Below are 72,089 nucleotides of genomic sequence, written 5' to 3' on the forward strand. Positions count from 1 at the left end.
TAGCATATGGCTACCTGAATAATGACTATAATTTCTAACCTCCCTTGCAGTTTGGCAGGGCTACATAGCTGATTTTTAGCTAGTAGTTTGCAAGCAGAAAAAATATTCACAATTTCTTGTCATCCACTTAAAGGGAAGAGGCATGCCTCCTTTTCCCCATTTCTCAGTCATACTAGCTACAATGTCCATGTGATAAGATATGATTAAAAGAAAACTTTACACAAATCAAATTTATCAGAGTTTGAGCAAAGAGCAATTTGTGAATTGGGCAGCACTCAGAAACAGAAGACGTTTAAGGAGTTTTGCTTTAGTAGTGTGAGTAGCAAGCTTTTATAGGTTGAATGTGGAAGCAAGGTAAAGAAATCACTTGATTGGCTACAGATAGGAATTTGCTTTATTTGAGGTTGAAAGTCCCTAGTTATAGGGTTTTGGCAGTTTCTGATTGGTTAAGTTTAAACTTCATTTTGCTGTTACATTGAGCTTCACTTTGCTTATGTAGGAGCCCAAGACACTAGAGCCATTTCTGCATAAGGATCTCTCATTTATTTATTTATTTATTTTAATTTTCAAAAATGTTTGTAGATGGCCAGTCGTGGTGGCTCACGCCTGTAATCCCAGCACTTTGGGAGGTCAAGGCAGGTGGATCATGAGGTCAAGAGATCGAGACCATCTTGACCAACATGGTAAAATCCCGTATCTACTAAAAATACAAAAATTAGCTGGGTGTGGTGGCATGCCCCTGTAGTCCCAGCTGCTCAGGAGGCTGAGGCAGGAAAATCGCTTGAACCTGTGAGACAGAGCTTGCAGTGAGCTGAGATCATGCCACTGCACTCCAGCCTGGTGACAGAGCAAAACTTCATCTCAAAAAATATACATATATATGTTTGTAGGTACACAGCAGGTGTATATTTTTATGTGGCACATGAGATGTTTTGATACAGGCATGGTATGTGAAATAAGCACATCATGGAGAATGGGGTTTCCATCCCCCCAGGCATTTATCCTTTGAGTTACAAACAATCCAATTACACTATATAAGTAATTTTAAAATCTACAATTAAGTTATTGTTGAGTATAGTCACACTGTTGTGCAATCAGATAGTAGGTCTTATTCATTCTGTTTCTTTTTTTTTGTACCCATTAACTATCCCCACCCTCCCCAACACCACCCCCATCACACTTCCCTGCCTCTGGTAACCATTCTTCTACTCTCAATGTCTATGTGCTCAACTGTTTTGATTTTTAGATCCCACAAATAAGTGAGAATATATGATGTCTGTCTTTATGTGCCTGGCTTATTTCACTATAATGATCTCCATTTTCATCTATGTTGTTGCAAATGGCAGAACCACATTCTTTTTATGCTGAATTTTACTCCATTGTGTTTATGTACCACATTTTCATTATCCATCCATCTATCGATGGACACTTAGGTTGTTTCCAAATCTTAGCTATTTGTAAACAGTGTGCTGCAACAAACATAGGAGTGCAGATATCTATTTGATAAATTGATGACCTTTCTTTCAGTTATATACCCAGCAGTGGGATTGCTGGATTTTATGGTAGCTCAAGTTTTGCTTTTTTGAGGAACCTCCAAACTCTTCTCCATAGTGGTTGTACTAACACCACTATGTACATTCCCACCAACAGTGTATGAGGGTTGCCTTTTCTCCACATCCTTGCTAGCATTTGTTATTGCCACTCTTTAAGGAAAAAAAAACCTCATTTTAACTGGGGTGAGATAATATCTGCTCATAGTTTTGATTTACATTTCTCTGATGATCAGTGATGTTGAGGACATTTTCATATGACTGTTTGTCACTTGTATGTCTTCTTTTGAGAAATGTCTATTCAAAATTTTTGCCCATTTTTGAATCAGATTATTAGATTTTTTACTATAAGGTTGTTTGAGCTCCTTATATATTATGGTTATTAATCCGTTGTCAAATGGGTAGTTTGCAAATATTTTCTCTCATTCTGCGTGTTGTCTCTTCACTTTGATGATTATATTCTTTGCTGTGCAGAAATATTTTAACTTGATGTGATCCCCCAATTAATTTTTTAAACAGTATCTTGCACCATTTAGATTAGAAGAATACCCAAGAAATGTTGGTGTTACAGTACAGAAGTCTATGTCCAAAACATCTTGCAAAGAAAAGCCACCATGCTGGCTAATAGTTTTCCATGAAAGAGAAATATATTTGTATGTAGTTTAAGCTACATTTCTGTTAACCACAGTTGAACCCATAGCCTAACTAATCCATTCTTGTCAGAAGAAATTGAAAGGTAGAAAATGTGTAATGCTTGAGGGAAACTTTATAGAAGTCTACCCACCTATCTATGAGCAGTATTCACAGAGTACAAATAACTATCACATAAGCTTCAGAAACATTGCAGAGTGCACATTTACATAGATGCATTCTAATACTACTCTATGAGTATTGTTTAGTGGACCATTTTTACTACAATGTGGAAATGTAGTCTGTTAACGTTGGTATTTTTATATTCAGTGGAGCTAAGTCTACTCGACTCCTTCTCATGGGAGCCATAATTTGGACCAAGGAGACCCTGAACTGAATTCAACATTAGTCTGCATTACATTTCTGCAGTAGAAGAAACACCTACCTAAAAAAAAAAAAAAAAAAAAAAAAAAGACTCAGGTTGATAAATGATATTTTCTGAGTTTAAACTTGATCAGATTAATCAAAGGGAAATTCTTCTACTTTTCGGAATTTAGTGTTTGATGTAATTACTGAATACATCTAAAATCAGTTTTATTCCTCGGCACCTTTTGATCATACATTAAACAGTTCATTTAAATGATACTGTGACTTACTACAGTATTCATAGATTAAATTATATAAGGGGAATGCACTTTAATATAATCTGGAGTAGGGGATTAGATGCAGACATAGAAGAAAGAAGACTGGGCCATGTGTTGATATTGCTTGAATTTCAATAATGGGTGTTCATTGTATTTATTGTTCTTCTTATGAAGGTGTTTGAAGTTTCTCATAGTAAAATGTTTACTGAATTACTTTTTTCATAGTATTATCTCCTTATATACATTTTAGTAAAAAAGTTAAACTCGTTTAATGACAGAGGGCAGTAATGTGATTTCAGAACATTTTTAAGCTGAAATTATGTTATTATGGGTTTTACTTTATGCAAAGATGGTGTGGGTAATTTATAGTATGACTGCTTCCTCTATGCTTCCACGCCAGTGTCATAACTTGAACCATCATTTCTTCAAACTCTTTTTGTTTATTTTTGTCCTTTTATTAGAGTAGCATTTTAAAAGATAATGAATGTTACAAGTCTTCTTACAAGTTGTAGATACTCAACATTGCTTAGAAATGTCTGAAAAATCTCACTATTATGGGCCAGAATCAAACTTCAAGAACTCTTGCTTAAAAGTAAATGCTGGAGTCAGAAGGGGAGGCCTAATGACAGCCTTCCCTATGGAGCAGTTGTTCTATTATTCTTTGAAGAGATACAAGAAGGCAAGTGGAAGGTGTTGAATAGGGCTATGCCTGTAGCTGAATCAGAAGATATGCATTACAGTAAGAAGTAGGATGAAGATAATTATTCAACAAACAATAGAAACAATATAGTATTGGCATATTTATATTACTTGAATTATTTGGCAAAATCAAGTAGTGGTTAAGGCTGAAGAAGTTCTGCAGAAGAGGAAATGGTCTGTGAAGTTCAGTAAAATTACAATTCGCTCTCCCCATCCCCATACCACATCCTTTAATAACTAAGAAATAAGCAAGTGAAAATAGCCACATTTACTTGAGAGTTTATCTCATACGCCTTCCTCCCCTACCTCCACCACTCCATCAAAATATGGTGGCAAAGACAGTGAAGTTGTTTCTGGACAGACTTCAGGAGGGCACAGAAGAGGTCTCTATAAAATGTGAGGGCATTTGAAGCATGGGGCATGTCTGGTATCTATATCCCATTATTTTATTCAGGTTTACCAAAGCATCAAAAATTCTTCCTTGGGAAACCCTTCACCACTTCCTAGGATAATATTTTTGCAACAGCCAAAATGTGTAATTCCTAAAAATTTGGTTATTATAGAAGATATTTGGGGTCTTGGAAGTGCTAGGGATATAGGTGAGATGATGAGGGAGTTACTGAAGTAGAAGAAAGAGAGCCAGGCTGAGGAAAGGGTCAGAGACAATTTTCCTGACTTTACACATTTTTTTTTGTTTAAGTAGATTTGTTTTGAGAAGAGCACGGGGGGACAGTAGAGGATGAGATTTTATTTTCCCCTGACAATCCAGAGAAAAACTCAGACTGCCACATCTTAACAACCCTTAAGACTAAGAAGAAAATATTCTCTCTGTTCCATCATTACAAATGTATTGCTTTAAGTAGTTCTCAAAAACTTGGTCCACAGTGAAGATGGGGAATAATTTTTAGCAGAATATGAATATAAAACGTCTATCTATGGACGGAGTGAGTGGAAAGAGTGGGATAAAGTTGGGGATGTGGCTTATCTTTCCTTTCAAGAATAGACTGCACCTCTAAAAGAGAGAAAAAGCGAGAATAGAGTCTTAGGGGACTTTTATCCATGCATGTGAGAACACTAACAAAGATCATCAAGTCTATCAGTGTGTTGAAAGAAGTGACTAAGTACACATTGACTTCTGGACGCAGAAAATTTCTATGTAATTACAAAGATAATCTTTATTATTAAAATGAATATTATAAGTTATAGCCATAAATAAATTCCAAGTGCAACATTTTCACAGTATCTTGGGAATAAAATCAAAATGGGACATAAAATGTAAGTTGCGCAAGAGTTCCACAGATGCACCCTCTCAGCCCAAGGCAGTTTGTTCTGTTGATCCTGGGGCAGATGGCTTCTCTTTGTGGAATTATCAGTTAATAGAATTGGCTGCTTAACTGAGTGACAATGAAAACATATAAACCATTTGAATTCAATAATAATAATAATAATGACAATATTTTTACATAGAAATCACTACATATTCAAAGTTTTTCTTATTGGAATACTTATGCATTTTTGAATCAAAATTCAACAACTTTATATAGGAAATGTGGAATTATTTATCTTGAAGTATACGTTACTATGGTTGAGGGTGTTTTCTCTCTGCACCACAATTTCATGGAACCCAGAGAGTGATAAATGAGAAGTCTGGAGGAAAGATAAGCCATGGAATGGAGAAGCTCAGAGAAGAGGCTGCTGTCTGGATCGTAGCTGCAGCAGTACTCCTAAATTAGTAAGCTACTAGTTTAGACTTTCCCCTGAAAGTCAGGCCCAGTATAGGAAAGGAGAGTGGCAAAATGAAAAGAAGATGAGCAGACATCTGAGAAACTGATAGCCATGTTCATGGATACATTTCTTAATTTCTTAAAAGTCAGCATTCTCATTATGGCAAGCAAAGTAGGTGTTTGCTTACTATATACAATATGAAAGGCAGTGCTGTAGGACCCACTTTCTTCAAAATATCTTTCCCTCCAGTCTGTCTGCTTCAGTAGGTATTAGCCCTCCACTGAAAGTCACCACTTTGGTTTAATGCATAGTCCTAAAGCCTGGAATTCAGATATTTCTGGGTAAATTAATATTAAGCTAACATTAGCTATTAGCACCATGGTGTGAATGAATTGATCAGGTTGCTGCCTGGGAGAGCAAGGGAATCAAGCAGAAGACAAAACATATTGATGGGATCGGGGGTGAATAAAGTAAATCAGAGCACTGAATACAAACTTAGATGAGCAGACCTGGGGAAAAAGGGTGTCCTCAGCTCAGCAGCATAAGAATACTGAATACTTGTTCTTTTTTGGAATGATGTAAATGGGCTGCCTAACAAATGGGTCCTACCCTCAACCATTCTTCTAAGAAGGTCAATCATCTCCTGAAAATATTTTCCTTCCTCTTTAAAAAATATGTAATCAAAGTGAAATCAATATGTTAGTCAAATCAAATCAATCATCTTCCAAAGTGACCTTAAGAAGTGTAATTCATGCTAATCGAGACAATAGTAAGCACAAATGGTGTAGATGAGACTCTCACATTACAAGTACCCAGTTATTTCACAATTCCACAAAATTGTTACTTGCAATCCTATTACAACACTAAATTATACTAAAAAAAAGACACTTTAAAGCAAAGAGACAAGACACAGTTATAGTTACGCTATTTAAAATACAATTTAACACTTACTGAAAACTTATTTAACACATCAAAACATATACCTTACAATGAATTGTTAGAAGACACATAGATACACTTGCTAGCAGCACAAAGTCAGTTTTCTAATAGGGTATTATCTTAAAAACAACATATGTGTAAAATCAACACTTGTCCAAAGAAAACTTTAGAAAACCTTCCATCAGTCTAGATATTAGAATTCATTTTGATGTCACCAGTTTTCCCCTGATGTATCAGTATCATAACTGTATGCCTGAAACAACCCCTTTCCTCTAAATATGATAACGCCTTTGATTGGGTTCTACATTCCTTCTGTGAGACATAGAAGTTATCTTCATTATATAGCACACAGATTTTAAGTAGAACTTTCTTAAAGTTACAGCTTTTTGCTAAAACATGTTTCAAAATATTATCATACTTACAACCTAAGATTTAATTATGACTAATATCCTGGGTCTGTTTCCCGCAAAACAGTACCAAACAGGTAGTAGGCAAGTCATTGGCCATTGGTTGCCCAAGGCTGACCAAATTAGTTTTCTATACATTTTTTAAAAGGTAAAATAATTGCCTTCCCTAGCTGCTAAGAGCTAGACTTTGGAGGCTTTAGAATGGTATGTCTGGGGCAAAGCTAGACCAAAAAAAATCAACGTGGATTCTAGGGTCCATGTGACTGACCGCAATATGTATGCAATGATGGGGCAGAGAGACTTACTCTGGCTTGGGTAAGTAACTTGGCAGTCTAAGCTAAATGTCCTTATATTAGAGTAAGAAATAAAATGTGATGAGAATTTTAAAAGGATTAGCCAACTTTGCTTCATCTTTTCATTCTGACCTAGGTTTAATGATTCATTAGTGCACTACTTTTTCCATAGGCTCAGAAAGTGCAGGAACCTGTCAACATTACCTCAATGTATCTCTCGAAGCATGATTAAAAACTTCCTCTACTAGGCAGGTCCATACATCTCCAGAAATGTTCTTTAGAAAAAGTGTAAGAGAGCCAGAACTGTGATTGTCACCTTTCTGCTTTCTCCTGGGCTTAGAGGCCATTTGAGTCACCTTGTGTGGACTTTGACAAACTACCTGTCCTAGGTAGATGCAACACGGCATCTTTTATAGTCACAGAGGGTTATCATAGGTAAATATGTATATTGTTCTTAGTTTAAATATGCCAGAGGCCTGAGTTCAGATTTTCATTCTGTGAACGGGTGTGACAAATAATGTTTCATGTTGACACAAAAATGAAGAAAACAGCTATTTTAGTTTTCAAACTCTGAAACGGAATCACACTTGAGAGATAAAAATGATCTTATGTTTACAACATTTTCTTTACACAGGGTAATATATCATCCATCCCACTAAAATATAACCAAACATACGAAAAAGGCATGTAAACTGTGATTACTAATATAAAAAGACACCTACATCTCCTCTGAATATAAAGACTCAGTATCTGCTGTAACAAAACTGAATGCTTATGGTGGCTCCAAGCTAATACTCTTTTTGTGCCTGAGGGTCACAGGTAAAAGTACTGACTAGAGTTGAGAGCATATGTTTGTAGGATGTCACAGAAATTTGATATTTTAAGATTTACAGACTTGATGAAAAATTACTACATGGATATGTCAACATCAATAATGGTGGATCATAATGCTCCACATAGGTCCTGCTTTGAAGAAGTGAATTCCCCACAGCAGTAAAATAGAGCAGAACTGAAAAGCTGTGTTTTTTTGTGAGTTCTTCCCCGTGGCTTGGGTATTGCAGATATGTTCTGAGGTACTTGCATTTCAGGTCATATTCAGCTTGGTTTTTCTTTTAGCATAATTCAGTTGTCACAGTGGAAGCTGTATGGTTACTCACAAAGGATTTTGCATGGAGTTGGATGCTGTCATGCAAATCTTGTCTTGAAAGCCGTCTTCGGAACTCATTAGTGGAAAAGTAGTATATGACTGGGTCAAGACACGAATTCAGACTAGCAAGACACAATGCCACAGAATGAAATATTAGAATCACCCTTCTGGCTAGGCAGCTTTTAATTTCATTGGACTTCACCAGGAAATCTAAAGGAAAACTGAAATGATAAGGTGCAAAGCAAATTAGGAATACCCCCGCACAGGTTAGAATCATCTTCAAGGCTTTCTGTTTCTCTCCAAGATCTTGGGCCATGGGATATTTATCTTGCAGTGATAAAACCGTCTTCCAGGTACAATACAGGACAATCAGAAGCGGAGTTACAAACCCAATCAACTCGCCAATGGTCATCATAACAACGGACTGGGCCAGGTTGACATTCCTGGTAGGAAGATCCACAAAGCATTTGGTCCTATTGCCAGGGGTATCATCACTGGTTCTGAGGAGTGGGAAGAGTACACATGCAAGGCAGATGATCAGCCAGCCAGCAATGCTGATGTACAGGTCATATTTCTGTTTGCAGTCATGGAAGCGAAAGGGATACATGAGAAACCAAAATCGTCGCACACTGATGCAGACCAAGAAGTAGATGCTTGCATACATGTTGACATACTTCAGGTAGAAACAGAACATGCAGAGACCAGGCCCAAATGGCCAGTCATGATTCAAGTAGTAAAAGATCCTCAGTGGCAAGGAAAGAACTTGTAGTAAGTCAGCAATGGCTAAGTTTATCATAAATATCACAGCTCGTTTTGTTTCTTTCATATAACCATAGAATACCCACAGGGCTAATATATTCCCTATGAGACCTGGCACAAGAATGACAGTGTATGTCACTGCATAAATAAAGTAACGAAAATCTGTATTGTCTCCATCTGGCCCGGTACATGTGTAATTAGCAGGCATGATTCTCTCTAGAGAAACTATCTTTGCCTAATGGTGGTTCAAAACCTAAATTCACAATCAACTGCTGTTCCTTCCAAAAGATTGCTTGCCAGTGGGTTGGAGATACCAAGTATAAAATAACCTTCCTTTTTTTTTACCACGTCAGCCTGAGTCTCTACATATTATTCAAGGATTTTTCAAAGAACTATCTGCATTTTTTATTTAGATTTCTCTAGAGTAACTACATGAAAGTCTAGTGTACAAGCACAGATGACAAGCTGTTACAATTTCCCTCTTGTTTATTTTAAGGCCCTCTGGGACATCATGAGAGCTGATTCTCTCCCATTTGGAAAAGGAATGTACCATATAGCAGTTCCTCAAATTCCTATATGATGATAGCCTTCTCTTTACAGGTGTCTGGCAGGCCGTTTTTCTTTTTTTGGCTCACATAGAAGAAAGGATTGCTTTAGTGCACAATGAGTCCGCCACTCTTCAGGGATGATTAACTTGGAAAGATCAGCTTTCTGGGACTTTTTCAGCTATATGTCAAAATCTAAAAAGTAGGAAACAAAGGCAGAGCTGCAAGCAAAATAAAATAAGTCAATTATTTCCTGGCCCAGCTTTGAAAAAAAAGAAAAGCCTATGTTCAGAAAAATATTCTAGTTTGAATGAAAAATTCTTATGTAAGGGAAGGGTATATGGTGCAGTTTCTACAAGGCACTTTATAATCACAGAAAAATATAGCTTGAAAGAACATGAGAAGTAATCTAGCCCCTTGTTTTATATAAATATATATATATAATTTATATAAATATAAATTAATTTATATTAGTAATATAAATCAAAATACATGAACGAATGACACTTGGGAGCTTGTTACAAATTCAAAATCTCAAGCGTCACCCTGGACCTGATGCCTCAAGATCTGTGTTTTAACAATGAACTCAGATGATTCTTCTGCGTGTTAACATTTGAGAAACTATGATTTGGATTACTGCTTTACTAATCTTACTGATTATCTGAATCATCTGGGGAAGGTTAAAAAATAAAATAAAAGCTTCTGGGTGTTTCCTCCAGAGATTCTGATTGAGTACTCGTGGGGTACAGTATGCCATTTGTATCTTTTCAAAGCTCTCCATTTGGTTTTGATATAGCGAGCCCAGCATTTGTCCTTGAACCATCATTTGATCAAAATCATTCCTATATGTCTAAAAATAAGTGGACAACCAGCTTCTCTTTAAATAATCCCATTTACTGGAGTCATTTAGTCACCTCTTAATTACCTGAGACAGCAGATATAGCCCCAGAACAGAGAATCAAAATCCATAGAAAGTTGACTCAGTTGGGTCTATGACCCTTGTTCTGAGGTAAATAAAGTTTAGCTTAGGTGACTGGATAGTTGCCTCAAGGCTACTGAAATCTAGGAGAACTTAACTAACTTTAAAGATATGTGTGGGAAGAACAAAAATGAAATGGGAATTATGAAACATCCTGCTTTGAATGATCAAATCCATGTGGTTTGAAGTGTGCTTCATTGAGCCCCCGAACAAATTATTATTGTTATTTTACTTCAATTTCATGGTAAGTGAAACAGCACATTTTGTTTACATTTTAGGTTGTGAAGCCCTGTCCAGAAACCATCCCATCACAGGTAACAAGCAACCACTTGCTCAAAATTCAACTTTATATTACAGTCTGGTTAGGTGCACACTTTATTAAGCCCAGAAAAAGCAGACCTAGTGTGCTGCAAGTGACTGCAAATGATGTGAAACTGAATAGCTCTGTGCACGTATATTAGAGGAAATTGTACCATTATGACACATGAGTAATCACAAGTTCTGGACAGAAGAGAACAGAACAATTTCCTCCTAATTCTGATCAGCACACAGGCAAATCTCAGGGCTTCATTTTTTTTTTTTAAATCTTCAAAGTAATAAAATGCTTTCAAAAGTATTTGCCTAGTTAGTTCTCCTAGGAAATTCACCAGTTTTGCCCTACTGAGTATTCTATCACTTTTTTAAAAAAATCAGTTTTAAAGAGAGGTGCTCCTGGATGTCACTTCAAACCAGGCTCCCAATTTATCTTAGCTTCAACATCTACAAGTTCCCCCAGGTCAGTTTCATGAAGAGAGGAAACACATATGTGTAGACAGACAATACAGTTATTGTGAACATTGCCTTTTTGCCAGGAAGTTATTTTACTTAGCTAAGTCTAAATTTCTCTGCTGAGATCTGAAAACCATTTCCTCTTAATCAGACTGCATTCTGTGTCTCTGCTCTGAGAAGTACTCTTTTAATTACTTGGAGACAGCAAGAAGGTTGTTACTCAGCCTTACATCACCAGTCATATTGCCTTTTCTCATATATCTTAATTTGTGATCATTTCATATTCTGGAGAATAGGGAAACCAACTGGTATTGAGGACCCCACAGGCTATTCAACCTGTACGAAAATTAACAAGACCTTTAGCTACTATTCGCTTCCCTGCCCCTACCATCCATTGGGAAAAAAAGAAAAAAAAGTTAGGCTGTGTATTCTTACACTGCTTTTACCTCTCAGGGTCTATTTTTATTCTTTCCCTTTTACTTAGGCAGGGTTTTTCAACATTTGGCACCTAGGCTAACTGGAGTGCTTATTAAAGATGTGCATTCCCAGATGGACGACTGAATCTTATTTGTCAAAGAGTAGAGCCAAAGGATCTACATTTTAACAAGCGTCACAGATAACCAAATTGGACAGCCTTAAAATCCGAGAATCTTCATTGAGTGATAAAGGGCAATACCAAAACCAGTTCAGTTATTTTGTTAAGCTACATAACCAAACTGAAGTTTTTGCGGGAATTCGCTGTTTTCCTATCTTCATTGCCTGTGTTTTTGACTTTCTCTCTGCTTAAATTGCTCTATACCATCCTTACCTGTTGAAATCCTGTCTGTCCTCCAAGGCCACTATCTTAAAATGCTGCCTTCTTCATGAGACTTTTGTGATATCTTGCCTAGTTGTGATCATATCTACCTGTGAACTCCCAAAGCACTTTGTGTCAGAAATATGTCCCTTTCTTATTCATTCCACAAAATTGTGAGCAGCTTGCCAGCAAAGACAGTGTTTTCATGACCATTATAATCTTTCACCTCCAAAGTGCACAGCTACTTTACATGTAGAAGAAACTCAATTAGATTCAACTAAATTTAGGTCTAAGTTTAGATCTAAACCAGAGCCTAATGTAATAAGAAAAACCCTTTAGGCTGGGCACAGTGGCTCACACCTGTAATCCCAGCACTTTGGGAGGCCGCATCTGGCGGATCACAGGATCAGGATAGAGACCATCCTGGCCAACGTGGTGAAACCCCGTCTCTACTAAAAATACAAAAATTAACTGGGTGTGGTGACGCGTGCCTGTAATCCCAGCTACTTGGGACACTGAAGCAGGAGAATCGCTTGAACCCGGGAGGCAGAGATTTCAATGAGCTGAGATCGAGCCACTGCACTCCAGCCTGGCAACAGAGCGAGACTCATTTCAAAAAAAAAAGAAAGAAAGAAAAGAAAGAAAGAAAGAAAAAGATCCCTTTAAGTCTATACATACTATGGTCTTTTGCAAACAATATTATACAGCCCCATTTTGTTGACTACTGTTTAACTTGTGATTCATAGTGGTTCGCAAACCTTGTTTATCTATACACGGTTAAAAGACTAGTGAAAATATTAAATCACTTATGATGGATACTATGAAACACTGAACAGACAGTTTAGGATTACATGTAGCCAAATATCTGGCTGGCTATCAGTGTCTTCTGTTTTTAGTACTCCAGGTGTGTATACTCCAGCTCTTAAGAGACAAGTCACAATTTTACAAAGTTCCATTTTACACATTAAATTTCAAATATTTCCACTTAGTTGAAGTGATGAGAAGATCACAAGTTAATATGTTACAGTGGGAAAGCTGTATGTTTCCTGTTCTCCGTGCTGACAGGGCTGTGGGGATTTTCCTCCAGCTTTTCTGAATGTTCACCTTGTGTCTCAGAGAAAACATGAACATTTGGACAAGAAACAGGATTTTTAAAGGAAAGTTATGGGCTTCCAAGCTTACATAAAATAAACTAAGGTCCAAGATAATCAGATTCTTCTGGCCCTTTTCACTTTTTTGCAGTCCTCTTGCAATTTTCTCCTTGAGAGTGTGCCCTATCCACTATTCCACACGATTAATAGCCTGTGAAAAGGGAGGAGTAAACCAACCTTATGGGGTCTGGTAGAAAGACCAAGCATGGAATGGAAAATGAAACCAGTTATCAAGGTCTCACTCCAGGCTCTGGCCAGAATTGTTGGTATAGGTAGCTACCCCATATGGTGTGATTTTAAGGGACTGAAAATCCTTATTTTAAGAAGAAGGAGGGTAAACATTCTTTCCTACTTGGTTTGGGCCCAATTTCCTTTTTGCTTGAGGATAAGCCTTTTGTCCTAGAGAGTTTAGGCTGCAAATGCCAGACTCACACCTTTAAAGATGGGGCCCAGGAACTTAAACCTGGCAAGCTTTCCCTGGAAATGTCAGTGCTTCACACAAACTAAGAATTTCTGGAGCATGTACAATATATCCCAGTAGATCCCAGAGCTTTTGCATCCTTGGCCTCTGTGCTCAGTTACTATATCAGCTTTTTGTTTCTTTTTGTCTTAGTGCTTCGTTTTATTCCTCCTCGTTTACTTGTTCTTTACTTATATTTGGGAGTCATTTTCTTCACAATATATTATCCAATATATTATTTAAAATTTCATTTTAAAGAACAAAAAAAAAATACAGAAGTCTCTAAGCAGACATTAGGGTTTTCAGAAACTTTTAGAAATAATCCTAATTAAAATGATTTAAAATTTTAAAATTTAAATATTAAAATACAAGTGACAAAAACGAATTGTTGGCCTCTCAGTAATTACTCTATAAAGTGCACACAGAGCTTTCAGAAAATACACACAAAAATATGCCCATGAAACATTTTGTATATCAATAACTACACAATTAATTTAAAATACGGGTATCTCATTCTTACATTTTAAATGACAGACACTAGATTCTGTCCTTAGATTAAGTTTTGAGGAAGGTATGGATGAGAGGTGCAAAACATTGACCACTATTATTACAGATGATTGAAAATAAGCCTCCCTTAGTGGCACAGTTTTATCTTTTGCTAGACTTGTATTAATTTTCTGGATCTTGGTAGCATGTTTCGTCTCCTACTCCTACTAAACAGGATTATGGTTCGTTGTTTCTCAATTTTCTACCATTTTTCCTATACTTTTGATTGAAAAATCAAAAAATTGATTTTTCCTATCATCAATTAGGCAAGACTTTGGAAGAATTCACTTTATCCCTCAATTCAGAAAATAAGCCTCCTTTGTCATTGAGCAGTAACGACATGCAAGGAAGCAGTATTGTGGGCCTATATTTCTCCTTCCCGTGTCATAACCCTCCTGATTAGTAGAAACAAACCAAACATTTTGGCAACTTGTGGCTCTCAGAACTATCCTTTTGATTAGTAACACTGGAGTGTCATTAAAAATAAAGATGTCTGGAGTCTTTAAGTAATCTTCCACCAGTGATGACAACTCTATGTCTGGCACAAGCCACCTGGCTTTGGTGGAAGCAGAAGGTGACACATAATTTCTAATGCATCTCCTACATGGTCTTTTTCTTTTGTAAGCTACTACAGTTGAGAACAGAACTATAATTGTAAAATGTTAGAGTAGTAGGAGGTACCCTGGAACTATCTCCAAAGGAAGGTATAGGGGTGTGGTGGGGGCGGGGAGAGATTCCTAGATTAACCTTAAAGACTTGTGGTAAATGTATTGTACCCATGATCCAAGTGCCCAGGTAATAACATATTCATTTGGAGCTCACTCTACTACAAGTCTATAATAAGGATGCTCCAAGTATGAAATATCAAAATCAAATAATAATGTAGGTCCTCATTAGAACTGTTGTCACATTTTTCTCAGATAGCATCATATATATTTATTGGAAGGGAGTGGTGAAAACCATTCATATGGGACTATTTCATATGACTCCCTCTGTTCTTCCCACAATAATCTTTTAGGTACTAGATTCACAAAGGCCCACACATTTTGCTCTCCTGTACGAGATGTATAAAGTGTCCTACATGATAGCAGACTTCATCCCAAGTCTTGCCTGAGATCATGTGGGGCCTTAGAGCTTAATGTATGGACAATATTTGAATGGAATGGTATATATTTGTGTCCGCTGCACAATATTCTGTTACTAAATAAATTTTCAGTAATTTACATTATTTGCAATATTTGGTTCATTTTTGGAGACTCCTTATTTCATAGGATAAAAAGTAATACAATTTGATGTTGGGATCTAATGAAGGAGGACTGGCAGGTCAATGTTGTCTGCTTTTGTTTTTTGGCTTTAAAAACAGAAATATATTATCTCTTCTTTTCTTGTAGTCTACAGTTTTAGTTAAAAAGTATCTAGGAAACTGAGAAAAATCCCTTCTTCCCAATCTTTCCAGATGTTCTTGCAGAAAGACAATGGACCTCCATTCTGGATTAACTCAAAGGACACAGTGTTGTCTCCTACCTAAAAGTAATAGACTAGTAAATATCCTGCTGGCAAAAGTAAACTTTCTGTACCTTTTTAGCATAATATCAGTAACACTCAGCAGTATTTCAGAAGGCAAAAACAAATTCACGTTTTCTCTTTTTATAAAATTTTGACAAGAGCAATCGCCCTACTTACTTTTTAATACGTTAAATAGCAAGATTTTCTTATTTTAGACTGACATATTTCTGCAATTGCCTTTATCAGATACAGGTTGAACTATCTTATTAAGTTGTGTAAAATCTTTCAAGTGTCCACACTACGATGGCCTAAAAAATCTAACATTCTAAGCCTTGTTCTGCCTTATAGCCTGATTTATTATTACACCTTTTCAAATGCCCTAGGCTTCCACCATGCCACACTGTTCTAGCATACAGCATGTACCTCAATGTCTCTGTCTGTCTGACTTTAACTTGAACATCCTTATTTTCCAGCTTCCCAGCAACACTTTATCACCTTGATGGGTGGGAAAATTTTGATTATCTAATAGGAGATATTTTGATTATCTAATTTCTTCCCATAAATCTTCCTTGAATCATTTACATTGGAATTGGCCCTTCTTCCTTTAAATTCCCATAGCATCTTGCATGTACCTGTGCCATAGCCTGATATGGTTCAATCTCTTTAATGATGTAGATAGTTGTCTACACAACCACTAGATTGTAACCTCTTTGAGAGTAGGAACACTGTCCTATTAATTTATGCATTCCTTGTAACAATTAGAATAGTTCTTTACTAAATGCCCATTAGTAGATCTTTAAGAAACACCTGTTAAATAGATACTACATCTGCATGTTTACAGAATCATTATTTTAAATTGTCCAGTTCTGTATCATCTTTGCAGTAGAGCACTTAAAGGCCATTCAAGTTATAAAATCTAAAGGCATATTTAGTAATTGTTAGCTATTGTTTTATTTAATGATATTGGCCACTGAAAAACATTTACATTTGAAAATCCCAAAGTCATTTTTTTAAAAACTTTTTTTTAAACTGATAATTGCATTCAGATTTTTTGTCTTTACACGCTTGTCTCTCCTCTCCTCTCAAGCTTATCTGCCGGGAAATTTGCTCTTCCTTACTGGTCACCTGCCAATGGATAAAAATAACTGCTTTGAACACTGCCCATTGAACTGATTAGGATTTCCTGCATGGTTTCCCCCAAATAATCACAATGTGTTCATTTAAGTGTTTGTGAAGCAAACTGAAATAACTTTAGTAACAAGCAAAATAAACCACCTCCTTTGCAGCAACAATGACCCCTCTAGCTTCACGTCCATTTAACCTTTAAAAAAATCTTCCAGCTAGAAAATTACCATCTTTATCTGCAATCCATGAGCTAAGGCAGAGTACACAACTCAAAACACAGTTATTGCCTCATTTAAAAATCTCAACTCTTGTGGAGATACATTTATGCAGCCACATCGGATTACAATCAAAGAAAGTAAAAACGAAAGCAAGTCAGTTAAAAAAAAAAAAAAAAAAAAGCATCACCTCCTCTCCACACACATGCACCAAAATGGAGTAGACCACACTTCTTTGTGGCAATGTAGTGCTATTTTTATTTTCCCTGTCATAGCTTGCTGCCTTCATATGGCAGGAAATGACAAGTCCCTGCCCACCATAGCTAAAGGAATTGGCAAGTACCCCCCAAAAAAGTTGAACAGACACTGGCCTCCAAAACCTGCAGTTTAGAAAAAAATAATATTTTTAAAATTAAATGTACCTGCTGGTTTGCTCCCTTTTATTTGTGCCACGGGCTAATTGTTTATCCCCTACATCATTATTCACTCAGAGAATAAGGCTAGATTCCTGAACACCAGTGGCCCTATGGAATTAATTTGGGCTAGGGTGACTTTATATGTAAGTTAAGCATTGGCTTGCTATTTACTTATATCTAACTTCCTTCCCTTAAATATATGGTGTGAAAATCTAAACAGAGAAAGTATTTCTAAACCATAACTTATGACCATAAATAAAATAATTGTTAATGATGTTATTTGCAATATTTGGTTGCTTTTTAATGATTTTATTTCATTAGAGTGAAAACTAAGCAACTAGCCAATTCTTGAAATTGATTTAAATCAAGTTCAATGTATTTTTTGCCTGTTTCTTTTGTAAAATTTAAACAAGTTTTAGGGGAATGATGTTTACCTCTAAGCTATGGCAAAGAGCCTGAGTTCAGATGTCCCTTTGGCGTACCTAACAACATGAGTATTTGTCAGGTGCAAAGAGATTAGAAACATAACTCTGACGTTCAGAAACCCAATTGTTTGTTTCAGCGATTGTATCAGTAACAGTTTAATTACAAATATGCACTTTCTGGTTATTTTTATTTTAAAATAACCATCAAGTGGTTATATACTTTCATCATTTGTTCTGTGATAGGCCTCTAGTCTACTTACCTACTTAGCTATCTATCTGTCATTTAGACAAGCTTTTCCAGATAGGATCAAGGAAGGTTAAAACAAATAGCTAGCAATCTTAAGTGGAAATTTATCTAAAACTGGGACACTTCTATTTCCCTGCCCTTCCCAACATTAGGAACATCACTGATAACACCAATAGCTCAATGTTTCAACTCTGAAGTATTCTTTAATTCCTCCCTTCTCTCTTCAATGCCTTCTATTTAGACTTCTACTGAGTTTGTCTGACCTTCTCCATAATATTAGTCTGATTTAACTTGTGCTTTGCCTATTTTCTTGCTCTACTTACCTGAATTATTTAACTCTCAAAACCTCTGTAGGTATGCTATCATCACATTCTACATACCACACCAAGGTATACATCTTCATGAAATCTCTTTTGCCTGAGAGGATGAGTAGTAATCTTCATTTGGAACCTCTAAATCTGAGAAAAGTTACCCAAGAAACACATCCTACACACCACACACAGTTAGTACTTTCTATACTTCATAAGTGAGTTCAAACTTTTAGGACATGGGATTCCCCACAGTGATAATGTTTTCTTCAAATAATAAATTTTTTAAAAATCAGGAATCCAAATGAGTTTGTCTCTCCAAACCTGTCACTGTGAAGGTCTATATGCGTATTTCAATTTTTGGAATTCTCTTTTAGAATTACACTCAGAACATGCATCATATTCTTTAGAATAATTTTATGGGTGACAAATCTTTGATTTTTAAGGGTAGGTAAATTATTGGGAAACAATCAAAAACCATTAATAGCCAGTCTGAACAGTGAAGTTAGAGATCAAGTAGAAAAAATGTCATTTTTATTCAAAAGCATGATATGACGACATTGTTTAAAGACTCATTTTTTCTTGATTAGATCAAACTAATTCCAAAGACAATTTCAAAGAGTATGAGAATATTTGGTGAAATACAGCATCATTAAGATAAGCATACAGCCTTGTGAAGTAACCTTCAAAATGATGACATTTATTTGAAAGTATAAGTTGTGGTCTTTACTTAAATTAGTCATAGACTGAGAATGAGAAGTCTTGAATTCTTATTCTACCTCTGCAATTGAATGCCTGTGTGACCCTGAGAGAGTAACTTAATTTCTGTGGGTCCCCATTTCTTCTCTAAAATAAGCATGTTAAACCGATAACTTTTAAAGGGAATTTTAGCTCTAATATTTTGTCATTTTACTTCTGGGTTTTAAATAGCCTTGGTTCTCCATGCCATATACATTTATTCATATGTATGGGTATATAATATTATATAATATCCAAATATTTGATAAATAATAAGGCATGATTTACAGTAGGCAAGAAGAGCATGGACTCTGGAGCCAGTCTTACTGGATTCAAACCTTGTCTCTGCCACTTCTTAGTTGTGAGGCTTTGGGCCGGTTATTTAAATATTTCTGTGCCTCAGTTGCCTCATCTGTTAAGTGAGATGATAATAGTACCTACCTCTATGAATATTTAATGAGTTAATATTTATAAAGCTCTATAGTAAGTACTATATAAATATATAAAGTAAACAAATTCTTAGCATTTTATGCAGTGGAAGATAACTGTGTGCATACACAAATGTTGTGGCCAAAGGTTGAATGCTATCTAAGGTATCTAGGAAAAAATAATTTAATAAATTTTCATGAATATCTTTATACATCTATGAATAAATGTTTTGCTGTTTTGGTTTGTTTTGTTTTTTTGTTTGGTAGTAGTAGTGGTTGGGTCTCTCTCTTTTACTCTCTCTTTCTGTAACTAGACATCATACCTTGATTAGGGATTTTCATGTCTATTAATAAATGGAAATGCACTTGAATTTCCCCCAGTTAATTTGAATTTTGTATCATAACAGGATTGCAAAGATGAACCGGCAATTTCTCCTGTTAATACCTCCAACAGAGGTATAGTACTTCATTTTAGCCAATAGATTATTACTTTTTCCTATGTTTAATCTTTAAACATTTTTCTGGGTACATAGTAGGCATACATATTTGTGGGATACATGAGATATTTTGATACAGGTATGCAATATGAAATAAGCACATCATGGAGAATGGAGTTTTCATCCCCTTGAGCACTTATCCTTGAAGTTACAAACAATCTAGTTGCAGTCTCTACATTACTCTATAATGTACAATTGATCATAGTCACCCTGCTGTGCTATCAAATAGTAGGTCTTATTCACCCTAACTTTTTTTTTTTTTGTACTCATTAACTTTTAACAATAGAAATATGCCACTGTCGGCTGGGAGCAGTGGCTCACGCCTGTAATCTCAGCACTTGGGGAGTCTGAGGTGGGCGGATCACGAGGTCAAGAGATCGAGACCATCCTGGCCAACATGGTGAACCCCCATCTCTACTTAAAATACAAAAATTAGCTGGGCGTGGTGGCACATGCCTGTAGTCCCAGCTACTCAGGAAGCTGAGGCAGGAGAATCGTTTGAATCCAGGAGGTGGAGGTTGCAGTGAGCCGAGATTGTGCCACTGCACTCCAGCCTGGCCAGCCTGGCGACAGAGCAAGACTCTGTCTCAGAAAAAAAAAAAAAAAAAAAAAAAAAAAAAGAAACAAAATATGTCACTGTCTGTGTAGGCTACCCTACCTAACATGAATCACTAATATATTAATATATGAATGTTACAAACAATATGCTTCAGACAGGTACCTACTTTTTTTATCCCTGTCTCACTGAGCTTTCAACTGTACTCATCCTGATTACATCAGGGGAAAGGGCTCAATTGGTCTTGAACAGAGGTTCATTTCCCTTTCATGAGAAAGTCTCACTAGAAAGAAATAATGGGGTGGCCTAAACGAAAAAACAAAAAGAAAAAGAAAAAAAAAAGAAAAGGAAAAAAATGGGGCCGCTTTAATTTGGCTTCCAGATACCCATAAACCCATATATTAGTTTGGTGCAAAAGTAATTGCGATTTTTGCCGTTACCTATATTAACTGCAAAAACCACAATTATTTTTACATCAAACTAATATTAAATACTTGTATAAATCATGAAGGGGATATGTGCACTACAGGAGTTTTATTAGCTGTTAGAACTCTTACCTCCTGGTTTGAACTATAACATAATGCTACAATGATTGGGGTGTTTTTTCCCCCATGTTTAGGTGAACTGTACAGTCATTTGTTCACGATTTTTCAAACTAGGCTCAAGCATTAGACATGTTCCTTTACAATGATTAGATATAAAGGTTTGTGCTTGGGCAATACACTTCTTCTAAAAAGAGATTCCAGACAAAGAACTAAAAAGCAAACAGCATAAACACTTGCTGCTCTGAAATCTGCATCTTCCAAATCTGCCCCTAACCTAATACTTACCAATCAATGAATAGAAATTTGCCAAACATTCAAGTGATTCACCTATGGCTACTGTAATTTTTCTTGTCCACAAACAGCATCAGCTTTCTCAACATACACACATATTATAATATTGTATGCATGTAGAGTGGCCAGTGTGTGCTGAGTGAGATTATATTATATAAGTTTAACATTGAAAGCATGTATTTAATCTGTGCATAGACTTACTTTCAAAATGGGAATAAACACTGTGTACCCTAGTTTCCCAAATCACCTTTTGAAGCTAAAAAGTAGGTCAAACAGCCCATAAAAATCAGCGCCAGGACTAGTGTTAGATGAGTGAGGCACTTTCCTTGGACACAAAATTTAAGGGGTTGAAAAACAACTCAGTGATGAAGAGAAATAGTATTTCAATGCAGTATTTTTTAAATTGAAATGGATAGAAATATTCACAGTAAACAAAATGTCAAGATAGTAAATAAAGACAGGATCAGTATGACTATTTTTTCTTTGTCTCAGGCAAAAAAGACTCAGCAGAGCACTATTGAAAAGAATGCCACATTTTATCAAATACTTCAGAAACTACAGCTTTTCATGTTCTGTAAGAGTGTACATCTTGATTGCTAGAACCAGGATATTGCCTGGTAATGGTAATCTATCAAGTAGACCAGCAAATGTGCAACATGTGGCTAGCAAAGGCTCTAATTATCTGTCCAGGACCCACAGGGTAAAACAGTATTATTTTAGGAAAGATGCCGAAATAGAAGTCAAGATCATATTTGACTACCTGCTGTTTCCTTCGGTGCTGATGGAACTTCTTAATCAGAGCAATAGAGTCTCCTGACGAAGCATTGGAGAATCTGGCTCGATTAATTCATTCATGCCTTAAAAGACATAGAAAAGCAATGGTCAGGTGCAGCATGGAGAAGACGCTCAGAGAGGGCTGGGAAATTTTAGCAAGTGGATGCTGAGATCTCAAAAATCAATTACCACAGGAAAAGGAGAGTATATTGAGTTACACTTAGTCATTAGTGGTAGTGAAGTAGAGTGAGTGAGAATCCCTTTAGCAGTTGGCATCTCTTTTTGACATGGCAGCTTTTGGAAAGAGTGAGTGAAGGTAGGAATGTCAGTGGAAGGGTTCATGTGTCACTTCCTGGTCACAAGGAGCCCTTAACTATGGTGAACTATGTTAGAAAAATCACACAGCCTCTTGTTAAACTCATAATAAAGTTGAAGTGTAAAAGCTGTCTTTTTCTCAGTTAGTGATCTTTTCTAAGTAGTTGGCATGACCACAACTGTTTCATTGATTATTAAGTACATGTGGAGGGAGATCCAGCTGGCCAGTGGTTGTCAGCACAGCTGATGCTAGGAGACAAATTAATTTCTACACAAAGCTGTCTTACATGTACCCTTAAAATGCTTGTAGATAGTTTCTTGTGTACAGTGATTTAGGGACACCAAAAACCATACCCCAGCTTCCTCTGCTCTGCTTTACCTAATGATCACTTGCTGAAGCTTGTCATCTTGCCAGAAATGTCCCATTATAGATTCAATCCTTTAAGAAACTATGTGTCCAGAAATCTACTGATAAAGTGAAAATACTACAAGAAGGGATTATGTATTAGACTATTAACTGTAATCAATCAGCTAAGCTAGATTTTCCTTTAGAAAGTGGAAGAAATGAAATACAAAGAATACATTTTACTTGGTAGAATGAATTAAAGGAACATAGAGTGGGACAGTTTTAGGTGGGTGACATATTATGATTACTTGAGATGCCAGATCATAAGGGTTAGCAAAGGATCTTGCAAAGGGAAGGAGAAGAAGAAGGCAGGAAAGACAGAGGGAAGGCATCCAATGCAATATTTTCCACCTACACAAATTTGCTTCAAGTTAATCCTTTTAACACGATGATTTTTATTTAGAATGATAACTTTTGAAGGAATCCTTTGAAAGAGACTTGCGTTCTAATGCCAGCTTCATTTGAGTAATCTTCAACCAGTCGTTCTGTTTTTCTCTCTCTCTCTTTCTGTTTCTTCCTCATGTAAAATGAACAAAATAATAATGCCTACTCCTGGGGAACATTGTTAAGATTACAAGAGATATCATAAGTAAAAACCAATAAGTCCGGGTTTGGCACATAACAAGTGCTCAATAAATACTACGTATCCTTTTCTTCTTTCCTCTAGCACCTAGTAAGTAGAGTACTAGACACATTAAAACACCTTAATAAATCTCTTTTAATAGAGGAGGAAAAAATAGTGATCAGGATTACAATCCCACCAACAGTGTAAAAGTGTTCCTATTTCTCCACATCCTCTCCAGCACCTGTTGTTTCCTGACTTAACACCGCATGTTCTCACTCATAGGTGGGAACTGAACAATGAGATCACTCGGACTCAGGAAGGGGAACATCACACACCGGGGCCTATCATGGGGAGGGGGGAGGGGGGGGAGGGGGGAGGGATTGCATTGGGAGTTATACCTGATGTAAATGACGAGTTGATGGGTGCAGCACACCAACAAGGCACAAGTATACATATGTAACAAACCTGCACTTTATGCACATGTACCCTACAACTTAAAGTATAATAATAATAATAAAAAAAAATAGTGATCAGGATTTAACACACAGTAAAGTTAATTTTAAATTATTTTTGTCTTTGAGAGAGGGTAACAGAGTGGGAGAAACAGACCAAGTAGAAGATGGGAAACCAAAAGGCAGGTCCAGAGGCCCAAGAATCCAAAGCAGCTCATCATGGGGACTAGGAAAGAAAACCTAGGCCGTAAGTTAAAGTGACAAAGTTATATTCCTTGCTGATAGTTTGTTGTTTGTGAAGACAGAACCAGAACAGCTCAAGCACCACTTTAGTGTGTCAGATATTTGAGATCAAACTAGAGTAATAGTCTGCAGGGACAGAGTTTAGTGACTGAGCAGGATCATAGATTAATCATAAACACCAGACAAACGTAGCTGGCTAGAAGCAGATTTTATTGAAATAGCGAATATTCTTAGGTACTTTTTAATTTTTAATCATTTGATTTGTTATACTTTATGAACAGGAGTCAGTTAAGATATCAAAGAATGGATTTTGTTTTAGAGAGTCACTTCATTATTTTTTTTTCCAGGATAGCCATATACTTTAAAACTAATCTGCTTTACTTGCAAGCTTTTACAAATCCCAAGATAGGTGATTTAGGCTGAGAGAAAAAGGGTGTATGGAAAAGAGCACTAATCAGAGACATATGACACCTACCTTTTAGTCTTGATCTTATCACTAATTAGTGGTATGACCTTGGGAATGTCCCTTCTATCTCTTGATCTCGGTATTTCATCTGTGGAATGAGGGAGCTACTAGATTATCCCTAAGGTTACTTTGCACTTTTATAGTCTAAGTCTAGTAGAAAGGTTGATTAGACAGATGGACCCAATTCTTGACAAATATTGGGGAAGATGCAAAGAAACCCTGTGTTCTTCCTCCCCAGTGCATTATCCTTCAGGCCTGACTGAATCATCACACCACAACTTTAACTGCCTGGGCTCTATATCCAATCCAAGACCCATAGTCGTAAGCAGGCTTTTCTAGTTGGCACAGATTTGTTCCTCTCACGGACTACTTCCCATCAAAATATCCCTTATAGCCAGTGTTTCTACTTTTATGCTTAAAACTATTGAGATGTGATAAGTGGATTTAAGCTAATACATTAATGAGACAGAACTAGAAAATAGTATCCAGGACATTCACAGGGAGTGTGTAGGAATTTTCCTAGCAGCCTTTCTTAAATAAAAACATAGGTACCATTGCAGTTCTAGACCAAATGGAGCACAGTAGCATGAAAGGAGAGTAGGGGAGAGGTTATAGTCAGCTTGAATCTCTCATATCATACACTGGAGCCTTTTCAACAGCCTATATATGGAGTAATTAAACAAGTTCAGTCAGTGCATATTTAATGAGCACCTTGGGTAGCATGTCGTATCCATTGATAAGTTCAATGGTGATGTAGATAACGATTAATGAGCCTTATAATATTTTCTCATTTTCTGGAAGAACTGATTCAGCATTTTAAATAAAAATTAGACTTTATTAATCTTGATTAAACCTTCACTAATTTTGTATTAAGTTCTATGAATGCTCTGCTTTATACAAACAAGGCAGCTGAGGCCCAAAGAAAGTAAAACTCATCCTGAGTTATATAACAACTTAATGGCACAATCAGAACTAGAACCTAAGTTTTAATTCAAAAGGCTTTTGTTCATTTCCTCACATCACACTTCCTCCCTACTACACATTCTATACTATGTGTGTAGCTATTTCTCTTTCCTTCATATGGTCAGACTATCTAAATGTAACCTTTATGTTAAAGACTGTCAATTTTTTACGTTAAATACCAGTGCACAAATCACCAGCAACAAGTGTCCCTTTGTTTTTTTTCTACAATGGTATAGAAACCAATATTCTTAACTGTATGCAGAAGAAACCACAACCTATTCCTGTCCGTTCCCCATCTCTCTCTCTCTAATTCTACCTTACCCCATGCAGAAACAAAGATATTCTCTTTACATTGAGTTCATTCATTTCTGTTGGCATTCAAGACTGGAAGAAAGTGACTAAAATAAGACAAATGTTATTTTTACTCTTTGGCCCATTTCCTGCTGCTGCAGTTTGCTAAACTATCAAGCTAGGACAAAAGAATGGAGTGATGAGATGAACAATACCTTGCTGTAAATCAAGTAATCATGCTATATATCGCAGAAGATAACAAGAAATGAGACATGGCCCCCGCCCTGGAAAATCTGGCAGAAGTGACACAACAGAAAAAAAGAGAGATGTGTAAAATCAATTGCTAGATTGGGCAGGTCAAATGTTAAGCTTGTAGAAAGCTGCCATATATTTAGAGTAGAAACATACAACATACCTTAAAGTGGTTGGACTATTCCATACAGCATTTCTAAAAACAGCAATTCACTGATCCATAAAAGTTATGCCTCTATTTCTCATTTATTCAGTTGCAAGCCTTAGAACTATTTTGCTCCTCATAAGCACTTCAATCTGCAAGCTTAACCAGGCATAATGCTGACATGTGCAAAGGGAAATTTGTCAGGTGAAAGGCAAGTAAAACTCAATGTTCCTAGAGTGATTTCAATCCATTAGCACAAGGCATTTTGCAAATTGCACAGAGGAGCTCTGGCAAAAGAAACACAAAGTTCCTGTTCAGTATCTACATGGGGATCCATACCCTTAAGAGAGAAGTGTCCTCAATTATACCATTTTCTCAGATAGAGAAACTGAAAAATGAGGGAGCTTAGTGCCTTGTTCAGGATATACCTCTAATCAGTCCCAAAGGAGCATAAGTTCAAGCTTGTGATTGGTGCCTGCTGAAAGCATAATTTAGAAGAGAGTTTAGAAATTGATGTCCCAAGGTTCTTCCTCTATTTCCTCTTGGATAGGGAGCACAGACAGAGGAGGCGAGTGTGTAGAGAGCAAGAGAATATGTTGGGAAATAACTAGCATTATCAGGAGACAGACAAGCCTAAAACTTTGTTATTGTGTTTTTCTTCTTTTAACTCAAGATTCGATAACTCACTGGATCAGATGGTTACCACACTGAGCTCCTAAACTTAAGTATGCGATTAGATTCCAGTTAATTCTCTCTGTAACATAGACACAGAATATGCTCTGAAACAAGAACAGGTGTCGTATAACTCCAAGTCCTTGATCGTAAGGAAAAAGCTTACTCACAAATATAAAAATAGTTCTATCCTCTTTCTGATGGTTGATGTGTAAACTTGATTTGCATATGAAGGATCCCATGTTTTCCCCCAAATTCGAATTCCTTATAGCCAATATAGAATGCACTAGGAAGCCAGCAAACAAGTAAACACATAAATTAATCTATTGCTGCAGAACTGTTTAGGAGAGCCTCTGTGTACAATTTTTTGAGCCCTTTCCTTTTGTTGATACTAACTTGCATCTAAAACCACACATTGTGTTCTAATTTCTAACACAGGCTTATATCTGGAGTTCAGAACCTTTGCTCTTAAACCTTAGCATGCCATAAATTAGATTACACAGAATAAAGCAAAAATTCTAATATGATTTTCTTTTTCCATTATGTCAGCTTAAGTGTAGATGAATGGTGATTCTGTTTAAGGCAAAAAGTTCCATGAAGTCACACATTTTCTTCCTAAATCTCTTTTGTATAATCAGAATTAATTTGTGTTAGCTTATCCTCCTCAAGTAAGTAAGTTATAAGAGGCAGTGGTTATATCTCGTAAAAATAGAAAACACATCATAAAGAATGGTTGAAGACAAATAAAACATTTAATTTTTGCTTTTTACAATTCTCAATTTTATTCATTTCATTCCCTATTCCCTGCCTCCTTTTCCTTGTTCACCTAGCCTAAATTCAATAAAATGACAGCCTGTTTTGAAATGGGTACATCCTGAATTCTTCTATTACCACCTCTCTTGATTCTCAAGTGGAAAGGGACAAGATAGTGAGTTATAGCTTTATCATATAGAGAGAGCATAATATAAAGAAAGAGCTTTGACAATCAACAGAATTGGGTTTGAAACTCAACCAAGATAGGTATGTTTATCGCATAGATTGTGGTGGTGGTTTCCCAGGTATATATTTATCTCCAAACTTACCAAGTTATATATATTAAATATACATAACTTTTTGGATGCTAATCATACCTCAATAAAGTGGTGTTGAAAAAACAGTTGCGTATCATTGGACAAGTTATGTAATTTCTTGAACATTAGTTTCTTAATCTTTAAAATGGAGAAAATAAATATAGTTGTTGTCAAAATGATGTAAGGCATCTTGCCCAATGCTTAGCATATCGTAAGTGTACAATTTTAAAAATATGTATTACTTTTGATGATAGGACACTAAAAATAAAAGAGCCAGTAGTAGATAAGCTCAAAAAACCTGCTAAATCTTAGTTTCTGAGTAGTTGCTTAGATATTTTATAGCTTTTTCTAGAGTTATTACTAAAAATATACCTGATTTAGAATAGAGTATAAGCTCTACAGGAAAAAAAATCTGTATCAAGGATGGTTTGAATCTGATGCTGACCCTTAGTTCATGATGAGACTTTGGACCTGCCTTGAAACTCATGTATGGAGCTGTGAGAAGGCTCTGGGAACACATACATGTACGTCCAAAATCCAAAATCATATTTGAAAACTATTATTTTCCCTTTGCTAAAGAAACTAGACTGAACTCCCAGAGATACGGGAATAGAAAAAGGCCAAAGACTCAGAATTCCCCATGAAGAAAATAAAGTCATTACACTTATGAGTGAGACTGAGCAAACCAAACCTAATTTTCATTCTACAATAAATTATTACAATCTAAATGTAATTCCTCACTCAGGAAAGGGTTGTATGAAATTAAATTTTTATTTTTAAAACAAATTTTTAGATACGAAACCAAATCAATTCTTTTTAATTAATGTGCTGAAATTTTGCAGGAAAATATAAAGAACTGATCACCACTTCTTTTTTTTATTATTATAATACTTTAAGTTCTAGGGTACATGTGCATAACGTGCAGGTTTGTTACATATGTATACTTGTGCCATGTTGCTGTGCTGCACCCATCAACTCGTCAGCACCCATCAACTTGTCATTTACATCAGGTATAACTCCCAATGCAATCCCTCCCCCCTTCCCCCTCCCCATGATAGGCCCTGGTGTGTGATGTTCCCCTTCCCAAGTCCAAGTGATCTCATTGTTCAGTTCCCACCTATGAGTGAGAACATGCGGTGTTTGGTTTTCTGTTCTTGTGATAGTTTGCTAAGAATGATGGTTTCCAGCTGCATCCATGTCCCTACAAAGGACACAAACTCATCCTTCTTTATGGCTGCATAGTATTCCATGGTGTATATGTGCCACATTTTCTTAATCCAATCTGTCACTGATGGACATTTGGGTTGATTCCAAGTCTTTGCTATTGTGAATAGTGCCGCAATAAACATACGTGTGCATGTGTCTTTATAGCAGCATGATTTATAATCCTTTGGGTATATACCCAGTAATGGGATGGCTGGGTCATATGGTACATCTAGTTCTAGACCACTTCTTAGAAGTATTTCATATTATTTGACCCAATATGACAAGAGGGTTAAAGCATGCAAATGTTAAATAGATTAAATTTAAAATTTTCAAAGCAACATCATACAGTCTTTAGAGGGTCTATATTTGGGTGATTTACTATCGATTTTCATTTCTATTGTGTGTCCAAAATTTTTCCAATGAGTGTCCAAGTGTGTCACTAAATGAAAATTATGAAGAGAAGATTGCATCTCTATGTATTGTGTTCAAGAAGCCCATACAACAGAGGTTCCACAGCATTTGAGGAGGAGCCAGCCTGATTAACCACCATGCCCATATTCTTCAGATATTGATTTAGCCTGTAGTTTTACTCTGGCCATTAATGTTTGGCCCATGTACCAGTCAAGGAATAACTTATAACCTGAGGTGATCAACTTTAATAATTTTTCTCTATTGGACTATGCCACAGATATTTTCAAATTTAATGATTCCCAGAGATCAGTTGGTTTTAAAGTTTCTGAGTAAATTTTCCCCTGGAAAAGACCCAAACAGACACAAAGATAATATTTCTTAATGTAAAATTCTTAAAACTGTAACTTAGAACTAAAGCAGTCGTTAACAAGTAATTATACATCAAATATAATCCAGGTTATAGTCTCTATTCTGAAAAACAGCCCTTTTCTCTCCGCAGGTTACAGAATGCCCTCATAGGGTTTACTTAAACAAACTTCCTGAAAAAAAAAAAAAAAAAAAACTGAGGGAGGTTTAATCTATTCTCTATAATCAAAAAACCTTTCAGCAAGATGTCAGAGCAAAATTGGGTATCCCCAAATCCAATATATGATCACTCACTCAGGATAACTTGGGCCACAAATCTGCCTTCCCTAAATAAACCGGATGGATTATCTAGACGACCCAGTTTACAGTCTAGTCTGTTACATTCATACTCTGCTTCAGCTAAGTAGAATTATTTTTTTAACCCTAATAAACTTTTAAAAGTCATAGCATTTCAGAGAGAAAGGTATTACTATACCAGATGTCTTCATATGCACTGTGACTGCTTTCGATACAAAACTCTATTTCTACGGTCAGTAGTTCTTCTTCAGAGAGACTAATGCTAGGTCAAATCACTGAACTTTCCTTTGTTAAATTGAGTTAGTTTTATGAAGTATTACAAAATCAGAACTGCGTAGTTTTAGCCCTAACTTTCTTAGAAGAGAGAGAAGTTAGCAGGTAATTTATAATTAGAAGGTATAAACATAAAGGGGGAAAAAAGGTAAAAATAAAAACAGATCCCAATAAAAACTGGACCAAAGAACACAGAAGCAGAATGCTATTGTCATAAGGATGTGGGGAAAAAAAGTTAAAGAAATATTTCTTTAGAAAATTAAAGGAGTAAGTCCTTCAGTATGAAAATTAATAGGGGCCATGAAACTATAGATTAAAATAAAATGCAAATTTAAAAAAATAGACTCTGTGGGCTTTTTCGTCTCAGAATATATTTTGCTTATAATATTTAATTGTAAAAACGTATCTGAGAAATAATAAATCAGTCTATCTTCTACATGTTATTCATTTTTCAGCACACCATTTGGCCTGACACTTCAAATAGAGTAGACACCTAAAATAACACACTTTTAGTTTTAAAGAAGAAGTAACTTGTAGGTCATCAGCATTACCTAAAACAGATTAAATACTTTGAACAGTAAAGGATTTCATCACCGTCATCCTTTACTTAAGTTGTTAGAATTATTTTATCATACAGAAATACGTCACTGGGGCCAAGTGCAGGGGCTCATACTTGTAACCCCAGAACTTTGGGAGGCCAAGATTGGGAGATTGCTCAAGGCCAGGAGTTCCAGACAAGTCAAAACCCTGTCTCCACAAAGAAAGTACAAAAAGTAGCCTTGCATGGTGGTGCGTATCTATAGTCCCAGCTCTTTGGGAGGCTGAGGTAGGAGAGTCATCTGAGCCCGAGGGGATCAAGTCTGCAGTGAGCTGTGATCATGCCACTGCATTTCAGCCAAGGTAGTAGGGTGAGACCCTGTCTCAAAAAAAAGTCATTTATTTATAAGAAATATCTGGTAACATGTGATTGACTTATAAGAAATACTTGAATCTCATCTGCCAAGTAAAGCTGAAAAAATTTTTAGCTAAATAATAATAACAATATTAAAGCCTTTCATCATTGCTGAGAATGTAGATAAAATCTTATTTTCTGCCCTAAGTAGCGTGACATTTTGTAAAAGCTTTTTAAAGAAACAAATATTACGTCAGGAAGTAGGAAAGGAGTTGATGGGCATTTTTGACTTGGTGAGACATTTGCATATATTTTAGGTTTCCAGTGAGGTAGTATTTATGCTATCCAAGACACAACTGAGTCTGAATTGGCAACCCTGGCTCCCACGGTGGGAACAAGTCGTGCTTTTGCATGACCCACATAATTGAAACTGATAATGGTTAAATTTTAGTTTCCTCACTAGATAACTAAATTTAGTGAACTTCTTGACCCATAACCAAGTTTCCAGAGTCTATACAGACTTGATTTTGGCTAATATCTTGCATATCTGATTATTTGTCAGGAGCTCTGTCTGCATCTTGATCTCTGGCTGCTGCTAATGCAGCTGTTGCTGCAAAGTAAAGTGATGCCTCTGGAACACACTCTTTGTTAATCTTTCCAAGACTATACCAGAAGAACCCACTTTAATTTTCAGATCTCAGATAGCCCTTTGTTATATGACAAACATTAGTAATATTCAAGCCACTAATTACTGCATTCCTTTTCAGGATTCACATACTATGACATACTGTATGTATTTATCTTCCTCATGCTCTCACCTTAGTTGATCAACCGCATGTGCCTGTTTCTGTCAGACAAGATACCCTAAAATCTTCACTCCTTTCTCAAATCTGGAATCTCCTACACCTCAGGACCTCCTGGATACTCTCTCTTGTCTAATGAACTGGCTGCATTGTTGCTCTGACACTCAATACAGCACATACACTTCTAGTATATGGCCAGGTCTTTCTTAATCTTGTATTACAGCATCTAGCATCAATTTGCACTTTGATTTTTGTTTGTTTGTTTGTTTTGTTTTGTTTTCTATGAGGACAGTAGGAAAAACTCTTTCCTATTATTGGAAGGAAACAGTGGTAAAGCCCAGCAACTCAAGGTCTGTTACAATATTAGGGCCTTTGGGGGAAACCTGAAGTGTGCCTGATATTGAGAGATTCTTGAATGCTCTCAAAATGAAATCTTTTAATATTTCCCAATGAATAATGAATTCCCAATGAATAAGAGACCTGGATTCTACCTTTGTCTCTGTCACAGACACACAGTGGTACTTGACCCAGTCACTTCACCTCTATGAGTCTCATTTTTTCCAACTGCACAATGTACACTATAAATCTACTTTACTTTCCAAAGCATAAAAGTCTCAGATATTTGCCATTGCTCTGAAAGTGACCAGAGCTGAATCTGTTTCTGACAATTTCTTATTCTCTGACTAGGGATCTGGAGAGTGATTCTTGAGACCTATAGCATACAAAGAAGGTTTTGGGTGGGGAGTCACTTTAATGGGCAAGGGAAGAGATACCTACTGTGCCCCACTTTTATCAAGATTGGGTGGAAATCAGGAAAAGGAGTTTACTTCCCTTTTTGGTTCTGGGTAGCTCATTGGTGCCAAAGTATCTATGAGCAGAATGCAGGTGTGTTTCTTTGTCCTCTTCCTTTCAGTTACCTAGTACAAAGGGCCATAATAAAGTGCATTCATTCCTAGGGGTCTTCGGGTGAAATTCAGTGAGATATTGGGAGCAGTCTATGACTCACTTTGTGTTTATTCATCTTTACATTATTCGGCATCATATTAATCTGGCCCCAACAAAATAGATACACTAGATAGTTCCTATCTCATACACATATTATTACAAACATAGCAAAGTAGAGCAGTACACGTGTTCACAAGTGCAAAGCACATTATCTGTAATTAAAAGTATATCCTCCTTGAACACAAACTTCTTGGCATACCCAAATGTTTGCTAGTGTGACTGGTATAATCTTGCCCTGGGTGGAAGAACTTTAATCCTCTCTATAAGTTTAATGTTTTTGTGTTTATATCTGATATTTACAGAAGCTAAAGGAAAAATGAAATACTCTTTGCTGAATGATCCAAAGCTCTCTAAAGCATATAGTTCTGCTTATTGAATAAAATTATAACTTTTTCTTTTATGAAAAATTTTGAACAGTATAAAATAAAGTCCATGTACATTACTGTTGACAGGAGAGGATGGAGCAGGAAAGTTATTTGAGATTTAATCATGGGTCATGTTGTAACACATCCCTCCTCATTTCTATCTCTCTCTCACATAGGAATTCATGAGTTTTTTCTTTTAGTCTCTGAATGCAGTTCCTAGCAGTTACACACCATTTATAGTGTCATCATATGGTTTAAAGTCCAAAGGCACCGTCCTAAACATTTCCTCTTGGAGCACAAAAAGGAGACAACATGCAAACAAGGAAATAATTTCACTTACATTTTGTCAAAGTCAATTTTGAGTATCTAGAAATGTAAATTAAATTCAAAATCATTTTAACCGTTGTTGATTTTTTAATGTGCTGATTACTTACTTTCGTAGATAGAGCTTATCTATGAAAAACAGAGCAACTGTGCCTGTTATCTTTCTTATTTCCCCTTTCTCTCATTATAAACACGTTTTCTTAAACGTGTTTGAAAGCAGAATCTTTATATCTATCATTAATTACAACAATTAACTTTTACAGTGAAAATAAGTAACTTACACAAGCTGATAGGAACATGCATTTATATTAGCTAAGGTCCTGAAATATTATATCTCTCATTTTTCAAATAATCATTCATTTTGAAAAGGACACAAAGTTAACCAGTTTAATTATGCAGCAGATAAAAATAGCACCCCCAAAGAGTTATAGCAAAGAGTAGATAAAAATTATCCTGCACCTTTATGTAAGCAACTCTACTTAATACAAATGGGTTAAATTGCAAATGTTCATAGGACTATTTTATTCAATATCAATTGAGCTAAACACATTATTAAAAATATCTCCATGTCAAACTTAAATTTTCCCAAGTTTAAAGTTGCCTCCCTCCTCTGGCAGCCCATCATACACTTGTTTTTGTTTCTTCAAATACCAAGGAAATGACATTTAAGGATGGTCCAAGTTCATTATATCCATAACCATCCTTAGACTTGACAAGTTATACAGATCTTTGTGTGAAGAGTCCAGTTCTAGATATTAAGGGAAAAATGCACAGATGAGAGCTAATTATGCATAAATAATTAGAACCTACCATTTCAGTTTCTTTCTGTTTTCTTCAGAGATCTCCAAAGAATTCATGTGACGCCCACTCCAACAAGGATGCTACTGATCTGTGCATCAATTTAAGCTCCCTGTTCTGAAAATGACCAATCCAATTCTCCTTCACTAGCCAAAGAAAGAAAGAAAGAAAGAAAGAAAGAAAGAAAGAAAGAAAGAAAGAAAGAAAGAAAGAAAGAAAGAAAAGAAAGAGGAAGAAAGAGAGAAAGAAAAGGAAAGGAGAGGAAGGAAGGAAGGAAGGAAGGAAGGAAGGAAGGAAGGAAGGAAGGAAGGAAGGAAGGAAGGAAGGAAGGAGTGAATACGGGAGAGAAGGAGGGAGGGAAGAAAATAAATAAAAGTAAAAATAATACAAAATAAAAGAAAGCCAAAAGAAAAATTATGAAAGCAAAAGGAAAAAAATAAAATAAAATTATCAGGAATATCTAACCACTATCATGTTGAACATAGTAGTAAGATGTCAGAGTGAAATATGCAAGCCACTCTCTGTGTACACTGAACATTTCCGTTTTCCAGGGGGCAGCCAGCGTGCTCTTTTGCTTTCATTCTCTCCGCCCCCGCCCACCCCCGTTAATGATGCAGGGCTACACTACAGGCTGCATGTAGAGCCTGCAAAGCTTCACACTTAGGAAAAGAAATTCTTCTTTCTATTTCTAGGGCCACAGTTCATTGTCTTCTGTGGTTGCACTCAGCTTTGAGCTCATGATAACACACAGCCTATTTGCCTATTGAGTCCTTTGCTGAAGCTAGGAGCCCTCGAGTTGCTTCCATAGATAGTGGACCACCGCAGTCTTAGGGTGATCCTTTCTCACAGCCTCTCACTTGCATTCAGTTACCAAAGCGAAAATTCTCAAGAATGTTCCCTAGAAAGCTGCCAATAGAAGAGGTAAAGGTGAGCATGATCTCTGCCTAGGGCATTCTTGAATACACAAACCTCTAAAATTCTCACATTGAATTAAATACCGTACTCCTTAAGAGGAATCTGGAGCTATAATCCACCTTCCACTTCCTGTCCACCCACTTCCCATTGCCCTCAGAGTCCCTGTTACCAAGAAGTGCAGGTAAATCTCCATTTCTTCTTAGTAGTTAGGCAGGATCCAATGAAAAGAGGTTGGTTTTCTGCAGCCCAGACCCATTGCCACAGGCTCTTGAAGATGGTATTCCAAGGAGTCACAGAGTTCCAGACCCCTGAGACCAGTGCCACACTGTATTAGGCACTTAACATCCCCCTTCCCCACTCCCAAAGGTAGATGAACAGGAAGCAACTTGAGGTAATACCCATGACTTGGGTAATATCTCTAGATCAGAGTAAAGGGACTTTTCACATAGGCCATGGAAGAAGAAAATATGTTATTGCAGGTCCAGTCTCATTCCAGGACATACCTGTGTGGTACATTATAGGGAATACCTGGAGGGCTCTCCACCTCAAAATATCACCTCCACTTTGCCTGAAACACCAATATTCTAGAGGCAAGAATTTATTTCTTCCTTAGGTCTTGATTTTAAAATTCTCATTCTCCTAGAAATACACTTACTTGAAAATGTTGGTATGAATGAGTTTAGAACTGTAAAGGTAGGAGTACATGTTGAGAACAGGATATAAAGGAAAACTGAAGAGATCCAAGGATAGGAAAACTGAACTGCCAAAAGCAAAATAACGATTTTGTCATAGGCTAGCTTTAGTGAGAATTGTCTTGAGCAACTGGAGAAAAATATAAGGGGAAAAAGGGTTTTTGTTTTTGTTTGTTTGTTTGTTTTGTTGTTGCTGTTGTTGTTGTTGTTGTTTTAGGACAGCTTCTTGCTCTTTCACCCAGACTGAGGTGAAATGGCCTGATCTTGGCTCACTGCAACCTCTGCCTCCTGGGTTCAAGCAATTCTCATCCCTCAGCCATCTGAGTAGCTTGGGATTACAGGCATGTGCCACTACTCCTGGCTAATTTTTGTATTTTTAGTAGAGATGGGTTTTCACCATGTTGACCAGGCTGGTGTTGAACTCCTGGCCTCAAGTGGTCCACCTGCTTCAGCCTCCCAAAGTGCTGGGATTATAAGCATGAGCCACTGAGTCCGGTCAAAGAGTAAATTAATCTAAATGTGTATTGGGCCAGACACATTTACAACAGACAGAAATATATTGCCCTGGCATTGTCTTCTGATTCTGTGTTTTGGGTTCTGGCAGATGATGTGGGTAATACTATGTTTGTTTGTTTATAGAAATATTTTTTCGACCTCCTTTAGTGTGTCTAGAGTTTATTGTGATGTGCTCTTTCCTCACACAGCCTTAGCTCCATTCAGCAAACATATATTGAATAACTCTTAAGTGTAGAGCAGTGGATCAAATTCAACTGGGGAGGTGAGATAAAGGACAGAGTGGCAGAGGGCTGATGGCACTTAGGATACCATGTCCCAGCGACTCTTTAGAATCCAATTAAGCAGATAAGATATATATATATATATGCAATTGCCCCCAAATATAAGGCAACATGAATATAATAAGGGCCTAAGAACGTCATATCTAGTGCTGTAAGATTTCAGAGAAGTCAAAGATCTCAGAGAACTATAGTAATGGGTACAATTTTATTATAGAAGTTAGGCAAGTCTTCCAGGAGAAGAAGGGTTTGGGCTGCGCCTATTAAGAACCACAAGATTTTAGTAAGTAAAGAACAGAAATATTATTTGTATTTCTTAAAACCCATAGCTCTTGATGTGTTTTACTGGCTCACCTCTTGGTATCCTCATTTTCCTCCTGCTTGCTTCCACCAAATAAGCTTTGGATGCAGGCATGTCTTTCTCCTTTTGTGCAACACATCTTTTGAATTTTCAGCCTCAGATAGAACTCACAGGAGCCAAACTTCTTGTGTTTTGAAATAAAACACCCAGTAGTCAAATTCCCTGAGTGATACTCTCTTATCTTCTCTATTTACATCAGGAAACTTGAGCCTGACTAGAACCAAAGGAAATAATCCTACAGGAACTTCTGAACTTTCACTCCAAATTTATTCAGTTATAACATATCAGAGTTGAAGGGGATATGAGTGATGTTATAGTCTAAGCTCTCATTTTAAAGATGAAGAAAGTAAGAAAGAAGGAACCCAGTTCAAGTCTTATAGTTAATTAATGATAAAGTTGGGATCTGAAGCAGGATTTTTTGACTCTCAAGATAATGTTTTTACCAAAATCGTTTCCATCTGGCCAATGTCTCATGGCATCTATGAAACAGGTGACTTATTTGTAGTTACATTACTTGTGGCAAGGGTTTTTCTTTAGTTACGGAGGCAAGGTCAAATATTAAGTGAATTCAAAAACTATACTTCATGACTCTGCATATATATATGTATATATATGTATATATATTTGTGTATATATATGTGTGTGTATATATAAATATGAAGGAGACGTTTTGACTCATTTAGATCTTCTTAAAAGATCTAGAAAAAGAAAAAGAAGAAAAAGGTTAAGTCTTCTTAATTAAGAATAGAGACCCAGATAATTATTTTATTCTTTCCCTGTAGAGCAACTCCGAAATATAAAATATATTAAAGTGGAAGCAAAGTAAAATTTCAGCTCTTAATATTGGTTTGAGGAAATAATTTCCTTTATAATGAATGTTTCATTATTATTTAATGTTTGCCTTGTGATTCTAAAATTACTAGGTCTCAAGTTGACTTCTTTGTTACACTGTAAATAAAAGATTACATGGTACAGCATAGATTATGATTAATGTAATTTTTCTAAACAAATTCATACCATCAGGCCTACAATTTTAAATACAAGGGATCCTCCCATTCCAAGAATTTTTAATATTTTTAATAGTTATGATTTAATCATGACTAAAATTTATTTAGCATTCTGTAATATGCAAAGTGCTTTATGTCTGGCCATGCAATTACGTAGAATTAACTCATCAACATCAATAAAATATAAGAGTGCTACAATTAAAGAATCAAAAAACATTTTAAAGATCAGATATTCAAATTATTTTGGGTGGGAGTTATGAGTTAAAGTACTAATTGTATTCTTTCCTTGTTTAAGTAAAATATTTTTTTGTGAATGACAAAGGTATTTTATGGCCTGAGAGTTGGCAATGTGCCAGGCATTGTGTTTGATATGAATGTGTTTTACAATCATTTTATTTATTCATCAAAACAATGCTATATTTTAGATTTAGATCTGACCCCATTTTATAGTTGAAAAAACAGGCTCAGAGATGTTAAGTAACTTTCCCCAAATTACACAACTTTGATAGTTAAAAAAAAAAAAAAAAAAAATGCTCAGTATGGATTTGGAGTTTTGAAATTAAGGAGATTTCAAGCCAAAAATGTCACTGCCAATACTCAGGTTACAGTGATACCTTTGGTAAAGTGCAATATTGCAACAGAATTTTATTAATCATTATTTTTTTAAAAATCAGAAAATAAAGGAGGAACTTATTAACATAGATTCAGCGAATTCACAGGGCTAAGAGAAAAATCCCCAGGCTTGGGATGATGCGGTTATGGCAGCATTAGAGAGATCCTGTATTACTCAGTACCACAATTTCAAGCAGTTACAGGGTAGACCACCTGGTAAACTCCTTCCTACCTTGCCAAAGTTTTCAGTTCTATCTGCTACCAGTATGTTTTGTTTTCCCTTAAGGGATAGTCTCTGAATTGATTACAGAAGATGGTGGGAAACAGAATTTATTTTGCAGAAATACACTAAGTCTAGGAGCGAAGTGAAGGGGAATAAGTGGAAAGTTGTTTCTATACCAGATAAATGCTCCAGTGTCCAAACGCAAAACACCACTTTACTCAAGATCATGATTCTTTGCAAAACCAATGTAGTAAATTTTAACTTGCTAATTGAATTTCTATTTTTTTTTGCAAAAGATAAAGGAAGGAATAAATGGTTCAAAATACAGTGCCCAAAATAAAAATTAATGATGTGACTGTATGTTAGGGCAAGTTTGCAGCCTGAAAGGAACCTAATATATTATTGGAAAAATGTCCAGAATATATTATACTAAAAATTATAGTTTAGGTGCAAATGAACACTGGATTTTCCAATCGAAAGTAATACTCAGGGGAATAGAGCAAAGGAGTGTTGTTTGGATATACATACTAAGACAAAAATCCAAGCCAGGAATGGTTTTATTTTTATTGATTTTAAGTCCTTACAATTAGCAATAAGCAGAACTTGGTGATAGGAGATTCAGCTAGAACCCACAAAAGTCACTTTATACAGCCTGCATTCCTGTATGCACACGTGGACAAGGCCCTACAGAGAAAGAAACACTGTTATGAATAGACAGAGTGGAAGGTCATTTGTCACACACAATAAAATACTCAATGCAAGTGTTATAACCCACAAAAACCCACTCACATACCTGCCACTGGTTTGAAAAGCTAATATTTCAAGTGTGTTCTTTTTGACTATTCCCCTTCTGTGCCCTTTTTGCAGAAGTAAACTCTGTTGGGAAGGGTAAATGTGTAGCCTCAAATTCCTCATTAAGATTTTATTTTATTAGTAGTTAGTGTAACTTTATCAGGTAAATCCACTCTTAGTAGAGACCCTGACAATTTCAGTACAATTAACAAGAAAGGAATACTAAAGAGAAATGAGAAGAGTATGGAGAAGTATTTACCACACAATTTTTCTTAAGCCAAACATGCTGACCACATTAGAGACTTGTGGAATATTGGAAGTAAAAGGATTCTTAGACATCTTACTGGGCATAGGTTTTTACTGGTTAGCCTTGCGTACATTTCAGACGGTCCTTGAATCCCTGAAAGCATTTATGAAATCTGTGTGCACTCTTATGTGCATTTTTCTTAAGACAAAGTTCATAGTTTTAATCAGATTCTTAAAGGAGTCTGGGATCAAAAACATGTTAAGCGTCACTGGACTAATGAACATTGCCACCTCAGACTCTCTGCTATCAGGAAGTGCAACCTGGCAGGAAGGGCCTAGCATAAGGGTTTTCAGATAGTAACCCCCCGAATAGTTACAAACCGCTGATCTGTCCAACTTCCTCATTTTACAGGTGATGAAATTGAAGTCCAGACAGTTACAAACTTTGTCCAAATATGGCATAATCAGAGTTAGTTCAGTGTTAATTATTTTGAGAGATGATCTCTCATATGTACATCTTTCTAATTGCCTTGATATTTCTTCTGAGAGTCACCGTCGGTGCTAAAGTGAGTACTTCTTGTTTTAGATGCAGGCTTATGATGATACTTTCAGACCTGAGTAAAGGCAGGAGAGGATGGGTGATAAAAAAGGAAAGAAAATATTGACTGCATTGGCTATATCCATGATATTTAATGCCGAGACCAGATCGGTCGGGGAGACCCTAACCCAGCAGCGCTAGAGGAATTAAAGACACACACACAGAAATATAGGGATGTGAAGTGGGAAATCAGAGGTCTCACAGCCTTCAGAGCTGAGAGCCCTGAACAGAGATTTACCCACATATTTATTAACAGCAAACCAGTCATTAGCATTGTTTCTATAGGTATTAAATTAACTAAAAGTATCCCTTATGGGAAACGAAGGGATGGGCCAAATTAAATGAATAGGTTGAGCTAGTTAACTGCAGCAGGAACATGCCCTTAAAGACACGGATCATTCATGCTGTTTTTTGTGGCTTAAGAATGCCTATAAGCAGTTTTCTGCCCTGGGAGTGCCAGGTGTTCCTTGCCTTCATTCCCACAAACCCACAACCTTCCCCCTTGGGCGTTAGAGCCATTATGAACATGTCACAGTGCTGCAGAGATTTTTTTTTTATGGCCAGTTTTGGGGCCAGTTTATGGCCGGATTCTGGGGGACTTGCTCCCAACAATTTAATGTAATTTTAAGCTTAAAAATCTCAAATTGTATAAAAATGAGTGTGTGTGTGCATGTGTGTGTGAAACAGAAACTCCGTGTATGTATTTTACTAAAAAAGATTCTATTGCTACCATAATCTTCTTTATAGTACATGATCCAAAAAAAGTTAGAAATTACTGACCTTATTTTAAGATAACTAAGTCCCAGAGAGAAGACACCCACTCATTTTCTATAGCTTGGAAGTGGAAAAGTCAAGACTAGAACCCAGTCTCTCAAATTTGGTTTGGTTGTATTTACGTTGTCCCAGACAGTCTCTTTCTTCACTACCATATCTCTCTAAATAGTATACATTTTGGCCTTTCCCCTATTTAATATTTGGGAAAGGATCTGATCAGATGTCCTTAAGACTAGGGACATCATTGACAAAATACAGAAAGGAGTTTTTAAATAATAAAGGATTTTAAAATGAGGAATATTTTTAAAGGGCTTATTTAAAAAGTCTTTTCTGTATTTAGTCTATGGTGTCTCTAGCCCTTTCTGTGCAGGGAAGTCTTCTGAGCTCTAAATCATTCCACTGATATATTTTCAAATAACTCTAACCACTATTGCTGGGGTAAAAGGTTTAAGCTACACAGGTTAGGTTTTTAATTATAGACACTCTAAAATGAACTCTATTTAATTTAGACAGAAAGTGATTAATTAAAGATGATTAGATAAATCACCAAATCTCTAGGAGAGACAAAGAACCAAGCTTAAATGTCACTCAGACAGAAACAACTTAGCCAAGATCAATGCCCAGTCACACCATGAGAGTATTCTAGCAAAAACACTAGTATAGTCAATATCCACCATTCAATACTTATGACATTTGGGAATGCATGTAATAGTTTTCCCAGATTCTCTAAAGGAATGAAATGACTCACTCATAATTATTTCCAGAATATTCAATCTTCCCATAATGGCTCCAGCCTCATATTGCTTTCTTCCATCGCCAGGTATCATAAATATTTCTTCACTTGACCAAACCTGAGTAACTTGATTATATGGCAGATGCATATATATATATATGTATTTTGTATCCATGTAATGTATATTTTAGTTTTTCTGACTTAATAGTACAAGAAGCCAACCTAGAAAGGTGTTGAAATGAGTGTTGGGGACCCAGTATAGAATGTTTTCCATGAGAGCTAAGATTTGTCAACTCTACTTTACACTGCAGCATGTAACAGGGGCTAGGATTAGTGGGAGAATAAGAAAATCTTTCAAGAAAGAATTTAAAATCAAAATTGACTTGTTGAGAACCTTAGGGAACTCCTCAACCATCTACCTTCATAGTGAATTGGTCTGATAGAAAACTTTTTGGAATTTTAGCTTAATAGGATTAATAAAATAAATATTCAAAAAGGTAAATTAACTTAAAGCCATGTCTGCAGTCCTTAAATTGGAATATCTGTTTTTATAAATAATTGTCTGTACTTCTTCATGTGCCCACAAAGAATTGATTATGTCTGCTGGGTGAGGGGGCTCATGCCTGTAATCCCAGCAATTTGGGATGCCGAGGTGGGCGGATCACGAGGTCAAGATATAGAGACCATCCTGCCCAACATGGTGAAACCCCTTCTCTATTAACAATACAAAAATTAGCTCAGTGTGGTGAGGCGTGCCTGTAGACCTAGCTATTCAGGAGGCTGAGGCAGGAGAATCACCTGAACCCAGGAGGCGGAGGCAGAGTTTGCAGTGAGCCGAGATCACACCACTAAACTCTAGCCTGGTGACAGAGACACCCCTAAACTCCAGCCTGGTGACAGAGCAAGACTCCATATCAAAACAAACAAACAAACTAAAACAAAACAACAACAACAACAAAACCAGAATTGGCTATGTCAGGAATGTAAGAGATGAAAGAGGCAAAACCCCACCAACTCATGAATGCTTGCCTGGTCCTGTTTCAAAAGTACAGTGAGGTAAAAATAAATTAACAGAAGAAATAGAATGAGGATAGATAATTGGGGGCTATGTATGAAGGGAATACAAAAAGACTGAGAATTGAGGAAAAAGAAAGAAGAAAAGATGAATTAATGGTGGAGATGGTGAACAGATCCATTTTAGCCAGAGTGAAGAATAAGAGAGGTTCATAGGCAACATTCTCTGTATCTGTGCAGAACTCTGAAAAGGGACAGATATTCTTGGATGATTAAGGAGGTAGAGCTGACCGTAGGCTACAGTGTATTGATTTTTCCACCTTGTACCCTAGCTCTGACTTAAAGGGTCAGAGATCAGTATATTTTAAAGATGCTTTTTTGGGGACATATGGAGGTGAAGTATTTTATAGGTATAGTCTCCGTATATTAGTTAAATACAGTAGAAAATCAAGAATGATCAGGAATAAGCAATTCTTCCTTGGGTTAGAGAACTGGGCTAAGTTGGTTCTATTGCTCCCTTCTAATCTCAAGGGTTTACTGAAGCTCCTTTTTTGGGGGGAAAAGGAAACTAATTTGAAACTTTCGATTAGAGTAAAATAATCTCACCCAAAACAGCTGTTTATATTTCAAGTCTTTTGTGCACATCACCAGTCTCCATCTTTAAAATCTAGAATGCACCTGCATGTTTTGAGCACATTTTCCCAGTGTTTTTGCTTTGGAAATTATACTCAGCAAGAGATGGTATCTTTGATGTTGACCTGCTTTCTAATTTTTAGTAGATCAAAGCTACTTGAAACCATTTATCAACATTTATTAGCATTTACCATTTTATTTTTGTTTCCCGTCACCTAATAAACAAAGGTCATGTCTAGAGACCCAGATAGAGCACAAACTCAGTTCTTTTCTGTTAGCCCGACAAGATGCTAGTCCCACAGTAGTAACTAAGATGCTCCCTTTACCCCATGTAGGAAATAGCTGAGTCCATGGTTTCCCATCCCAAAAGGCCATAGTTTCTGTCAAGTTATTAATCAGCTATTCAATAGGGGAGCTCCAAACCATCTGCCAATTTATGGAGCCTCCCCATGTATCCATCTCATCACTGTTCTTTTTGTTCTGTTTTCTATATGTCTTCTGTGAGAGAAAAAAAATAGTAGGCACTCTAATTCACAGGGATTATTATTACATTGACCCAGTCATCCTTTGACCAATCCCCGATTTCAGTCAGGACTCTTTCATATTCAAGTGACTGAAATCCAATTCAAATTGCATTTACCAAACAAAAATATGTTGGCTCATCTACCTAAGAATTTCAGGACTTCAAGCATTGCTGGATTCAGGTGCTCAAACAATGAAAACTGAAATATGTTTCTTGTCATATCTTGTCTCTTATTTCCTCTGTCCAATAACCCTACAAGACAGCAGATTACTATACTCTCTTTATACATGAGGAAAATTAAGCACAAAGCATTTAAATGCTTAGAGGACTCTTCAAGGTGATAGCTAAGTAAGGTATGTATTAGATACTTCCCATCTTTTCAGACCTACATTTTATTATGGAGCAACCAGCTGCACACAGATATAAGCTGACAACACTGTGTCTCAATTATACCATGGGTCTCATTTTTTGCCTCCGTATTTCTCTGTGCTACAAGAAAGGCCTACCAGCAAACTTGGAACTGTGATGGAGTTTGGTAAGTTGTATCATTGCAGATCCAGCAGGATCTTAACAAGGGCTGGCTACAGTAAAATCGACTTTAAATAAGAAAAATGTCTTACTTGACTCTCATATCAAAAAAAAAAAAGTGAACGATCACTTAAAAACAGGAGAGATGTGGGTAAGCAGTATCACATGTAGAAAAGATTGATAAATTACAGCTGACTCTTAGCTCAAGCTCAGTGAAAAATGATCAGTAGCCACCAAAACCCACAAAAAACTAAATATTACCTTAGTGTGCATTAATGAAAGCAAACTGTCTAGAACAGTGGAGGTAATAGTTCTATCCTATTCTGATATAATCAGACCACTCCTAAAATAGCTTAAGAAGTTCAGGCAGCTACATTTCAGGAGAGAATACAATAAGAAAGCATCAAAAATGGTTTAAAAAAAAAAGTCTTGACAAGATAAAATAGTTGAAAAAAACTGAGGATGTTAGTGTGTAGAAGAGAAGAATATGGGAGTTTTGAATGGAGCATATCATAATTACCTATAAATAATTCAGTGTCTGTTAGACAAAATAATAATAATACCTTATTGAGTAAATACTATACACCAGCTAGAGAGCCAAGTCCCTTAATGTGAACAGATTTATCAACACAATCCTAAAGGGAAGAATTATAAGCTGTGTATGCAAACTCCCAAAAGACATATACTTGCTGAATGTAAGAAAGACCATTCAAATTATTATTTTTGTCAAAAGCTATTAATAACAAGGACAGCATAGGCAAGCAAATACTTGTCTTTCTCATGAACATATGAAAACAGAAGCTAGAGTATTTATGACTGGGATTGCTATGGACTGAATTGTGTGTCCCTCCCCCAAATTCATTATGTTGAAACACTAACCCTCAATGTGACTGTATTTGGAGGTGGGGCCTTACAGGATGTGATAAAAGTTAAATGAGATCATAAGGGTGGGGTCCTAATGTGAAACAGCTGGTGGCCTCGTAATAAAAGGAAGAGGCACCAGAGCTTGCTTGCCTGCTCTCTCTCGTTCGCTTTCTCTCTCTCTCTTCCATGTGATGACATGGTAAGAAGGCAACCATCTGCAAGCCAGGAAGAAAGCCCTCATCAGAAAATGAACCCTGCTGGGACATCGATATTGGACTTTCTGGCCTCCAGAACTTTGAGAGAATCAATTTCTGTTGTTTAAGCCACCCAGCCTGTGGTATTTTGCTACAGCAGCCTGAGCAGACTAAAATAGAAATATTATAGAAGAGATTTAAGTAAAGGAAGAAAATTTAGGCTACATCACATTCTCAAAATGTTTGAAAAATCTCTGGGGGATCCACAAAGGCAGGACTCCAGGCCATCAACTCACTGGGTTCCATGTTAAAATGTTTTACATAGATAATTTTTATGTAATATTTTATTTGAATAAATATTTTGAATAATCTTAAACTATTTGAAAAAATAGTTGAATTTATTAAACTTTTTTATCCTTTCCAAACTTGAAATCATATGGTCATATAGCACTGTGGCTAAAATTAAAGTGTCTGGAGTTCTACTTGTATTCCAAACTTGATTCTGTTACTCATTAGCTCTTTGATCTTGGACAGGCAATTTAACACCTCAATGCCTTATTTTCCTCATTTGTAAAATGTAGATAATATAGAATCTACTTTAAGGTGATGTCATGAGGTATAAGCAAGTTAATATAAACAAAACACTTAGCAAACTTTAATACATGTTAGTTATTATTAACATTATTATGTGAAAAGCTACAATGTTAGTGTATAGGAATTTACAAATTCACCCTGTGATTACATAGTTTCTCATTCTTCAGGTATCCATCACTAATATAATCTCTTTGCTACCATATACAGGGATCTCATCACCTTCCTTCTGAAAAGGACAAGACATGTATTTCAGTAGCACATGACTGTGAAGGAACTAAAATAGTTAGTAATTCTAATGCTGGATGTATCTTTATTGGGGAAAAGTAAGAAAATCTACTTTGCTTCACTTTCTGTATTTGTATATATTCACCATTGTGATATGTCTTAGAAAGTACTAAAGAATTCCCTTCTCCAAACCATTTTCCTATCCCTGCCTATTATTCTTTCCTGTCCCACTAATTGGAATTCTATTACTTAGGTCAGGAACTGGTAAAGTATGACATACAGACCACATCTTGCCTTTATATACCATAAATAATATGTTTAGAGTATACAATTCAATTATGTTTACAATATTTACAGAGTGATGCAACTATCATAATAATGAAATTTTGGAACATGCACAGAAGGCTAAAAATAAACCACCAGCAGTCACTCCGTATTCCCCTCCCCTCCCCACTCCTGGACAACAACTAATATACTCTCTGTCTTTATAGATTTGTTTTTCCATTCTGAACATTCCATGTAAATGGAATCATACTATATGTTGCCTTTCTGTGACTGAATTATTTCACTTTTGTAATGTTTTCAAGGTTCATCCACATTGTATCATGTATCAGTACTTCGATATGTTTGTTGCCTAATAATATTCCATTTTATGGATAAACCATATTTCATTACATCATTTGTCAGTACATGGATATTTGCATTGTTTTCACTTCTGAATTATTATGAATAAAGCTGCTGTGTTATGCCATTTTTGCATTGCTATAAATAAATACCTGAGGTTGGGTTATTTACAAAGAAAAGAGATTTCTTCAGATCATGGTTCCTCAGACAGTACAAGAAGCATGGTGCCAGCATCTGCTTCTTGTGAGGGCCTCAGAAAGTTTATAATCATGGCAGAAGGTGAAGGAGGAGCAGGTTTCTCACATAGAAAGAATAAGAGCAAGGGTCAGGGAGGTGCCACACACTTTTAAACAAGCAAATCTCAAGTGAACTCATTTATCACCTAGGGGATGGTGCTAAGCCACTCATGAGGGATACACCCCCATTATCCAAACACTTCACATCACGCGCTACTTCCAACACTGGGGATTGTATCTCAACATGAGATTTGGAGGGGGCAAATATCCAAACCATATAATTCTGCCCCTGGCCTCCCAAATCTCATGTTCTTCTCACATTGCAAACTACAACAATCCTTTACCAATAGTGCCCCCAAAGTCCTAACTTGTTCCAATGTCAAGCATAAAGCCTAAGTCTCATCTGAGAATCAGCCCCTTCCACCTATGAGCCTGTAAAATCAATACAATATTTTTACTTCCAAGATACAATGGTGATACTGGCATTGGATAAACATTTCCATGTCAAAAGGGAGAAATCAGCCTAAAGAAAGGGGCAGTAGGCCCCATGCAAGTCCTAAACCCAGCAAGACAGTCATTAAATCCTAAAGCTCCAACATAATCCTTGACTCCAGACTGCATCCCTTGTTAGAGTTAAGTGTCTGTGGCTTTTAGAGGCAGAGGGTGCAAGCTGCTGGTGAATCTACCATTCTGGGGTCTGCAGGACAGTGACTCCCTTCTCACAACTCCACTAGGCAGTGCCCTCGTGGGTAGTCTCTGTGGGGGCTCCAGCCTCAAATTTATCTCCAACCTATGAGAGCACAACAAGGGCTGCAGCCTGCAAAGCTACAGAGGAGAAGCTGCCCAAGGACTTGGGAGCCTACTGGTTGCACTAGTGTGTCCTAGATGTTGGACATGGAGTCAAGGACTATGTTGGAGCTTTAAGATTTAATGGCTGTCATGCTGGGTTTAGTATTTCTGTCATTGCTCCACCTCTGTGACAAGCTTCTGCCTGAGCACCCAGGCTTTCTGATACATTCTCTCAAATATAGGTGGAAGCCACCACGGTTCCTTCATACTTGGCATTCTGAGCATCTGCACACTTAACACTATGTGGAAGCCACTAACGCTTATGGCTTGTGCCCTCTAAAGCAGTGTCCTGAGTTGTACCTCAGGTATTTTGAGCTATGGCTGGAGCTGAAGCAGCAGGGATACAGGGTGCAGCCTCCTGTGGTGGTGCCCCAGGACTGTTCAACAAAACCATTCTTTTCTCCTAGGCCTCTGAGTCTGTGATGGGAGGAGTTGCCTGATAGATCTCTGAAATGCATTTGAGACCCTTATCCCATTGTCTTGGCTATCAGTACTTGGCTCTGTTTTTGTCATGCTAATCTATCTAGCAAGTGGTTGCTCCACAATCTACTTAGACTTTTCTCCTGAAAACAGGCTTTTTTTTTTTTTTTTCCTACCACATGACTAGGCTGCAAATTTTCCAAACTTTTATGCTCTGCTTCCCTGTTAAATAGAAGCTCCAAATTTAAGTCGTTTTTTGCTCCCACATCTGAACTTAGACTGTTACAAGAAGTTAGACCACATTTTGAAAATTTTACTGCTTAGAAATTTATTCCACCAGACACCCTAACTCATCACTCTTAAGTTCAAATTTCCACAGATCCCTAGGGTATGGACAACAGTGCAGCCAAAATCTTTGCTAAGGCATAATAAAGGTGATCTTTGCTCCACTTCCTAATAAGTTTCTCATTTCCATCTGAGACCTCATCAGCTTGGACTTCACTGTCGATTGACTGTCAGCATTTTGCTCACAATCATTTGACCAGTCTCTAAGATGTCCCAAACTTTCCCTCAGCTTCTTGTATTCTTCTCAGCCCTCCAAACTTTTCCAACTGCAGCCCTTTACCCAGTTCCAAAGCCACTTCCACATTTTCAGTTATCCTCATAACAACATTCCATGCCTGGTACAAATTTTCTGTGCTGGGCCATTTTTGTGTTGCAATAAAGAGATACTACAGAAAAGAGGTTTCATTGGCTCGTGGTTCTACAGATAATAAAAGAAGTGTGGTGCCAGCATCTGCTTCTGGTGGGGGCTTCAGGAAGCTTACAAGCTTGGGGGAAGGCAAAGGCGGAGCAGTCATCTCATATGATGAGAGCAGGACCAAGAGAGAGAGTGGGGAGGTACCACACACTTTTAAACAACCAGACCTTGAGTGAACTCACTCATCATCAAGGGGATGACACTACACCATTTGTAAGGGATACAGCCCCATGATTCAAACACCTTCCACTAGGTCCCACCTCCAACACTGGAAATTACATTTTAACATGAGATTTTTAAGGGACAAATATCCAAACCATATCAGCTTCTATAAACATTTATTTGTGTATGAGATTTTACATGACTATGTTTTCACTCACTTAATGATGGGAAAATGTTCTCAGAAATATGTCCTTAGGCGATTTCATCATTGTGCAAAACTCATGAAGTATACTTACACAAACCTAGATGGTATATCTGATTTGTTTCATGCGACCACCAGAGCAGGCGCCAGAGAAAAGGCAAGTAGGCAAGGTAAAAAGAAACTTTATTAGCTAGCCAATGTGAAGGAAGAAAGGGCGAGGTTCACCGGTCTCAGGCGGTGGAGGACAAGGAAGTCACTCCCGCATTCTCGGGTGAGGTTCCTAGGTCCGCATATGAGGAGGGACCGAGGAAGTTCGCTCCGGCATTCTAGGGTGAGGTTCCTAGGTCCGCATATGAGGAGGGGCCAAGGAAGTTCGTGTGGCGCACCTGCGGGGAGCAGCTTTTCTGTCTAAGGCTTGGGAGTGGGAGGGCAATAGGCGGGACACCGGCATGTTGGGGGCGTTCTGTAGGTGCCACCAGGTAAGTTTTGGTTTCCTCCATCGGACGCCATGTTGCACCTGCGCAGTTGGTCTGTATTTTTCCTGGGCGCAGGCTGCATTTTCCCGTGCTGGGGTAAGTTGGTGATGAAGAACCCAGAAATGCGCCATCTTAGTCATCTTTGTCCTCTCCCCCCGTCCAGACAATATCCTACTACACAACTAGGTTATATGGTATAATCTATTGCTTTTAGGCTATAAACCTGTACAGCATGTTACTGTGCTCAATACTGTAGGCAATTGTAATGAAATGGAGAGTATCTGTGTATCTAAACACAGAAAACGTACAGTAAAAATATGGTATAAAAGATGTCACACCTCTATAGGGCACTTACCATTCATAGAACTTGGAGGCCTAGAAGTTGCTCTGGGTGAGTCAGTTAGTGGTAAGTGAATGTGAAGGCCTAGGATATTATCATACACTACTGTAGTTTATATGAACTGTATATTTAGGCTACACTAAATTTATTCAAAATATTTTTTCTTCAATAAGTTAACCTTAACTTACTGTAACTTTTTTTCTTTACAGACTTTTTAATTTTTTAACATTTTGACTGTTTTGTAATAACACTTAGCTTAAAATACGAACACATTGTACAGCTATACAAAATTATTTTCTTTCTTTATGTCCTTTGTCTATAGGCTTTTTTTCTATTCTTGTTATTATTTTCTTTTTTACTTTTCAAACTTTTGTTAAAAACTAAAGTCACAAAGCATGCACATTAGCTTGGACCTCAAAAAGGTCAAGATCATCAGTATTATTGTCTTCAATCTCCACCTTTTGTCCCACTGGAAGGTCTTTAGGGACAATAACATGCATGGAGCTGTCATCTCCTATGATAACAATGCCTTCTTCTGGAATACCTCTGAAAGTACCTGCCTGAAGCTATCTTACAGTTAATCATTTTTCTAAGTAGAGGTATATGCTAAAATAAAGACAGTATATACATCCTAAAATGAGTAGAATATATATATTAATCATAAAACAGTCATCTGTTATAATTATTAAATATTATATAATTTACATAATTGTATGTGCTATACTTTTATATGACTGGCAGAGCAGTAGGTTTGTTTACACTAGCATCACTGAAAACATGAGTAATGCATTGCACTATGATGTTAGGGTGCCTATAATGTCACCACGTGATAGGAATTTTCAGCTCTATTATAATCTTATGAGAATACATTCACATATGTTGTCTATTGTTGACTGAAATATTATTATGGTGGTTCATGATTGTATATAAAAAGGTGGAATTGCTGGATCCTATGTGTTAAACCTTTAACCTCTTGAAGAATTGGCAGACTCTTTGCCAAAGTAACTGCACTGTTAAACAATCCCTCCCGTAATATATAAGGGATCCAGTTATTCCAGATCCTTGTTAACACTTGTTGTCTCTCTTTTGCATTATAGTCATCCTAGTGAGGGAGAACTGGTACCTTCTTATGTCTAGATTTGCATTTTCCCCAGTGGTTAGTAATACTGAGCATAATTTCATTTGGGTATTGGTTATTTGTTTATCTGCCTAGAGAAATGTCTATAAATGTTCTTTGCCAAATTTTTATCCATTTGCTTGTCTTTTTCTCTTGAATTATAGGAATTATTTATATATTCTGGATATAAGACATGTAGGAGGTATATAATTTGTAAATGTGTTTCCCCAGTGTATGAATTATCTTTTTGTTTTCTTGATTGTGCCCCTTGACATTTAAAGATTTTTCATTCTGATAATGTCCAACTTGTCAGTGTTCTCTTTTATCATTTATACCTTCCTCTCTTGTAACCAAGAAGATATTAAACAAAATCATGATATATTGCTATGTTTTCTGCTAAGACTTTATAGTGTTAGCTATTATGTTTAGGTCTATGATCCATTTTTATTTCATTTGTTTATATCTAATACTTTTACATGTGAACATCCAGTTCTCTCAGCACCATTTGTTTAAAAGGGCTATTTTTCTGCAGTAAATTGTCTTGTCCATAGATGTACAGGTTATGTCCAAACTCTTGAACCTATTTCATTGACTAATATGTCTATCCCTGTGCCAGTGACACATTGTCTTGATGGCTATTGCTTTCTATTAAGTTTTGAAACCTCGAATTGTGAGTTCTCCAAATTCACTCTTCATTTTCACGATCATGGATGACTTTTCTTTATTTAATTTACCTATACCTTTTTTCATGATATTTTGCAGTTTTCAGTGCACTTCTTTGTTAAATTTGCACTTCTTTGTTAAATTTATTCCCAAATTTCTTTATTGTTTTAAATGTTTTACAAATTATTCATATTATATAAATTGTATATAAATAATTATAAGTGAAATTGTATTCTTAATTTCATTTCTAGATTGTTAATTGCTAGAGCATAGAAGTATAATTAATTTATGTATAATGAACTTGTATAAGGCAATCTTGCTGAACTGGTTTCTTATAACAATTAGAACTATTATTACCTCTAATAATTTTGTAGTAGATTCTTTTTCTTTGTACAGGTTTTGTCAATTGCGAATATGGTTTTTAAAATTTTTAATTTTTATTTTGGGTTTGGAGGCTCATGTGAAGATTTGTTACATAGATAAATGCATGTCATGGAGGTTTGTTGTACATATTATTTCATCACACAGCCCAGTACCTAATACTTATATTATCTGCTCCTCTCCTTCCTCCAACTCTCAAGTAGAATACAGTGTCTTTTGTTTCCTTCTTTGTGTTCATAAGTTCTTATCATTTAGCTCCCAATTATAAGTGAGAACATGCGATATTTGGTTTTCTGTTCCTGCATTATTTTGCTAAGGGTAATAGCCTCCAGATCCATCAATGTTCCTGCAAAAGACATGATCTCATTATTGTTTTATGGCTGCATTTCAGGTTGTACATGTACCATATTTTCTTTCTCCAATTTGTCATTTTTGGGCATTTAGGTTGATTTAATTTCTTTACTACTGTGAATAGTGCTGCAGTGAATATTCAGATGCATGTGTCTTTATGGTGGAATGATTTATACATCCTTCTTTCTAATCTGGATGACTTTTCTTTTTTTTTTTCCTATTTTCTTTGACTAGGACCTCCAGGATAATGTTGAATATAAGTGGTGAGAGTGGACGTCCATATCTTGTTCCCAGTCTTGGGGGAATGACATTCATACTTTCACCCTTTCATCATGAATATAATTTTAGCTGTGAGTTTTTTTTAATGTTCTTTAACGTGTAGAGAAAATGTCTTCTCCTATTTGGTTGGGCATTTTTGTCTTAGTAAGGTATTGGATTTTGTCAAATGATTTTTTTTGTGTCTATTGAGATGTTTATGTGTTTTTCCCTTCAATTGATATAATATATAACATTGATTTTCAGATGTTAAAACAATCTTCCTTTCTGGGATAAATTATATTTGTTAATAGCTTATAATCTATTTTATATTTTTTGAAATTCATCTGTGTCTATATTTATAAAGAATATCAGTTCGTTGTTTTATTTTCTTGTGATATCTTCATCTGGCTTTGAATGCAGGGTAATGTTGGCCTCTTGGAATGGGTTGGGAAGTGCTTTCTTCTATTATTTGGAAGAGTGGGAAAAGGTCTGGCATTAATTTTTTAAACATTTGATATAATTCGCCAGTGAAGCCATGATGTACTGAGCTTTGCTTTGTAAAAAGTTGTTGATTATTTTTATTTTTATTATTGTTATTATTATTAATTCACACTCTAACTTTGTTATATAGGTCTATGCAGAGTTTCTGTTTCTTCACAAGTCAGTTCTATAGTTTGTGTCTTGCTAGGAATGTTTCCATTTTATTGAAGTTATCTAATTTGTTTCTAATTTGCCATAGAGTTCTTCACAGTATGCTTTTATAATCCATTATATTTTCATAACTGATTGCATATTTTATCTGCAATTTTAGTAATTTCAGTCTTTTTTTGATTAGTATACATAAAAGTTTGTCAATTTTTATTTTTTCAAATAACCAACTTTTAGTGGCATTTATTTTCTCTATTGTTTTCCTATTCTTTCTTTTATTGATTTCCACTCCTACATTTCTAGTTTTCTTCCTCCTGATTGCTTTAGGTTTAGTTTGATCTTCTTTTTCACTGCCTTAAGGTGAAATATTAGGCTAATAATTTGAAAATGTTTTTACATATAGGAGCTTATGGCTATATATTTCCCTCCAAGCACTACTTTAGCTCCATCTCATAATTTTTGGCATGTTTGTGGGGTTGTTGTTTTATCTCTCATTCAACTCCAAGTAATTTCGATTTTTTTTCATGTTATTTTTCTCTCTGACCCATTGGTTATTCACGAGTCCGTTGTTTAATTTATACATACGTTTAAATTTACAAAATGTTCTTCATTGTCTATTTATAAATGATTCCATTGTGATCAAAGTACATACTTTGTATAGTTTCAATAATTTTAAATTCACTGTGGTTTGGTGTATGGCCAAGCACAGCTTTGTCCTGGAGAATATTCCATGCCTACCTGAAAAAAAAAGTTCTCTGCTGTTGTTTGTAGGAATTTTCTATAAATGTCTATTATCATGTTGCTGACATCTTCTATTTCTTTGTCGATATTTTTTTGCCTAATTCTTTTATCAGTTATTGAAAGGGGAATATTAAAGTCTCCAACCATTATTTTTAAAATACCTATTTCTCTCTTCAATTCTTTCAGTTTATGTGACATGTAGTTTACAGTCTTCTTGTTAGATACAAATATGTTCATAATTGTTATAGTTTACTGATGAATCGACCCTTTTCATCATTATGAATGTCCTTCTTTATCTTTAGTGACAATATTTATGTTAATGTCTGTTTTGTCTGATCTTAGTATAGCTCCCTAGCTCTTTTTTGGTTAATGACTTCTATGGTATACGTTTTTCCATTCCTTTACTTTCACCCTATTTGTAGCTTTGAACTTAAAGTGTGTTTCCTGTAGACAGAATATATTGGGATATTTTTTTCTATTTAATTAAATCTGCCGATCATTTTATTTTGATTAGATAGTTTAATCCATTTAAATTTAATGTTATCATTGATATATTTGGATATTTGTTTGAAACTTACTAATATTTTCCATGTCTCCTGTATTTTGTGTATCTTTCTTTCTTTTAATACTATGTTGTATATCAAATATTTCTGAATTTATCACTTAAATTATTTTACAGATTCTTAATGATTCTTACCTATATATATATATTTTAATTTATTTATTATTATTATACTTTAAGTTGTAGGGTACATGTGCATAACGTGCAGGTTTGTTACATATGTATACTTGTGCCATGTTGGTGTACTGCACCCATCAACTCGTCATTTACATAAGGTATAACTCCCAATGCAATCCCTCCCCCCTCCAACCTCCCCATGACAGGCCCCTGTGGGTGATGTTCCCCTTCCCGAGTCCAAGTGATCTCATTGTTCAGTTCCCACCTATGAGTGAGAACATGCGGTGTTTGGTTTTCTGTTCTTGTGATAGATTGCTAAGAATGATGTTTTCCAGCTGCATCCATGTCCCTACAAAGGACACAAACTCATCATTTTTGATGGCTGCATAGTATTCCATGGTGTATATGTGCCACATTTTCTTAATCCAATCTGTCACTGATGGACATTTGGGTTGATTCCAAGTCTTTGCTATTGTGAATAGTGCTGCAATAAACATACGAGTGCATGTGTCTTTATAGCAGCATAATTTATAATCCTTTGGGTATATACCCAGTAATGGGATGGCTGGGTCATATGGTACATCTAGTTCTAGATCCTTGAGGAATCACCATACTGTTTTCCATAATGGTTGAACTAGTTTACAATCCCACCAACAGTGTAAAAGTGTTCCTATTTCTCCACATCCTCTCCAGCACCTGTTGTTTCCTGACTTTTGAATGACCGCCATTCTAACTGGTGTGAGATGGTATCTCATTGTGGTTTTGATTTCCATTTCTCTGATGGCCAGTGATGATGAGCATTTTTTCATGTGTCTGTTGGCTGTATGAATGTCTTCTTTCGAGAAATGTCTGTTCATATCCTTTGCCCACTTTTGGATGGGGTTGTTTGTTTTTTTCTTGTAAATTTGTTTGAGTTCTTTGTAGGTTCTGGATATTAGCCCTTTGTCAGATGAGTAGATTGCAAAAATTTTCTCCCATTCTGTAGGTTACCTGTTCACTCTGATGGTAGTTTCTTTTGCTGTGCAGAAGCTCTTTAGTTTAATGAGATCCCATTTGTCAATTTTGGCTTTTGCTGCCGTTGCTTTTGGTGTTTTAGACATGAAGTCTTTGCCCATGCCTATGTCCTGAATGGTACTACCTAGGTTTTCCTCTAGGATTTTTATGGTACTAGGTCTAACATTTAAGTCTCTAATCCATCTTGAATTAATTTTCGTATAAGGAGTAAGGAAAGGATCCAGTTTCAGCTTTCTACTTATGGCTAGCCAATTTTCCCAGCACCATTTATTAAATAGGGAATCTTTTCCCCATTTCTTGTTTCTCTCAGGTTTGTCAAAGATCAGATGGCTGTAGATGTGTGGCATTATTTCTGAGGACTCTGTTCTGTTCCATTGGTCTATATCTCTGTTTTGGTACTGGTACCAGTACCATGCTGTTTTGGTTACTGTAGCCTTGTAGTATAGTTTGAAGTCAGGTAGCGTGATGCCTCCAGCTTTGTTCTTTTGACTTAGGATTGTGTTGGAGATGCGGGTCTTTTTTGGTTCCATATGAACTTTAAAGCATTTTTTTCCAATTCTGTGAAGAAACTCATTGGTAGCTTGATGGGGATGGCATTGAATCTCTAAATTACCTTGGGCAGTATGGCCATTTTCACGATATTGATTCTTCCTATCCATGAGCATGGTATGTTCTTCCATTTGTTTGTGTCCTCTTTGATTTCACTGAGCAGTGGTTTGTAGTTCTCCTTGAAGAGGTCCTTTACATCCCTTGTAAGTTGGATTCCTAGGTATTTGATTCTCTTTGAAGCAATTGTGAATGGAAGTTCATTCCTGATTTGGCTCTCTGTTTGTCTGTTACTGGTGTATAAGAATGCTTGTGATTTTTGCACATTAATTTTGTATCCTGAGACTTTGCTGAAGTTGCTTATCAGCTTAAGGAGATTTTGGGCTGAGACAATGGGGTTTTCTAAATATACAATCATGTCATCTGCAAACAGGGACAATTTGACTTCTTCTTTTCCTAACTGAATACCCTTGATTTCTTTCTCTTGCCTAATTGCCCTAGCCAGAACTTCCAACACTATGTTGAATAGGAGTGGTGAGAGAGGGCATCCCTGTCTTGTGCCAGTTTTCAAAGGGAATTTTTCCAATTTTTGCCCATTCAGTATGATATTGGCTATGGGTTTGTCATAAATACCTCATATTATTTTGAGGTATGTTCCATCGATATCAAATTTATTGAGCGTTTTTAGCATGAAGGGCTGTTGAATTTTTGTCAAAAGCCTTTTCTGCATCTATTGAGATAATCATGTGGTTCTTGCCTTTGGTTCTGTTTATATGCTGGATTATGTTTATTGATTTGCGAATGTTGAACCAGCCTTGCATCCCAGGGATGAAACCCACTTGATCATGGTGGATAAGCTTTTGGATGTGTTGCTGAATCTGGTTTGCCAGTATTTTATTGAGGATTTTTGCAGCGATGTTCATCAGGGATATTGGTCTAAAGTTCTCTTTTTTTGTTGTGTCTCTGCCAGGCTTTGGTATCAGGATGATGCTGGCCTCATAAAATGAGTTAGGGAGGATTCCCTCTTTTTCTATTGATTGGAATAGTTTCAGAAGGAATGGTACCAACTCCTCCTTGTACCTCTGGTAGAATTCAGCTGTGAATCCATCTGGTCCTGGACTTTTTTTGGTTGGTAGGCTATTAATTATTGCCTCAATTTCAGAGCCTGCTATTGGTCTATTCAGGGATTCAACTTCTTCCTGGTTTAGTCTTGGAAGAGTGTAAGTGTCCAGGAAATTATCCATTTCTTCTAGATTTTCCAGTTAATTTGCGCAGAGGTGTTTATAGTATTCTCTGATGGTAGTTTGTATTTCTATGGGGTCGGTGGTGATATCCCCTTTATCATTTTTAATTGCGTCGATTTGATTCCTCTCTCTTTTCTTCTTTATTAGTCTTGCTAGCGGTCTGTCAATTTTGTTGATCTTTTCAAAAAACCAACTCCTGGATTCATTGATTTTTTGGAGGGTTTTTTGTGTCTCTATCTCCTTCAGTTCTGCTCTGATCTTAGTTATTTCTAGCCTTCTGCTAGCTTTCGAATGTGTTTGCTCTTGCTTCTCTAGTTCTTTTAATTGCGATGTTAGAGTGTCAATTTTAGATCTTCCCTGCTTTCTCTTGTGGGCATTTAGTGCTATAAATTTCCCTCTACACACTGCTTTAAATGTGTCCCAGAGATTCTGGTATGTTGTATCTTTGTTCTCATTGGTTTCAAAGAACATCTTTATTTCTGCCTTCATTTCGTTATGTACCCAGTAGTCATTCAGGAGCAGGTTGTTCAGTTTCCATGTAGTTGAGCAGTTTTGATTCAGTTTCTTAGTCCTGAGTTCTAGTTTGATTGCACTGTGGTCTGAGAGACAGTTTGTTATAATTTCTGTTCTTGTACATTTGCTGAGGAGTGCTTTACTTCCAATTACGTGGTCGATTTTGGAGTAAGTACAATGTGGTGATGAGAAGAATGTATATTCTGTTGATTTGGGGTGGAGTGTTCTATAGATGTCTATTAGGTCTGCTTGCTGCAGAGATGAGTTCAATTCCTGGATATCCTTGTTAACTTTCTGTCTCGTTGATCTGTCTAATGTTGACAGTGGGGTGCTGAAGTCTCCCATTATTATTGTATGGGAGTCTAAGTCTCTTTGTAAGTCTCTAAGGACTTGCTTGATGAATCTGGGTGCTCCTGTATTGGGTGCATATATATTTAGGATAGTTAGCTCTTCCTGTTGAATTGATCCCTTTACCATTATGTAATGGCCTTCTTTGTCTCTTTTGATCTTTGATGGTTTAAAGTCTGTTTTATCAGAGACTAGTATTGCAACCCCCGCTTTTTTTTGTTCTCCATTTGCTTGGTAAATCTTCCTCCATCCCTTTATTTTGGGCCTATGTATGTCTCTGCGTGTGAGATGGGTCTCCTGAATACAGCAGACTGATGGGTCTTGACTCTTTATCCAGTTTGCCAGTCTGTGTCTTTTAATTGGAGTATTTAGCCCATTTACATTTAAGGTTAAGATTGTTATGTGTGAACTTGATCCTGCCATTATGATATTAACTGGTTATTTTGCTCGTTAGTTTATGCATTTTTTTCCTAGCCTCGATGGTCTTTACATTTTGGCATGTTTTTGCAATGGCTGGTACCGGTTGTTCCTTTCCATGTTTAGTGCTTCCTTCAGGGTCTCTTGTAAGGCAGGCCTAGTGGTGACAAAATCTCTAAGCATTTGCTTATCTGTAAAGGATTTTATTTGTCCTTCACTTATGAAACTTAGTTTGGCTGGATATGAAATTCTGGGTTTAAAATTCTTTTCTTTAAGAATGTTGAATATTGGCCCCCACTCTCTTCTGGCTTGTAGAGTTTCTGCCGAGAGATCTGCTGTTAGTCTGATGGGCTTCCCTTTGTGGGTAACCCGACCTTTCTCTCTGGCTGCCCTTAAGATTTTTTCCTTCATTTCAACTTTGGTGAATCTGGCAATTATGTGTCTTGGAGTTGCTCTTATGGAAGAGTATCTTTGTGGCGTTCTCTGTATTTCCTGGATTTGAATGTTGGCCTGCCCTACTAGGTTGGGGAAGTTCTCCTGGATGATATCCTGAGGAGTGTTTTCCAACTTGGTTCCATTTTCCCCCTCACTTTCAGGCACCCCAATCAGACGTAGATTTGGTCTTTTTACATAATCCCATACTTCTTGCAGGCTTTGTTCATTTCTTTTTCTTCTTTTTTCTTTTGGTTTCTCTTCTCGCTTCATTTCATTCATTTGATCCTCAATCGCAGATACTCTTTCTTCCAGTTGATCGAGTCAGTTACTGAAGCTTGTGCATTTGTCACGTATTTCTCGTGTCATGGTTTTCATCTCTTTCATTTCGTTTAGGACCTTCTCTGCATTAATTATTCTAGCTATCAATTCTTCCACTTTTTTTTCAAGATTTTTAGTTTCTTTGCGCTGGGTACGTAATTCCTCCTTTAGCTCTGAAAAATTTGATGGACTGAAGCCTTCTTCTCTCATCTCGTCAAAGTCATTCTCCGTCAAGCTTTGATCCGTTGCTGGCGATGAGCTGCGCTCCTTTGCCGGGGGAGATGCGCTCTTATTTTTTGAATTTCCAGCTTTTCTGCCCTGCTTTTTCCCCATCTTTGTGGTTTTATCTGCCTCTGGTCTTTGATGATGGTGATGTACTGATGGGGTTTTGGTGTAGGTTTCCTTCCTGTTTGATAGTTTTCCTTCTAACAGTCAGGACCCTCAGCTGTAGGTCTGTTGGAGATTGCTTGAGGTCCACTCCAGACCCTGTTTGCCTGGGTATCAGCAGCAGAGGCTGTAGAAGATAGAATATTTATGAACAGCAAGTGTACCTGTCTGATTCTTGCTTTGGAAGCTTCCTCTCAGGGGTGTATTCCACCCAGTGCGGTGTGGGGTGTCAGACTGCCCCTAGTGGGGGATGTCTCCCAGTTAGGCTACTCAGGGGTCAGGGACCCACTTGAGCAGGGAGTCTGTCCCCTCTCAGATCTCAACCTCCTTGTTGGGAGATCCACTGCTCTCTTCAAAGCTGTCAGACAGAGTCGTTTGCGTCTGCAGAGGTTTCGGCTGCGTTTGTTATTGCCCTGTCCCCAGAGGTGGAGTCTACAGAGACAGGCAGGTTTCCTTGAGCTGCTGTGAGCTCCACCCAGTTCGAACTTCCCAGCAGCTTTGTTTACCTACTTAAGCCTCAGCAATGGCGGGTGCCCCTCCCCCAGCCTCGCTGCTGCCTTGCCGGTAGATCACAGACTGCTGTGCTAGCAATGAGGGAGGCTCCGTGGGTGTGGGACCCTCCCGGCCAGGTGTGGGATATGATCTCCTGGTGTGCCTGTTTGCTTAAAGCGCAGTATTGGTGTGGGAGTTACCCGATTTTCCAGGTGTTGTGTGTCTCAGTTCCCCTGGCTAGGAAAAGGGATTCCCTTCCCCCTTGCGCTTCCCAGGTGAGGCAATGCCTCGCCCTGCTTCAGCTCTGGCTGGTCGGGCTGCAGCAGCTGACCAGCACCGATCGTCCGGCACTCCCCAGTGAGATGAACCCAGTACCTCAGTTGAAAATGCAGAAATCACCAGTCTTCTGTGTTGCTCGCGCTGGGAGTTGGAGACTGGAGCTGTTCCTATTGGGCCATCTTGCTCCGCCCCCCTCTTACCTATATTTTTAAAGTTATTTGCTTATTTATAGTTTTAGGATTTGGAATATATATTTTAACTTACCAGAGTTCGCTTTAGATTTATACCATTTCAATTCCAGTAAAACGTAGAAACATTACTCCTATATAGCTTAATTTCTTCTTTTATTTTTTGTGTGTATATAACAAATCTATTATACCCAGTTACAATGATTACTTTATAAAATCATATTGCTTCTAAAGCAATATGAACACAAATTAGAAGCAAGAAGAACACAAATATAGGAGTTTTTAAACAGACATAATAAACTGCCTTTTTTTTTTTTTTTTTTTTTTTGAGACAGAGTCTCACTCTGTCACGCAGGCTGGAGGGCAATGGCATGATCTAGGCTCACTGGAACCTCCACTACTCAGGTTCAAGCAATTCTCCTGCCTCAGCCTACCTAGTAGCTGGGACTACAGGCGCACACCACCATACCCAGTTACTTTTTGTATTTTTAGTAGAGACGGGGTTTCACTATTTTGATCAAGATAGTCTTGATCTTTTGACCTCATGATCAATGCATTTATTTTTGTACCAGTACCATGCAATTTGAGTTACTATAGCCTTATAGTATAATTTGAAGCCAGGTAGTGTAATGCCTCTGCATATGTTTATTTTGCTTAGGCTTACTCTCACTATGTGAAGTCTTTTTTGTATCCATATAAAATTTGGGATTTTTTTCTAATTCTGTGAAAAATAACATTAGTTATTTGATAGGGATTGCATTTAAATTGTAGATTGTTTTAAGCAGAATGGTCCTTTTTAACAATATTGATTATTCCAATCAATAAGCCTAATCAATCATCTGCTTGATCATAACACAAGTATCAATAAATGCAAAAATAATCCAAATCATATTAAGTATCTTGTCAGACCACAGTGGAATAAAATTAGAAATTAATGCCAAGAGGAGCTCTCAAATCTACACAAGTAGATGAAAGCAAAACAAGTTGCTCCCAAATGACCTTTGGGTAAACAATTAAATCGAGGCAGAAATAAATTAATTTTTGAAAAAAATGAGAATAGAGACACAGCATACTAAAACCTCTGAAAAATGGCAAAATCAGTGCTAAGGGAGAAGTTCATAGCATTAAATGCCCACATCAGAAAGATGGAAAGCTCTCAAATTAACAATCTAACATCAAACCTCAAGGAAATAGTAAAACAAGAACAATCCAAACCCAAAGCTAGCAGAAGTAAAGAAACAGCAAAGATCAAAGAAGAACTAAATAAAATTAAGACCAACAAAGGATACAACACATCAATGAAATACAAAGTTGGTTTTTTGAAAGAATAAATATAATTGACAGGTTACTAGGTGTATTAACCAAGAAAAATCAAGATAAGATTCAAATAAGAACAAAGAGAAATTTGAAAGGGGACATTACAGCTGATACCACAGGAAAAGAAAAGATCATCAGGACTGCTATGAACACCTCTCAATATCAGAGACGGCTATGCACACAAACTAGAAAACACAGAGGAATTGAAAAAAATCCTGGAAATGTACAATCTTCCAAGATTCATCCAGAAAGAAATAGAAATCCTGAACAGACTAATAATGAGTAATGAAATTGAATCAGTAATAAGAACCCTTACAATAAAAAAAGCCCAGGGCCAGGAGCATTCACAGCCAAATGTTACCAGATGTACAAAGAAAGCCTAATACCAATCCTATTGAAACTATTCCAAAAAATTTTAAGAGAGAAGGATTCCTGCCCAACTCATTCTATGAAATCAGTATCACCTTGATACCAAAATCAAACAAGGACACAGCAAAAAAAGAAAACTATGGGCCAATATCTCTGATAAACGTTAATGCAAAAATCTTCAACATAATACTAACTGAATGCAACAGCACTGAATGCAACATAATACAAACTGAATACAACTGAATACAAACTGAATACAACATAATACAAACTGAATGCAACAGCACATCAAAAAAAAAATTCATCACAATTGAGTGGGCTTTAATCCAGGGATCCAAGGATGATGCAATATCTGCAAATCAACAAATGTGATTCATCTCAAACAGAACTGAAAAGGAAATTTTAAAAAATGTGATCATCTTAATAGATGCAGAAAAGGCAGTCAATAAAATCCAGTATCTTTTCATGACAAAAATTTTCATCAAACTAAACAATGAAAGCAAATACCTGTGCTTTCCCATTTAAGAATACTCTACATGTTTCTTGCCCCTTATTTCAAGAAGAAGGAAAGAAACATGTAGATAAATAGGCACATGTTGTCCTGCAGGAAATGCCTGTGAGCCTTTCAAATAAATTGTCTTTTATGCATCATACTCAAAGTATGAAAATTAAATCAAAGAATTTCTCATAATAAAAGATAGCAATTTTGTCCCAGTTACCTTTCTTTTGAACAACATTATCAATGTTTGAATGTTTCCATCTATGAAATGCAGTGTACCCAGTGTGATACTAAAATACAGTGGATACAATGTAAATGAATTCCCACCTCAGAAATAAACTCATGAAAAGTGTCAAAAAAAAAAAAAAAGAACGTATCTCAAAATAATAAGAGCCATCTATGACAAACCAATACTGAATAGGGACAAGTTGCAAGCATTCTCCCTAAGAACTGAAATAAGGCAAGGTTGTCCAGCCTCAAGACTCCTGTTAAACATGGTACTGGAAGTACTAGCCAAAGTAGTCAGGAAAGAGAAAAAAAATAAAAGGCGTCCGAATTTGAAAAGAGGGAATCAAATTATCTATGCTCCCTGATGACATGATCATATACATAGAACATCCTAAAGACACCTCCAAAGGCTCCTAGACTTCATAAACAGATTTATTAAAGTTTCAGGAATACAAAATTAACATACAAAAATCAGTAGCATTTCTATACACCAATAGCACTCAAGCTAATAATCAAATCAAGAACTCAATCCCATTCACTATAGACACACACACACACACACACACACACACACACACAAATACCTAGGAATACAATTAACCAAGGAGGTGAAAGATCTCTATAAGTAGAACTACAAAACACCTGATGGAAGATACCAGAGAAGACACAAACAAGTGAAAAACAGCCCATCCTCATGGATTGGAAGAATCAATATCCTTCTTGTAATGTGAATTATTATGTAAAATAATTTTCTTACTGTCATACAGTTATTCTCAATATGCTAAATATATGTTTATAATCTCCACAATACGATTACATGCATATTGTTTTATGCACTTGCTTTTTAAATTATTTCAGGAAAGGAAATATATATGTAATCATGCTGTCACTTTTGCTTACCCATAAAACTGGCTTTATTTAAGTTCTTTGGTTTTATATGTGGACTTGAATTATAATCTAGTATTATTTTCCTTCAGCCTGAAGAACTTTATTTGGTGTTTTTTTGCAAAACATGTCTTCCAGAAAGAAAATATCTGTTTTAGTTTTTCTGGCAATGTTCTTAATTTTTTCTTCATATTTGAGGGATATTATTGTTGGATACATAATTTCTCAGTGATCTTTTTTTCTCTTTCAGCATTTTAAGTATGTCATCTCACTGCCTCATGGCTTCTATTGTTCCTGATGTGAAACTCATTTTTAATTTCATTGTGGCTTCTTGAACATGAGTAATTGTTTTTCTCTTACTGCTTTCATTATTTTCTTTTTACCTTTGGCTTTCAACATTTTGACCATGAGGTGGCTGGTTGAGGACTTCTTTCTTTTCATCATTCTTGGAATTCACTGAATTTCTTGGATTTGAAGATTAGAGTTTTTATCACATTGGTAAAGTTTACAGGCATCTTTAAAATTTTTAAAAATATTTATAATATTTTAAAATATTTATAATAACTGCTTTGACATCTTGGCTAAGAGCTGTCCAAGAGGCTCTCCAAGATTCTTTCTAATATTTGTTCTATTTCTTGTGTATAGATCACATTTTCCTATTTCTCTACGTATTGTGATTTTTCTGTGTAAAACTAGAAAAAATAATAGTTTGTAGTAACTCTGGATACTGAGGCCCTTTTATTTCTGGTGTGGGTTGCTTTTGTTATTTGTTTGGCTGCTCATTATTTTGTTAGTGACTTGGTTGCACTGTTTCTGTGGTGTCTATTTTTCCTGCATTGTGCAGTGTCTGGCGTCCCTCTTCAGATGCCCTCCCCATTTTACATCATTTAGACTGAGTTCCTCCCTGGTTCAAAAGAAACCACTTACGGTTGGACTTAGGCCTGTTGAACCAGTTATATTTTTACTCCATACCAATGTGTATGCATGGCTTAGATATTGTTCTACTCTTCAGGGGACTTGTATTTGCTTCATTTTCATTCTGGAATAAATGGTTTCAAAAATACTTCCATGACCACCCCTGAGAGAATTTCCCTCTCTTGTTACAATCTTGGGCATGTACAGTCTTCCAGGCCACCAGAGTTTATTGTGATCTTATTTTTATGCCTAGATTCTTAGTAGCCACCATGAAGTGACTCAGTAGTAACCACAGAATAGTTTATTATTCAGTCTGTGATTGGCCAGAGGTTGTGCTTAAGCCCCTTGAGCCAGTAAGTTTTCACTTTCTACTGATTGTTCAGTGTGGGGTTTGAGGAATGTTTTCAAGTTGGCCTATATCCTGCTCTGATGCTGATATGGTTTGACTCTGTGTCCCCACCCAAATCTCATCTCAAAGTGTAATCCCAATGTGTTGAGAGAGGGAGATGATTGAATAACAGGGGCAGTTTACCCCATGCTGTTTTCATGATAGTGAGTTAATTCTCATGAGATCTGATGGTTTTTTAAGGAGTTCTTCCCCCTTTGCTCTCTCTTCTCTCCATCCTGCCTCCTTGTGAAGAAGGTGCCTGCTTCTGTTTTTCCTTCCACCATGATTGTAAGTTTCCTGAGACCTCCCCAGCCATGTGGAACTGTGAGTTAATAAAACTTCTTTTCATTATAAATTACCCAGTCTCAGGGAGTTCTTTATAGCAGTGTGAAAATGGATTAATACGGTAAAGTGAAAATGGATTAATACAGTAAACTGGTACCTTGGAGATAGAGATAGTGCATAAAAACAACCTGAAAATGTGAAAGCAACTTTGGAACTCGGTAAGAGGTAGAGGTTGGGACAGTTTGAAGGGCTCAGAAGAAAACAGGAAGACGTGGTAAAGTTTGGAGCTTCCTGGAGACTTGTTGAATGGTTTGGGCCAAAATGCTGATAATGATGTGGACAATGAAGTCCAGGCTGAGGGAGTCTTAGATAGGGATGAGGAACTTCTTGGGAATTTAAGCAAAGGTCACTGTTGCTAAGCTTTAGTAAAGGGACTGGTGGCATTTTGCCCCTGCCCTAGAGATCTGTGTAACTTTGAACTTGAGAGAGATGATCTGAAATTGTAACCTTTTTTTTCCTTAGAAAATGTTTTTATTACTTTGAGAGGAACTTTGGAATTGAATCAAAAAATGAATTGCAGCCCCTCCCAGCTTAGAAGTTTTGTTTAGATTATTAAAAATACTTAGCTAGTGTTAGTGAAATTAAAATGAAAAATATGCACTGCCAGTTCAATATAAAATCTATACAAGTTTCCATAAGTAAGTCATGTACTAATACTTATTTACATATCTTGTAAGATTTATTTCTATTACATATTATTAGAATAATGACATTAGAAAATGGTCTAGCCTCAGTAGCTGTGGAAGAATTAGATGCAGATTTTAGTATGAAATGATTTAACCATGCATGCATTCTCAAAGTTTTCTTTTCCATATTCCCTCCTTATATTGTCAAAATTTGTTTGAAAAGTACATTATAATAAAATACCAAATAAAGTCACAGTAATACTATAAACTTAACTTTTTCTTTCTAACTGTACTACATTTGACATGTCATTATAATTACAATTATACACTATACATTATAGTGACAGAGTCAAATTTTCTTGAGCATCTAATTTGTGCAAAGCAGACACACTCATACTCTGAAGAAAAGAAAACAAACGTGACCTGTGTGCCCTAGGAGCTCAATTTAGTAGAAGAAAGCAGTTCTGGCATAATTGAGGATCACAAAACATGACCAGGGAATTTGTGCAAATAACATTAATTCCTAGTATATGTACTTTTCCACCATCATGCTGTGTGGAGAAACATTTCAAATAAACATTTTAGATTTAGGGTTAGGAGATATGAGGTGGGCAAAAGAGAATCACTATATCAAGCCTATAGCTGTACCAATGTTTAGAAAATATTTAAATCAACATAAATCCTTTCATTTTGAAATGCAAAGGAAGACACAGGTTTGTACAAAAAAGAAAAGTTCCAGAGGTATAGGTGCCTGAGGGTGAATGTAGTCTCTTTTAAAGGTGAAGCCTCATAAAACATTTATCTTTTGGTGGCTGTCTGGCCAGAAAGGTCAGACTCGGGTAGCATTTGTTAATGATTATCTAAGTGCATAATTGTTTTGGAATGTGTCTAAAGCTAACTTTCAAAGCAGGAGTAAAATATGAGATTCATTGAGAAGACAACAACTATTTGAAAACGAAAGGGAAAAATAATGAGTGAGAGAGAAAATACACAATTCCACAAGTAGCTGGGTTTTTCCCCTCTATATTTTAGTTTCTGATTATTTGGAATATTTTCCAATGAATTCACTTCTCTGTATTAACAAGCAACATAAAATAGTGCATTCATTTTACTTTTTGTGCATTTGTCTGACAAAAATTGGAACTTATTTTTGAAAGGAAAGCAGCACATAAAAGTCTGGAAAATTTGCAGCCTGACTATGCAATAGAAAAGAAAAACCCATTTTCTGGGGAGAAATTTAAGGCTGCTGCAGAAGTGTTCAGAAGTAATGAAGTGCCGAATATTAATCTTCAATACAAAGGGGAAAATATCTCCAGGGCATGTCAGAGATTTTGGCGGCAGCCCCTCCCATCACAGACTCGAGGCAGAAATGGTTTGGTGGACCAGACCCAGGGCGTTGTTTCTTTATGCAGTTTTGGGACTTGGTGTCCTACATACCAGCCATGTATAAAAGGGGTTAATGTACATCTCAAGCCATTGCTTCAGTGGTGCAGCCTCAACACTTGGCGCCCTGTGTCTGAACCACTCCAGTTCTAGCCATGGCTAAAAGGGGCCAAGGTACAGCTCGGGCTATAGTTTCAAAGGGTGCAAGCCCCAAGCCTTGGAGGCTTCCAAATGGTGTTGGGCCTGCAGGTGCACAGAAGTCAAAAATTGAGGTTTGGGAAACTCTACTGAGATTTCAGAGGATATAAGGAAATGCCTGGATGTCCAGGCAGAAGTCTGATTTAGGGGTGAAGTCCTCATGGAGAACCTCTGATAGAGCAGTGTGGAAGGAAAATGTGGGGAGCCTCCACACAGATTCCCTACTGGGGAACTGCCTAGTGGAGCTGTGAGATGAGGACTACCATCCTCCAGATCCCAGAATGTTAGATACACCAAGAACTTACACCGTGCTCCTGGAAAACCCAGATAGTGCTAGCTTGTGAAGGCAGCTGGGAGCAGGGGGCTGTACCCTGTAAAGCCATAGCAGTCGAGCTGCCCAAGACTATGGGAGCCCACCTCTTGCATCAGCATGACCTGGATATGAAACATGGCCTCAAAGAAAACCATGTCAGAGCTTTAAGAGTTAATGACTGCCCCACAGGGTTTTCAAATTGCATTGGGCCTGTGCTGTGGCCCCTTAGTTTTGGCCAATTACTCCCATTTGGAATGGAAACATTTACCCAATGTCTGTACCTCCATTGTATCTTGTAAGTAACCAGCTTGCTTTTGATTTTACAGGCTGATAGGCAGATGGGACTTTATGGTCTCAGAAGAGTCTTCGGACTGTGGACTTTGAGTTAATACTGAAATGAGTTAAGACTTTGGGGGACTGTTGAGAAGGCATGATTGATTTATAAACGTGAGGATATGAGATTTGGAAGGGGCCAGGGTTGGAATGGTTTGTCTCTGTGTCCCCACCCAAATCTCATCTTGAATTGTAATCCCCACTTGTTGAGGAAGGGACATATAATCTCCATATGTTGAGGGAGGGAGGTGATTGGATCATAGGGGCCATTTCCCCCATGCTGTTATTGTGATAGTGAGTTAGTTTTCACGAGATCTGATGGTTTTATAAGAGGATCTTCCCCATTCACTTTCTCTTCTCTCTCCCCTGCCACCTTGTGCCTGCTTCTGCTTCCACTTCCCTTTCTGCCATGATGGTAAATTTCCAGAGGCCTCTCCAGCCATGTGGAACTATAAATAAATTGAACCTCTTTCCTTTATAAATTACCCAGCCTCAAGGAAGTTTTTAATACCAGTGTGAACACAGACTAATACAGATGCTTTATGAGTAGCACATGTACATGGTGTTTCCAACTCCCATAGTTTACTGTGATCTCAGAGGGCTCTCCTTGGATGTCTCTTTCCCTAGTTATTTCTATTAATTCCCTGGATGTTCTGTTGCTTTGCTTATATCAGAGCTACCAGTTGCCTCTTAATTTGTGCTCACCAAATCTCATTTTTGGCAAAGCCATTAGGCCTGGAGTTCTTCACTCTCTGTTCCAAAAATGTGGGTTTCCTTAGAGCTGTTTTAATGACCTGCCTCTTTCAATGGGTAGATCTTCTGTGTCATTTCGCAGGAACTGAGGGGGGAGACAACAGTCTGTTTCTTGTGAAGTGACATTACTACTCTACTAGTAGGTGCTGGGGGTGGCAAAATATGATAGCTCCGGGTTTTCTCAGTTTCCCTCTTCCAGTATGTAACATCTGTCCCAAGAGAAAACTGGGGTAAGGCTAATCAGGCTCCAGTATCATCTGTCACTGCCAGGGCAAAGTCCTAGCTCTATGAGTGTGAGTTGGGTGAAAGGAAAAACTCACAGTCCTCTCAGCTACATATGCTGGTAATAACTCTTAACACACTTGCTCAAGTAGAGAACCTAGAGTAAATCTTCCATAACATGAAGCTGAGGGAGGCAGGGAATGGGAGCAGTGCATACCTCAAATGCCACTGACCCTTATTGACAAGAATCAGTAGACTCTTTGTGATAATTGTGTCACCGATTCCTGTGTGAAACTGAGATCAATTTTCAGAGGATTTAAATGGTTGTTTTCTATAATTTTCATCAGCTACATGATTGTTACTCTTGGAAAGAGGGTCTGCTGAGCTCCTCACACTGCTTGCTTGTTTTTATAAATAAAGTTTTATCATAATACAGCTATACTCATTCATGTACGTATTGTCTATAGTGTTATTTGTGCTAAATGACAGAGTCAAGTAACTGCAACAGTGATCATAAGGCATTCAAAACTTAAAATATTTACTCCTTGGCCCCTCACACACAGTTTGTCTGCTCCTGCCTTAAATAGACATTCCTTTGTTTTAATAAGCCTTCTTGAACACTTATTTCATGTAATTTTAATAATTTTGAGACAAAAATAATATAAATACTGTTTAAAGATGCAAAAACATCTCAGAGGGCTATGCAGTTATAGTAGGGTTGACCAGTGATCCAAACCATGTTATAAGTTAGGATGATCACCTGCTCTGAGAGAATATAAATTCCATTTGGGGGCTGATAGCTATTATCTGGGAAGTAAATACAGATTCTTGAGGTTTTTAGAGGAAGTCAGGCCTGAGTAGATGACTGATGAAGGAAATCGTGACTAGGGACATGGCAAAATGAAGATATAGAGTGTCAAAGAATTGATGGAAGAGAGGGTTCACTGGAACGCTAAAGGACATTGAGAGATACCTGCACCCAGGATCCCTTGATAAACTTTAAATCACTCTTTCTTGCAGACCTCCATATTGTCAACATTGTGCTTCCTGCCTTGAAGCAATTCACAAGAAAAATAAATGCTTTTAAGGATCTGACTGGTAAAATAGCAAACACTGCAGAAGCAGATGTTTATTAGATTTTGAGAAGGTATTCCCCACCCAAGACCCTAGTCCTCTCTGCCTTGAAGCTCTAGACCCACAGTGGTGTATGTTTCCC

The 72,089-nt window shown here is 36.8% G+C and overlaps 1 protein-coding gene across 1 annotated transcript; it reads right to left on the minus strand.

Annotated features, from left to right (window-relative positions):
• Window positions 1-1,175: 1,175 nt before the first annotated feature.
• On the minus strand, window positions 1,176-35,225 carry LOC105464383 (G protein-coupled receptor 174). The gene is made up of 3 exons (XM_011712222.3): window positions 34,702-35,225; window positions 22,096-22,192; window positions 1,176-9,559 (listed from the first exon to the last, which is right to left on the minus strand). The coding sequence occupies exon 3, from the start codon at window positions 8,999-9,001 to the stop codon at window positions 8,000-8,002; it is 1,002 nt and encodes a 333-aa protein (XP_011710524.1). The 5' UTR covers window positions 9,002-9,559; window positions 22,096-22,192; window positions 34,702-35,225; the 3' UTR covers window positions 1,176-7,999.
• Window positions 35,226-72,089: the final 36,864 nt, after the last annotated feature.

The sequence above is a fragment of the Macaca nemestrina genome, chromosome X (assembly GCF_043159975.1).
Source record: "Macaca nemestrina isolate mMacNem1 chromosome X, mMacNem.hap1, whole genome shotgun sequence".
Taxonomy (NCBI): Eukaryota; Metazoa; Chordata; class Mammalia; order Primates; family Cercopithecidae; genus Macaca; species Macaca nemestrina.

Bases quoted from the DNA above. Each gene is read 5' to 3' on its own strand.
- LOC105464383 (XM_011712222.3), bottom strand. From the start codon at position 9,001: ATGCCTGCTAATTACACATGTACCGGGCCAGATGGAGACAATACAGAT.